Source organism: Phaenicophaeus curvirostris, chromosome 2 (assembly GCF_032191515.1).
Source record: "Phaenicophaeus curvirostris isolate KB17595 chromosome 2, BPBGC_Pcur_1.0, whole genome shotgun sequence".
NCBI lineage: Eukaryota > Metazoa > Chordata > Aves > Cuculiformes > Cuculidae > Phaenicophaeus > Phaenicophaeus curvirostris.
The window spans coordinates 120,381,508-120,445,519 of record NC_091393.1 but is presented as its reverse complement, the minus strand read 5'-3'; the positions used below and the strand labels follow the sequence as shown (position 1 = coordinate 120,445,519).

General features: G+C 47.5%; 7 non-coding genes across 7 annotated transcripts; 2 read left to right on the top strand and 5 right to left on the bottom strand.

Moving 5' to 3' along the window:
- Positions 1-23,143: 23,143 nt before the first annotated feature.
- Positions 23,144-23,215, bottom strand: TRNAW-CCA (transfer RNA tryptophan (anticodon CCA)). Its single transcript has one exon. It is a non-coding gene; the product is annotated as a tRNA-Trp (tRNA).
- Positions 23,216-23,731: 516 nt separating this feature from the next.
- On the top strand, positions 23,732-23,803 carry TRNAW-CCA (transfer RNA tryptophan (anticodon CCA)). The gene has a single exon. It is a non-coding gene; the product is annotated as a tRNA-Trp (tRNA).
- Positions 23,804-24,581: 778 nt separating this feature from the next.
- TRNAR-ACG (transfer RNA arginine (anticodon ACG)) lies at positions 24,582-24,654 on the top strand. Its single transcript has one exon. It is a non-coding gene; the product is annotated as a tRNA-Arg (tRNA).
- Positions 24,655-25,585: 931 nt separating this feature from the next.
- TRNAW-CCA (transfer RNA tryptophan (anticodon CCA)) lies at positions 25,586-25,657 on the bottom strand. Its single transcript has one exon. It is a non-coding gene; the product is annotated as a tRNA-Trp (tRNA).
- Positions 25,658-26,141: 484 nt separating this feature from the next.
- Positions 26,142-26,214, bottom strand: TRNAR-ACG (transfer RNA arginine (anticodon ACG)). The gene has a single exon. It is a non-coding gene; the product is annotated as a tRNA-Arg (tRNA).
- Positions 26,215-26,781: 567 nt separating this feature from the next.
- TRNAR-ACG (transfer RNA arginine (anticodon ACG)) lies at positions 26,782-26,854 on the bottom strand. Its single transcript has one exon. It is a non-coding gene; the product is annotated as a tRNA-Arg (tRNA).
- Positions 26,855-27,675: 821 nt separating this feature from the next.
- Positions 27,676-27,747, bottom strand: TRNAW-CCA (transfer RNA tryptophan (anticodon CCA)). Its single transcript has one exon. It is a non-coding gene; the product is annotated as a tRNA-Trp (tRNA).
- Between the last annotated feature and the right edge of the window lie 36,265 nt (positions 27,748-64,012).

Here is a 64,012-nt window from a genome sequence, read left to right as displayed (position 1 = left end):
GCGGGGACCAGCAGAGCCTGCAGTGACCTTCAGTCATAATCCAAGGAAAATTACACGGTCAAGGGCTTTGTGCTCAAGCGAAATATCTCTGGGGTTGATCCAGGAAGAGTTGAGAGACTATCTCAGCAAGCTTTCCTGGGCTGGCTTCCCTGCCTTCAGCACAGCTAAACTGGGAGCAGGGTGCCCACCAGCCTGGAAAACTCACCCAGCTCCTGCAGTGGAGCATCCCTGTGCCCTGGGGCAGAAGCTGTTGGGCATGTGGGCAGGGCAAGGGACAGAGATTGTCAAGCCACAGCTGGACCCTGTTGCTGTAAGACCTTCCTGCTGAAAGCAATGCTGTGCAGCAACATAGAATCATAGAATCACTAGGTTGGAAAAGACCCACCGGATCATCGAGTCCAACCGTTCCCATCAATCACTAACCCATGCCCCTCAGCACCTCGTCCACCCGTGCCTTAAACCCCTCCAGGGAAGGTGACTCAACCCCCTCCCTGGGCAGCCTCTGCCAGTGCCCAATGACCCTTTCTGTGAAATATTTTTTCCTAATGTCCAGCCTAAACCTCCCCTGGCGGAGCTTGAGGCCATTCCCTCTTGTCCTGTTGATGTGCAGATGGGTCTTGTCAGAGTGGCAGGGGAGCAGGATGGGACAGCCCTGGTCACAGCCATCACCATGCCTCACTTTCCCTCTTACCCTGTTGGTTCACCTGACCCTGAGAGGCAGGCGTGAACAAACAGCAGAGAAAGCCATTTGCTCTGTCTCTTTTGAAGCAGAACGGACAACTCTGGCACACGGCACCTCCGCATAATTGCTTGGAATGGGAGCCTCTGGCAGGCAGAGGCTGGACTCAGTGGGCAAGCGCTGGAGGTGGCTGATGCCTGAGAGCAGCCGTGCTGAGCTCTCTGCTTTCACCCATGGGCATGGGTGCACACACGCATGAATTCAGTCTGTCCAGCTGCCTCCTCGGGCCCCTCCTGGCATCTGTGGGGGTAACTGGATTCCGGTATGGCTGTGCACGAGTTGGGGAAAGGCAGATTAGAGAGCGAGCCACAGGGAAATGCAATTACGGAAAAGTAGTTCAATAAATGGAATTACGCTCCCCCACCCCAACAAAGGATTACACCCAGGATTTGAGCAAATTTAGGATAAGTAGAAATCAGGCGCTGGACATGGAGATTAACAAGGACCTGGAGACAGGCCAGTGCCTCCTGTTAAAGGAAAAAAACTGTATCCTTGCCTGTTTGCACAGACGACCTGAGCTGATCCTTTCCCAGCGCAGAAAGCCAAGGCTGGTATTCAGGTGGGTCCCTTCTCCCTTGTTGCCTGCCAAAGCAACAAGCCGGTGCACAGCACAGATATCAGACCTGCTGTTCTTTCTGACTGGTCAGTAACCAGGGGATTTACCTTCACCTAGCTACAAAATCGGAATAGCTTATTCTGCCAGCATAACTTTACCAGTCAGAAAAGCATATGGATATTAATTTCCCTAGTAATTAAACATCAAACAGTAGTTGTTTCCACCTTAATAGCCCCTTTCATTGGCTTCAAATGATCTTGCAGATGATCTCGCTTTACCACATGCTCCATTTCCCCTCTAAGGGCACTCTGGCCACTGGACATCACAGCGTTTTTACTGCATGGGAATTACCTCCTGGGGCAGTACTGATGCACCAATAAAGCATTCTGAGGTTGGGCTCACCTTTTGTTCTCTGAGATCTTTAGACTCATCCTTTGCTTAAGCTGATGCATGTCACTTAATTTCCAGTTAGTGGAGAGTCACCTTGTCTCCCCATCACCAAATTACAATCAGCAAGAGCTTCCTCTGGGTGTTTCAGATAAGCCATGTCCTGCTGTTAGGAGAAAGGTTGTCTGATGTGATCAGGTGTCATCTCTGTGTCTTAGCCGGAACTTTAAAACAATTCTTTACTCATATTAGTGTCTGGCCAGTATTAAGGGTGTCTGGCCAGTATTAAGGGATATCAGACCTGGTAACCTCATAACACTGGGAATTTTTCTGCAGGCAGGAACACCAAGCTCCCTTGCTAAACCAGATCAGCCAGCAAGATAAAAAGCACAACTATTAAGTCCACAGGAACAGCTTAAAAGCTTGTTTGGTTGATGCCAAAAAGCCAATGGACCTGAGCAATTTCTGGTCAGCATTTCCCATTACTCAGTTGTTAACACTAGGGCATCAGCATTCCCAGCCAGAGCATAGAACCTAGATCCTGCTATTCCTCATCTGTTGGCTTGAAGATCTGTTGCTGTCATCACCCTCACCACACTGATGGCAGAGCACTGGCTGTTATTTAGCAGCACTAAATCTAGCAGTGCTAGGAAATGGCTACAAATTATGCCTAATTAAAATGGGAAAAGAGTTGCTTTTCACCAAAGCAAAAACAGGTTTTGAGAAAGCACTCGCTCAGATGCCGTAAATCCAAAACGGCACCTGTGTGGTGATACAGAATCCCTAGGTTGGAAAGGACCTTTGAGATCATCAAGTCCAACCGTATCTGTCTACTACTAAATCATATCCCTAAGCGTTTCATCTACCTGTCTTTCAAATACTTCCAAGGATGGTGACTCAATCACCTCCCTGGGAAGCCTATTCCTGTGCCTGATAATCCTTTCAGTGAAAAAGTTCTTCCTAATATCCAATCTAAACCTCCCCTGGTGCAACTTGAGGCCATTCCCTCTTTTCCTATCACCTGTCATGAGGGCAAAGACATCAACACTCCACTCTCTACAATCTCCTTTCAGGCAGTGATAGACAGTGATAAGGTCTCCCCTCAGCCTCCTCTTCTCCAGGCTAAATAACCTCGGTTCCCTCAGTCACTCCTCATCAGACTTGTTCTCCAGCCCCTTCACAAGCTTCATTGCCCTTCTCTGGACACACTCCAGGACCTCAGTGTCCTTCTTGTAGCAAGGGGCTCAAAACTGAACATGGTATTCGAGGAGCGGTCTCACCAGTGAAGCGTACAGGGGGACAATCACTTTCCTGCAGAAACGGTCACACCGTTTCTGATCCAAGCCAAGATGCCATTGGCCTTCTTGGCCACCTGGGCCACTGCTGGCTCATGTTCAGTCACTGTCAACCAACACCCCCAGGTCCCTCTCCTCCAGGCAGCTTTCTAGCCACTCTTCCCCTAGTCTTATAGCTGCACAGGGTTGTTGTGCCCCAAGTGCAGGACACTTCTCTTGGCCCTGTTAAACCTCATCCCGTTGGTCTCAGCCCATCGATCCAGCCTGTTCAGATCCCTTTGGAGCCTCCCTACCCTCCAGCAGATCCACACTTCCACCCAGCTTAGTGTAATCCACAAACTTACTAAGGGCACATTCAGTCCCCTCATCCAGGTCATTGATAAAGATATTGAACAAAACTCGACCCAGCACTGAGCCCTGGGGAACACGACTCATGACCAGCTTCCAAATTAATTTAGCTCCATTTACTACCACTGTCTGGGCCCGGCCATCCAGCTGATTTTCACCCAGCAGAGGGTGAGAACTTCCAGGCCAACTGCAGCCAGTTTCTCAAGCAGAATCCTGTGAGAAGTGATGGCAAAGGCTTTACAGAAGTCCAAGCACACTACATCCACAGCTTTCCCTCATCCATCAAGCAGGTCACCTTGCCGTAGGAGGTGATTGGGATAGTTCAGCAGGACCTGCCTTTCAAAAACTGAGCGGGCCTGATCACCCGGTTGCTTTCCGTGTGCTGTGTGACAGCACTCAAGATGAGCTGTTCCATGATCTTCCCCAGCACCAAGGTGAAAATAATATTTTTTTTAAAATATGTTTTTGGATCTTCTAGCTTCAGAGCCTGTGCAATGCATCTGGGCCACAGGCTTAAGTTGTCAGCTAGAAAAACCCTTCGTAAGGGACCACTGCACTCCTCAGTATCCCCTGACCTGTCCACCGTGCAAGGCTAGAGATGTGATGGATCAGGCCTGCTGGAAGAGCCACTAGCACAATCTCCTGCCTCCAGCAGTAGACCCTCCAGAAGGGTGTGATGGTAGGGACTGGGTTCCTCATGAACTGAGGGGACGATCTGAGCATGGCACCCTCCAGTGATTCTTCTCCCGTGAAGCTGTGCAATTGCTTTTCAAAGTGCTGTGACGGTTTGGCAGCCACCAAGTCCGTGGAGATGAGCCTTGCTGTTTCCATGCTGTGTGAAGCAGCACCTCTTTCTGCCTGTTTGAACATATCAGAGAATGATCTATTTGCTGCTCGTGCTTCCTGTAGCACAGAGACTGTGAACACCCTTTCCTACACACCTGCTTTCAACCATCAATGTAGGCATCTCTCTTTCAGGCTAAGATATCGCAATTTATTTAACAACTCCTCAACCAGAAGCTGCCCAGAACACTCTGATCATCTTCAACGCTTTCCTCTGTACATTTACAGTTCTTCTGTGGCTGGAACAAGGTGGGTGCAGCACCCTCAGAGCAACCCCAGCACCACAACAACAGCCCTGTTCCTGTGGAGAAAAGGATCTATCTGCAAGAGGAGGGAATCATAGAATCACCAGGTTGGAAAAGACCCACTGGATCATCAAGTACAACCATTCCCATCAATCACTAAACCATGCCCCTCAGCACCTCGTCCTTCCCTTAAACACCTCCAGGGAAGGGGACTCAACCCCCTCCCTGAGCAGTCTGTTCCAATGCCCAATGACCCTTTCTGTGAAAAATTTTTCCTAATGTCCAGCCTGAACCTCCCCTGGTGGAGCTTGAGGAATATCAAAGCAAGCTGTGTGCTGGCTTGATGTCAGTCACACCTACAGGTGCTGCAGGCACCTGGGTCCCCTGGTCAGAAGAGTTTTATGTGCTACTTTGGAGACCAAACGAGTTCTGGTCTGGAGAGGAGTCTGCAGTTTAACTCTGCCATCTGCAGCTCACCTCTGAAACTGCGAGAGGTTCTTTGCCCCACCAGCAAGCTCTTATCCAGACATGGACAAACAATGTTTTAGTTAAATAAACTTCTCAGCGAAGATCATAGATCATAGAATCACCAGGTTGGAAGAGACCCACCGGATCATCGAGTCCAACCATTCCCATCAATCACTAACCCATGTCCCTCAGCACCTCGTCCACCTGTCCCTTAAACCCCTCCAGGGAAGGTGACTCAACCCCCTCCCTGGGCAGCCTCTGCCACTGCCCAATGACCCTTTCCGTGAAAAATTTTTTCCTAATGTTCAGCCTGAACCTCCCCTGGTGCTAAACAGTGTTTGCATTTTGCAGAGGTGAAAACCGGAGAAACGGGTCTTTAAAACAAATGAATATACTGTAAACTAGATAAAGCCTGTGCCCTAGTAATAAAGTAGTAAAACCACACACCTTAAAAGACAGTTTACAACGAGAGGAGTCTCGGGGCAGTGTTTCTATGTCAGCAGTGCAGGAAGCTCAGAGCCCTATTGTAAGTTCTAAGCCAATCCATCCATACTACAGGGAGGAAAAAGTTTTTTCCCAAAAAGTAGCTGGTAAGTATTTGTTAGGATTCATAAAACCCTGTCATCAAGCAGCTCTCAAACCGCTTGGTAAGAGGAGACTGTGATGACACCCTCAGTGACACCAAACCAGCTCTGCCAATGTATCCCTCTGACCCATAGCAGGATGGATCCCACCATAACCCAGGTACCTGTCACCATCCCCATCCAGACCTCAGCACTTCAGACGAGCAGGCTGAAGGAGAACATAGTGCTCCAGCTGTCTGAGCTCCTGTATTATACACGACATGGCACGTCCCTGGATTAATGAAGTCTCCATCTAATCAGAGCATATCTTGTCAAAAAAAAAAGAAACAACCTGTTCCTGACCTAAAAATCCTGCTGCTGACTTTCTGACAGCAGCTACACTTGAGTCTCAGGCGTTTCCAAGGGCTCTCAAAAGTAAAAGGGTGATTTGGAAATCCTGTCCTCTGTATTTTGTTTGCCCTGTATTGACTTAATGTGGGACTGCAGGAGGACGTCACTCTTCTATGCATCAGTTTTCCTACCTGAGAAAGAGAATCACTTCATCAATGAAGTGCCTTGAAAGCCATGCATATTTTTCTGAAATCCTAATGCCAGTTATTTTTTGTTCATGCTATGTGGGAGGTATATTATTATATCAAAATATCTGAAGGCTCTTGCTTAACACCACAAACAAAATCGCCATCTCAGTAACAGCAGGCGGATCAATAAATAAATGATTTTTTTGGATGTGTGACTCATGAATCCCTTTAATGTAGGTCAGTGGGAATGTGTGCCAATCACCCACCGGCCCAGGAGCATGGAGGGCACATCCTAGGACACTGCCACGATGGCTCAGCATGGATACCACAGTTTCCTGAACCTCTGCAGCTTTGCAAACAGCTCCTGGCTGTTGCCTTCCACCATTTGGCACTTCCAGCTCACCAAAGGAAAGCCATTTGCTCAGCCTGCTGCCCCTTGGACATGACCAGTCAATCTTTAGAAAGCATTAATGAGAATATTTTTTTCCTCAGATTTTTTTTCCACTTAAAATATAAGAGGATGTTTTTTTACAATGAGAAAAATGCCATGGTATAATTTAGGCATAAGAATTTTCATCAAGTGACATGCACAATCAAAAAAAAAAATGGTTGTCTGGTTTTCAATGAAAACGTTAGAATCAGGACACACTCTGACTTCATGAGCTGCTTCTCCTGTACTCCCTTGGAATGGGATTTTAGGCAGTGTGACCCAGGCAGATCTGCTGACCACTACTTGCCCAGAAAACTTCAGTGGTAAAAACACACAGGCAAAAGATGAACACATTTCCATACACTGTCAAAGCCCAACTCATTCAAATGATGAACTAAACTGCTGTAGCACTGCTCAGGCACACGGGTTGCAGTTGCTGGGTTTGTTTAACTAACAGCATTTTGAGTCAAAATATTTAATTACAGTATCAAAACCTATGTTTTTGTAAAACAGGATCCCATTTACTTTCAGGCAAAGGCTTATCTACAGACAGTCCCTCCTTGAAGCTGCCAGACGATGGCTGGACAGCACAGGGCATGGGTTTGTTTATCCACCGAGAAGGACCTTGGACCTTCTCCTTACAGAGAGAACTTCACTGAAGCTGGCAGGAATGTCTCTACTTTAAAAAAAAGCAGCAAACAATTCCTTTGCTGTGGTTCAGACTTCTCCGAATTTTAACCAAAAGAAAAAGCCTTCCACTTGAGATGCCCTGCTTCTTCCCTTTCTTTTCTCTGGCTGTGAATGCAGGCAGTCTCCCTTCTGGTACCAGGTGGATCAGGATGCTGAGGCTTTTGTGGAAGAGCATCAGTACAAAGGCACATCTCATTTTTAGAAAATGAGCCTGAGCCCATCAGGGCTCCAAGTACAAGACTGCAGAGGTTGCGTTCAGGCTGTAAAAAAGGACCAGTAGCTGAGGAATCTCTGGATATCCATTCTCAGCAGGCAAAAAAACAGAGGGCAGTGTGGTGCCACTGCAGCCCACCAGCACTGATGAGCTTTGATGGTAAATGGGGGTCCGACCTTCCTTCCAGCTCCTTTCAGTGAAGGCATCACTGTACTCCCAGCTGTGGCTTAATCCCAGCATGAAACCTCTCCCCACCAGCCAGTGGATCCCACGGGCAGGAGGCAAACCTGGTTCTGGTGAACCGGCCATGCAAAGGGATGCATGGACCATGCCAGGAATTTGGACGGGTTGGTTCTTTCTAAGCTTCATTGTTAGACGTGTTTTAATACATCTGGCAGCACGTCCCTTGCCTTCTGCCACTGCCCTTGGTCTGGGTTTGCAGGCTTTCCTGAGAAGGACTCCACTGCTGCACACCCTGCCCATCCTCAGCAAACAAAGTCTGAGAAGCCCATTCTCCTGGCACCTTCACCATGCCTCATATCCACCAGGCGCAGGAGCTGCTCATCGGCAACCAGACCTGCGAAAGGAAGGGGAATGACAGCACTGGAGATGCCTTATGGGAGGATGGATTGGCTCTGCTGGCCTTGGGCACCCCGCAAAGATCCCAGGGCTCCCCCTCATCCCCACTCTACTGTACCGGGTCTGTTCCGCATCCCTGTGTGTGGAAGAGACCTTGCCTTTCCCCCGGGTTTGTGTGTGAGAGTCAGGCAGGGCGATGGAAAATCATTTACTTGAATTGTGGCAAGCAGCAAACACAGAGCTAGCGTTAACTGGCATTAGCTCAGTTTGCCTTTTCAGCTTTTACTTTTTATATGAAAGGGTGATTGTCTTGTGCTCATAACTTAAAGTGTGAGCAAAGGATTTATCCTACAATACCACTGTGCTTTCTGCTAAAGAGGTAGATAACCGCACGCTCACATTATGCAGTACAACGCGCCTAGGATTCTTCATTTTTTGCTTTCTATATTCTATTAGAAAATGGCGAAGGGTGTGTTTCGTTTTTATTAGCTGAATGTTCAGTATTTGTGTCACAGTCTGTTTAGATGGAAATTGGTATTCAACTGAATGAACAAGACCTGCCTTTTAGAATGATCCTTTTATTAGTTAAATAAAACTACCCTGAATGTGCTGGCTAAATAAGAGAAATTATTTAAATATATGTTGAACCAAAAGCTGATTTGCTAAACAAAAGAGAATTATTTTGCAGCGAGCTGGACTGATAGCTTTGATTTAATGATTCTCCGAGGCTTCAAAGAGGTCTCATTTGCTCACTCTTAGTTTTCTAGTGGCTCAGCTGGAAAAGAATTGGCTTTCTTGCTTTTTTAACCAGCTCAAAACTTTTCAGCTTTAAACAAATTCGTTATTGGGCCAAATGAGTTGAATAAGCAGAAAAGAAGGAAACAATTTCTCTGCACTTGTGAAGGGGAAGATACAGCCAATGGAAGTGAGTTAGGACATCTGCAAACTGTGGTTGCATGAGCCTGGTCAGAGAAGGTCTCCAGCAGGAAGCAGACACGCAATGCTGAATATTTAAATGGTGGGAATACATTTGGCTTTACAACACATTTCAAATTAAGATAATTAATATAAACCTGACCTTTTTTTATTTTTCAGCCCAGAAGGCCAATCTTGTCCTGGGCTGCATCAGAAGAAGCGTGGCCAGCAGGGTGAGGAGAGGATTCTCCCCCTCTACTGCCCTCTCACAAGACACCACCTGGAGTATTGTGCCCAGTTCTGGAATCTCTAAAATAAGAAGGATATGTAACTGTTGGAACAGGTCCAGAGGAGGGCTACGAAGATGACCAGAGGGCTGGAGCACCCCTGCTATGAGGACAAGCTGAGAGAGTTGAGGTCGTTCAGCCTGGAGAAGGCTTTGGGGAGACCTTATAGCAGCCTTCCGGTACCTGAAGTGGGCTAAAGGAAAGCTGTAGAAGGGCTTGTAGTGATAGGATGAAGGGGAATGGCTTTAAATTAGAGGGTGGAAAGTTTTGATTAGGCATTGGGAAGAAATTCTTCACGATGAGGGTAGTGAGGAACTGGCACAGGTTGCCCAGGGAAGTCACGGATGCTCCTCCCTGGAGGTGTTTAAGGCCAGGTTGGATGGAGCCTTGAGCAACCTGATCCTGTGGAAGGTGTCTCTGTCCATGGCAGGGGGGTTGAAAGTGGGTGGGCTTTTAAGATCCCTTCCAACCTGAACCATTCTATGATTCTAAGAATTAGGACAACAGTGAAATTAAGCCCACGCTTCAGCATTTTGCTGGAGAAAGCACTGAACATTTTAGGGAACTGCTGGCTGGGAGCTGGTTTTAGACACATTAATGCTTTTTCCAGTGTTAGCATCAACCTCCCAAACTCTTTCCGAGGCTGTCCTCTCCCTCCTGCTAAAATCTCAGGACAGGGATCATCCTAACGCAAAGCCAGACTGAAACACAGCCATTTGGCTCAGAAGGCAGCAAGAATGAGCTTATAATTTTCCTCTTTCTTCACTCAGATCTGCTTATAGCCTAGCATGTACTGCATTTGCCATTTAACAGTGTCTTTTTATCCCTTCAAACAGCTGCACCATTTTGGCTGCCAGGACTTCTAAATGTACGAATTTCCTCCCAGTTTTATGCTTCAGTGTCTTTCTTGCAGAATGCACCTGACAGCCTCTCCTTGGGCATTTGGCACATCAGTGCTGCACTCCCCAGGCAGCCAATAATGCCTGCCCACCTCTCAGTGACAAAGTCCTAAACATCCATGCCCTGTGCTGATGGCTTCATGGACAGCATTTCTATACCTGGTTCCTCCTGGGAACACCATCGTGCCAAGCTCCAAGCAGCCAAGCAGGAGCTTCTCTACTATTTATTCGCTGTCTCAGAGCTATATTTGATGCACAAAGTCTCTAGGGAGATGAACCAGCTAAAAGACTTGGCTCGCATGAGGGGGTCCCTGTACTCACTGCAAGTTCAGTGTTCGTGCAGCCAACAGAGGTTGGTGCAAACTCAATAAACATCCCTTATTGTGGCATTGCCTTACAGACTCCATCGCTACCCTGAAGAGAAACTGCAGCAACTGGTGCAAGCATTGATTGTTCCCTGCTCCTTTCCTCTGCTGGATGTTCTGTCAATGACCTAGAGAGACTACGGATAACCCACTCCACAGGCTCTGCCTAGTGCTGTGCTTCTCTTCTGGCTCCCCAGCAGCCACCCAAAGGGTTTCTTCCTGGCAGAAGCTTTCTGTTTCAATTTCCTAAAACAATCATAGAATCATCAAGCTGGAAAAGACCCACCAGATCATCGAGTCCAACCATTCCTATCAAATACTAAACCATGCCTGCCCCTCAGTGCCTCTTCCACCCGTCCCTTAAACACCTCCTTATCCCATGTGAAAGCACATGCCATATCTTCTCACTTTCCCCCTTCTGAACAAATCTAAAATGAGAAGAAGACAGTGGATCAGCCCCCACCAGCCATGCACTTCTGTGCCAGGTATGGCCTTTGCGGTCAGACACTCGCATCAGCTGAGCTGCTTTGCAGGATGCTTTTTTTGTTCCCCCTCTTTGTGGTTGCTTTGTTCAGGGCTTCACGGTGCTGGCAGAGTCCTGCCAGGCTCCTGTGCAAATCAGTCACACCACAGTCAAGAAATGCCACAAACAGAGGGTTTTCAGTGGGGTTCAATATAATTGCTAGCATTTATCACTTTAATGGGCTAATGAAAGTGAGATGTAATTAGAAAGGGTGTCAACTAGAACATGGAGTTTGTTTTACAATTATCTATATTGCGGGTAACCACTGGCACAGAACAGAGCCTTTTAAGAAGCTGGGAATATGTGGCATAACCATTCATCACTGGGTAGCTTAAAGTGACCCAAAACCACATTCAGTAATTGCTGCTTTTCTTCCTGAGCGCTTGAAAGCAAACACAAAAAGATCGAGTCCCTCTCAAGGTGGCTTTTCTAACCCATGAAGATGGTTTATATCCACAACTGAGCCCACATAACCATCGCCTCAACATCATTCCCACTTGCAGAGTGATCAGCAGTGGTTTCACTCGGGTGATTTTTGATTGTGTAAGCAAATTCAAATGAATGCAACAATAATAAGAGCTCCCAGCAGAGCCATCACAATAAGTGTCCACATACACAGCCTTCTGTACATCTGTACATACAAAAAAAAAAAAAAAAAGAAATTTAAAAAAAAAGTCACTGAGGATTAAAAGCAGTTAATGAAGTTGCATTTCTTTCCATCTTACCCAAAATTAGCATTGGTACTGAGGGTAAAGTGAGTTTTATGCAGGCTCTTATTTGAGGCAGAATGTCTAAAGGCATGAGGAACATTTCTCCTGGACAAAATGTTGCTGCTACTAGATAGTTACCAGGGATTGTTGCTTGCTGGATATCGTGCAGCAAAGTAATGAAGGCCAATGGCACTGTTATCAGATGGCTTAACACTGAGTGGGAGACGAGAGACTCAGACAGACAGAAGCCTCCTGAGCATAACCAAGGTACAAAGTATGACTCTTGTTAAAAAGCTTATCTTGTTTCTGAATAACAGAGTGCAGTTTTAATTTGTATCATCGCTTCAGGGCTGGTCACATTACTGGAAGAGCAACAAGCCATTTCCTGCACAGAATGGAAGCACAGACTTTGGTGTGTGGCTAGTATCTTGAGCGTACTCTATTCTCAGCAGCTTTCTCCAGCTGTTACAGCTGTAGGATTAATAACCTGTTGTGCCTACACCCTTCTGATATTATCTAAAATGGATTTTAGTTTAGTGCAGAAGACTGACAAGAGATAACATTAAATATTTATGTTTAATATCATGCCTTCCAGAGCATCATCCTAATAGCTATGATCTGAACCCCTTTCTGCATTATGTGATGAGCTACTGTGCCTTTGAAGAGTGCAGTCACGTTAATTTAGCGTGTCTGCCCCGCAATATCCAGTCCCAGCCCAGTTCTCATTTCCTAGCCTAAACAACATGCAAAGAACTTACTAGCATTTCTCAAGTGGACATGCTGACAGAAAGTCAAGTCTATGAGGATCCTTAAAATCCAGGTTGCCACCTGATTCCAGCTTCCCTGTACTTTACGTAGGCACCTGAAGCTACACAGAGGATCCGAAAAAAACGATCTTTTCAGAGAGGCACCCACCTTGCAGGGTTTGGGTGCCTTCATGAAGAAGGGGTAGCAGCTCAGGCACTCACAGTCTTTTGATCAATTGAACACAGTTCTTTAATATTCTCAGAAGAAAGTCTTCCTGCTTACAGTTACACTGCAATAGACACCTGGAATTGTTGTTTGTCACATATTCATTTTTTACATTGACATCCCATATATGAGAATTAGCACAAGTTGCCCCTGCAGCACTGAGAGTCTGCTATAACGTGGAGGCAACACGGTAACAGTGATGGTTCAGAGAAAGTGATGCTGCTAATTACAGAAATTAAACAATAATGATATAATTAATGCAAAAATTATGCATGGCTTATATGCAAGCTACTGGAGTGCAAGAGGTATTAATCACACCTAGATGAAGATCATTCCTGTGGAGATGATATCAAATCCACTTTTATAACTCGATCACAGATAATGGTTGCGGGGAACTGAGGGAACAGTGGCAAGCTTCGTTCAGCAGTAGAAGCAGCTGATGAGAACAGCAAGGAACCACAAAAGGACTTCAGTCTTGATTGGAAAAAGTCAAGCACTGAATGTGAGGAGAATTGACAAAGTCTTTCTATAGCAAGACCCTTCAGCACCATGCTCTAGATCAAGAGCTGATATTATGTCCCACATAGCCAAAGACTGGCTCCAATTTCCAGCACATTTGAATAGACACTTGGCACATCCTCTCCCAAATGCATGGTAAGAAACAAGATGAGAAAAGTGAACTTCCTTTTACTTTTTACAAAGCAACCTTTGGTGAACAGCAGATTTAAAGACTAGCATTAACTCTGTATAACCCTCATCCCACATTTCCAGTTTAGTATAGTCACAAGTATCTAATTTGAGATATGAAGAAAATTAGCAGAAAGTTATACTATGAAATTTTAAGAAGTGTGCATGATATCGCTTAAACTCCAGAAATCAGGTATTCCCAGACAGCTGGAACAAAAAAAAAGGAGTGAAGCTTCAAAGAACTCCATTATGTGTGCTCCATGCCTGCCCCAACTTTGAGCTCACGCTGCAGTTTGGCTTCTAAATTCTGAAAATTCATCTTGTCATATTTTAAGGTATCTCCCATCAGGGATGTTACAAGGACATGTTAAAAATACGGCTGAGAGGGCCTCATAAATTGCAAATCTTGTATATTTTCTTGTTCAAAGCCAATTGTGGCAGCGCATGAACGTAGACAGTCGCATCAGTCAGACAATTGCGCCCAGTAACCCTTTCCCATATTTAGACAAAAAGGTCATCACTGTGGTTGCCATTTGACTGTACAGCAAGAGCAGAACTGCAAAATCCTTGCAAATTGTTCAGTTCTTCTACAGTTTGAGTGTTGTCTGCTCACTGGTCCTACAGCAACGCTCCAGATTTGCAAAACTGGACTGAGAACATGGCCAGCCCCAAGCCTTTCCCACAAACCCAGCTTGAAATGTTACTGCATCAAGTGGTAGTTTACTAGAATTGTATTATTATTTATGCTTCTATATTAAGTACCTTAACAGCGTGATAAATAAGGCCAGACTTTGCTGCGTATTACTATACATTTTACTGATTGGTCTTCCTATAGACAGAGGTCTTGAGGAAAAAGGAAGGACTTGAAGCAATCTCTAAGCTAGAAAATACACAGTCAAGTCACTAGAGAGTCCCGAGAGTCAAAATTAGCACAGGGTGTACAGCTTTGTCCTCCAGTAGCCAAACACAGTTTGGTTTATTTGCCTTTAGCTAAATGTAGAAGGCCTTGAGGCCCAGTAAAGTGGACTTAGTGTTTGAGTTCATGCCGGCACACAATATATTCTTCATTTGGCTTTATGAACACACCTTTTTTGGTGTCTAAGGAGGAGTCCATTTAGACTGTGGAGTCTACTGCTTAATAATAAACACGCTTCTGACAGCGTTAAACGATAGCTTGCTTCCAATAAACCCCATGCTGATCCACGTGCTTGTTAGAGTGGGTAATTCGTCTTCCTGGGCTGTTAAAACTTATAAAGACAACATGAATCAGACTCGATCAGCATGTTCCCTGCTGATTTGCTCATTTTCTCTCCATAACAAAATACTGGCTAGTTTTCTCTCTGCCTTGTAGATCCCATTATTAGCTGATCTTGTTATTCATTGCTCCTAAGGCTTGTGAGGCCTTTTCAAGGCACGTACATGAAGGATTCACATGGTCTACAGCAAAAGGCCACTATTCCATCGTGCCCACACTTCTCCCAGGCTACTTGGTTGTAACCCCTTTGTGTTAATGAGTTGAGAACCTGCAGCCACACTCCAACTCCACAAGAATGAACAGAGTGCTCCAATTTTTTTTTTTACTTTATTTGCTACCAGAAAGAAAAAGAAGGGAAAAAGGAAAAGGATCGTATTGCCCTCAAATCTAACTGTGGCCTCAATATCTCCTGAAGATTCAGCTTTATGGCCTCTTCTTCCAAGTGACAGGGGACAGGACAAGAGGGAATGGCCTCAAGCTCCACCAGGGGAGGTTCAGGCTGGACATTAGGAAAAAAATTTTCATGGAAAGGGTCGTTGGGCAGTGGAACAGGCTGCCCAGGGGGGGGTTGAGTCACCTTCCCCAGAGGTGTTTAAGGCATGGGTGGACGAGGTGCTGAGGGGCATGGTTTAGTGTTTGATAGGAATGGTTGGACTCAATGATCCGGTGGGTCTCTTCCAACCTGGTTATTCTATGATTCTATGATGTGGCTCATAAGAGCCATTTTTGTCACTGTGCTCACTCATACCCCCTAGTCCCATGAGCTGATAAGGGCTGTTTGAGCTGTTTTAAATTAGCTGATAACATGCCAGCAAGCAGGTTGCAGAATGTACCAGGCAGCCAAGTGCCCTAGATAGAACAACCCCCCAGGAACAACTTGCAGCTGCCTGAGTAGACTTGGCTTCTTGCTCCATCAGGGTCTCACAAAGGTAATCGGGGTCCCGTTGGCTCTGCTGAGGTTAGCATCATTCTCCTAGGACCAGGCACGGCACCCCAGGAAGGCGTGGGATACCCAGGGAACACACAGCTCACCACCACAGATGCTCCACAACCCATCACTGTAGTCCTGGGGAGAGAGGGCACAGCCCCATGTTCCAAACACACAGGACATGAGATGCAGGAAAAGCAGAGCTTTTAACTCCTCGTTGCTTCACATTAAAGCAGTTCATGGCTGACATTTCAAATCAGACTGGAGAGTGTGCAGTCCCTTTGCACCACCCACCCACAACTGCTGCTATTGGTATTTGCCACAGGAAGCTGAAGTCAGGTTAAGGACTTGATCTCTTTCTTCTAGTCCATTTACTTCTTATAAAATCCAGTGGGGCACCGTAATTTTCTCTTTCCACTCTGGATGCTTGTGCTCTCAGACAGCTTTTGACAACTACCATTAACTATGATGATACATGGGACCTCTCACTTCCACAGTTGCACACACACAAGCCAACAGAAGATTTGCTCCCTGCCACCAAAGTCAGCAAGCTTCACTGGGAACATCATCTTATCCTCTGCAGAAGGGCCAGTGCCATCCCAGCCAGGGACATCTTCCCAGCTGTCTCAGGAACCGCTCGAGTTGGCACCTATCAGTAAGAGCCCATTTGCTCCTGTCTGGGGGTAACTGCTCAGTGTTCAGGAACCAACATCTTCAGCCCAACCCTGACACTCTTGCCAAAGGGAAAAGGCAAGGCATGACCTATAAAACATTCCCAGCCCAGGCACAACCGCAGCAGGCAGCCTTGTGCCAAGGGAAGGGAATGACGCCAGACAGGAGCTGCACTACAAATCCACCCAGATGCCCAGTACAAAAATAACATCCCAAGTCTCCATACCTCTTAGATTTCCTAAAATTAGATGTTGGCAGACAACAGGAAAACTTATTAAAAAAAAAAACCAAGAGAAATGGGGAAGAGGGGCAGGTAGCATGGGTTCTTTTCCCCCCTTTTAAGCATCCTTTCTGTTTTGCTGTTTTCTGTAGCTGCCAGAATACCTATACAGACAGGCACTCACTGAGGACAAGCCTAGAAAGGACTCAACAGGCCAGAGGGGAAACAGGAGATGCTCAAGACGCCGAATCAATCCAGAGAGAAAAGCAAACCACATGCATGACCTTCCAGGGCTTCACTTACCAACTAGCAGCCCAGGTAGAACCTCATATACCAGCCTGGTGGCTCCTGAAAGGAATGAGAGAAGCTTGGCATCTTATTTACAAAGCAAGTCCCTCAAAGCAAACAGAGCTACACCACTTGCCCTACTGACTCCAGGATTCTCTTTAATATCATTGGGAAATATGATACACCTGTCCTGAATTAGAGTACGTAGGTTTATCTCATTTAAGAGCCAACTCACAGACGGGTAGAGATCAGATCAGCTGTAAGAAATTCCTTTCATCATACAGCTTGCCATTCACTGTAGGGTGAAAATGGCTTGAAAGGTAATCCTGTGCACCCTGAAGGATATGTTCTTCTATCTTAGTTTATACAATCCAAATCAGGTTTTGTTTCAAACATCTCTCTGCAGAAGAAAAACAATTTGAAGATGCAGTATGTGTGATCTTTCAGGCTAAAGATCCATTGCTAATATGCAAATTGTTTGGCAATGCAAAGCTGCAGAAACAGGACAAATAATGCACATTGTCAAAATGTGTTGTGTACAAATCAAGGTTTCATTTCCAAGGCATTGAATGATTCATTAACAGAAGCAAAAGTATGTAGTGACCAGATGAGAAATTTTAACTTCTGCAGCGTTCTGGGGCTGGTATTTCAAGTCACTTGATCAGTTGTCACTCAAAAGAAAAAACCCTGCAGGGTGCGGACCCGACATCCACCCAGGCTCCCTGACAGCTGTCTGAACATGAGCCAGCAGTGGCCCAGGTGGCCAAGAAGGCCAATGGCATCTTGGCTTGGATCAGAAACAGCGTGACCAGCAGCTCCAGGGAGGTTATTCTCCCTCTGTACTCGGCACTGGTGAGACCGCTCCTCGAATCCTGTGTTCAGTTCTGGGCCCCTCACCACAAGAAGGATGTTGAGGCTCTGGAGCGAGTCCAGAGAAGAGCAACAAAGCTGGTGAGGGGGCTGGAGAACAGGCCTTATGAGGAATGGCTGAGAGAGCTGGGGGTGTTTAGCCTGGAGAAGAGGAGGCTGAGGGGAGACCTCATTGCTCTCTACAACTACCTGAAAGGAGGTTGTGGAGAGGAGGGAGCTGGGCTCTTCTCCCAAGTGTCAGGGGACAGGACAAGAGAGAATGGCCTCAAGCTCCACCAGGGGAGGTTTAGGCTGGACCTCAGAAAAAAATTTTTCCCAGAAAGGGTCATTGGGCACTGGAACAGGCTGCCCAGGGAAGTGGTTGGATCACCTTCCCTGAGGGTATTTAAAAGATGGGTGGATGAGGTGCTGAGGGACATGGTTTAGTGATTGATTGGAATGATGGACTTGATCCTGGAGGTCTTTTCCAACCTAGTGATTCTGTGAAGGTCACTACCCTTCTTTGTGGAACAGGTCCATTCCATTTTAATACTTCCCTTTGTTTCCTGTCCAAAGTAGTGGCATGGAAACAACACCACCACGAAATGACAACTTTCTTCAGCCCTCTCATAACAGCAGCTCTAGGGGCCTGCACTAAGAGAGCTTGATTCAGTTAGAAATCACTGCAGCGCATGAAAAGCACTTACCCTGTGACCTTTTGTAAATAAAGAGTTATACTGGCTCTGCCTCTAAAGCCAGAGAGATTTAAACAGATATCTTCCTCCCAGCACTGAGGGAGGAGAAGCTGAGACGGTAAAATCCTGAAAGCCAGCAATTTTCTCAAGAAGTGATGCTGAGAGCACTTGAAGGCTCAAAGCTTGTGGTATCTAAGTTAGAGGTTGCAGTGCAGGGAACAAAGAGCAGGATTTTCTTTAAACCCTAGCATCTTTAGAGGCACAAACTGTATTTTTTTCAAGTCATATTGATGGTCCTGCAGAAGTTCTCTTTGCAAGTTGTTCCTGCACAGAAGTACTGTGTGTGCAGCTCTGGGTGATTCACTGCCTGCTCCCTTCTTCTGTGCTGAGATCCGCTCTGAAGGACAGGCTAGAAAGAACCCTCCAGTCTTCTCCAGTGTCTAAGACCCATTCTGAGGCCTCCTGCCCTTTTCTTCTTTGGCACTCACCTCACTCCCACATGGCGATAACAGCTCACGTGACCACTGGTTAATTGTTGATCTCCAAAACCTGGAGAAATTATATCTGCCAAGTCTGCCTGTGCTGAAAGACTTCGGGAGAGAGCTACTCTGACCTAAGGCTCCCTGCTTACAGGTGTCACTGGGGGGATCCCAAAGCTTTCCTCAGTACTTCACATCTTGGGCTACAGGATATTTGGGAAGAAAAACCAGGGAACAACTCCTTTTCAGAGTAGTCTCTAGTTCCAAGTGCTGCCTCTGTTCCTTCAGCAGCAGCACTTCATGGGGATCCCCTCTTCTGTAGTCAGGAAGTGGGAAACACAAATATGACACAATTAACTTCAATTACCAAAAATATTACTTTTATGGAAGTGAAGTGAAAATTTGACTTATTCCAGATGTGAAGCAGTGAGAGACTCAGTGGGATTATAGGGGAGTTTTCAGTGACCAAGTCTCACTTGTGGCCTCCAGAGAGAACTAATCATGTTACTGCCTTTCCTCCCAGCTTCACAGCAATTCATATCCTTTAATGCCTCCCACTGATTCCTCTGTTTGCTTGGGTTTTGGAGATTTGACAGCCCCTGAGTGCAGCTGGCACTGAGCAGGGCTGCCCCATTACTTGCTGGTTAGGTTCTGGCTGCAGCTGTAAATTACTGCCCTGCCTCTGTACACACGACACAGATGTGGATCAGACAGGAATTCAAACGTGCAACAAGGCTCCACCCAGCCCCTGTGAAAGATAAACTCATCCACAGCTGTGAAAGTGCAAAGATAATCCAGTGTTTTCCACTTGATCCCAGACGATGTTCCTCAGTCTTAGCACATCCCTCCTTGAGCACTGGCTTGACTCCACAAAAGCTATTGAGATGCTTATTTTGCTAGGTTCAAGTTTCCTTTTGGCCTCTAAGGCTCTTCTACCTGTATTTCCAGAGAAAATAATAAGTGCTGTGCACAATGAACTTGTGTAGGGCCCATCATAGGAGCCCTGGTATCCCCCTAAAACATTTTAGGTTTCAGCTTTTTCATCCCTTCTCTCTGAATACATGACCACCAACAGGCCAATACCAGCTGCATGCCTTGCAGACAACATCTGTTGTTCAACCTGGAGCAAGATGTCCTTACTTTTTATTTGAATGATTCTTCTCCTGAACCATAATACACAAGGGCTCCCAGTGGGTTTGTATTTCAGCTCCATGGGGTTTATCCTGGCTGCACATAGAAATGTCTCCATGCTCACCCCCACTGTGTGAGCCTTCCAGCTGGTCAAGACTTCACCATGTCCCAGTGCTGACCATGACTGTGCTCGCACAAGGGTTGATGACAAGCTCTTTGTTGCTCTTGTTCACGTCCCCAGCCATAACAGTGTTCAAACAAAAGCATGAATCTATGTTCAATGTGTGACCCAACCCTATCCCATCACTGAGGAGAGAGAGAGATACAAGAGGAGAAATGGGTGAACAAGCTTTCCCCTCGTCATGCTTTTGCTGTATTGGTCCAACATCAAGAGGACAGTCACCATGAAGCCTTTGTGGCCTGGTGCTGGGACACACAGGTTCCTCTATCCCGCACCCAGCAAAGCACATGCCTGAGTGTTTCTCTCATTTAAGCTCAGCATCTCTCTGGCTTCAGGAAGATAATATATTACTAACAGCTTCTCCCCAGGGCACTGGTTCAAATGCCAGCTCAATGATTAACTGCAGGGAACCGTTAGCATCTACTGGCTGACTGGCAGCCCGTGTGAACTAAATTGCCAGTTTGGGTTTGCCTTCCACAGATAAGTATCCAGATGAGCATCTGCATTAACAAACATCCTTATCAACACAGCCAGTTCAGAGGCAAAGGGCTGTACAGCCCAGAACAAGTATCCCAGACAGGCTGCACTTGAAGTCAGAGCACATAGGTGGTTTGACACACAGTGGTACTGTGCCAAGAGAAAGGGAACTGCAGAGAAAATGTGGATCGAGGAAAGGGCTCACTAGCTTGTTGTCACCTTCTCTGCAAGGCGAGAGCAGGAGATAGAAACCAGGAAAGAGGGTGTGCATGGACAAGCAGAGCTGCTGCTGGCAGACTTGGTGGTTGTACATGTACATCCATTCCTAAAGAGAGAAAGAACAAGGAAGGAGAGAAGAGATCAGAGTTGATTTTTGGTGTTCTTTTACCTGGAAAGCAAACACTTTGGCTTGGATCTTGCCCCCTTGGAAATCAAGCGCAAACCTCACTGACTTCAGAAGACAGCAGGACAGGTCACCAGGATGTTTCAAGACTGCCTCAAACCACAGCCATCACTAGGCCTTCCCTTGCAGGGGAGATATCAAGATCTACTGCCTGGTAAATTGTCCTTTTAATTAAACCTCATCACCAGCCAGCTCTTCCCTGTATGTGGAGGGACCTGCTTTAAAAAGAACAAAATACTTCCAAAAGTCGTGAATAGGATTTGGCTTGTACAAATTCCAGGTGTGATGTTTCCCCCATGGCACAGCTATATGCACTTGGTCCACAGTCAGGAGATACCACCCTTGCCTTTGGGTGCTCCTCTTGCTTATTTGATTTTGGAAGAGGATATTAAACAGCAGTTAGGTAGCGACATCTAGAGGACAGATGAAATCCTCTGCTCACTCAATCTATCGGTGACACCAGGAGTTTTGGGACATGGGATAGGGGCCTTTAAGTTTATTTTCATCAGAGAAGTGGGCATGGGAATCATGGAAGGTCCTATTCTTAGTACTCTGACACAGGGATAGGAACAGTGAAGGCACCCTGAGCACCTTGCCCTCCTTGGTTCATCAGATTCTTTTTCCGTCTGTCTGTGTCTGTGATTTTCAGGAATGTCACACTTAGGGCATCCCCAGGGTTCTCTAGAGCTGTGATGCCCAGCTGTGGGAAGGACCAAACCCAGAGTCTGTCTGTTTTCCCCTCTGTCTCCATCCCCCCAAGACACTTGTGTATGGTGCCTGTCGAGCTGTGGGGATAAAAAAGGGTTTTCCAGGGCTTGACACTCAAACAGGACAGCCCGTGTCCAGGTACATTAAGCTCCTTGCACTTTCAGGCCAGCAGCATTGTCAAAGCCCACGTGCAATTCCACTACCCATGAATCAACGGAAATTACCTTTCTGAGACATTCCATCTAACAGATACTCTTAGCTGATCTTCCTTCCCATCCAGGTAGCATTTGGGTGGCTATATGAGCTTCTGAAGATGTTAATCCGTTACTGTGTTCCAAGATCACCATTCAGCTGTTGTCCAAAACGTCAGGAACATGCCAGAGTTGGTTGGAGGTGTGAGCTCAAGGCTGCCTTGTTAGGTGAGCCCCACACTTGCGTTGTTCTCATGGATTTTGGGGTCAATGTCCTCCTCTGTGTGCAGAATTGTGGGACATTTCTTCCTGCTAAATGCTTGACTCTGGAACAGCAGCCTGGACCTGCTATGGGAGGGTGCCCCCCTGGTATGGGTACAGCTGCAGAGATTACCTTTCTTTTCTTCTCTACTCTTTCCTTGCCTTTCTTATCACTCCATTATCTCTTTTCATTGTGCCCCTTTTGCATCTTTTAGAATTCACCTTTAAAGATACCTTAAAAGATTTCAACTTCTTTTATATGAACTCATATAAAGTCGTTCCCGTAGCTTCAACAAATCACATTTTTCCTCCAGCTCTCCATCCCTTATGTCCATCTCACTAAGAAATGCATGGGGGACTAGAAAGGTAGTAAGTAGGGGGTTAAAGATACACTTAGCTAGTCCTGATAGCTGGGTTTCAATTCTGCATAGCCAAGTGTTTCAACGGAATCAACAGAAAGATCCTGGCATAGGGGAGCAAGTCCACTGGAAGTCACCAAGGTGGTAGTGGACTTGGATACTTGAGATGTGAGGAGAGCTGGAAAAAAAATGAATTTATTCAACCTGAGGAAGAATACAGAAAGGGCTCTTATGCCTACATTCAACCACCTAACAACAGGGTAGAGAGTAGGTGGATATAGACTTTTCTCAAAGTGCACAGTGATAAGATGAGAGGCAAAACCTACAAACTGCAACAACAAAACCTGTTGCCACGGGGTGCCAGGCTCGCAAGGACCAGTGCTGTGATGGGTAACGGGCTCTGCTACGGATTAGGAGACTTCAGGCTGAGCTTTTTGTAGAATTCCTCATGGTGTCTCAGATGCACAAGCCCTTGCAGTGGGGAGAAGCAGTGCCCAGACCACAGTGCCACGGCTGAGGTGTCCACTAATCCTGTCTCCTTTGTAGACATGAGAGAAGGGAAGGCTGAAGCTCTCATAGAATCATAGAATAACCAGGTTGGAAGAGACCCACTGGATCATCGAGTCCAACCTCTCCACGTACTCCCCAACACTGCTGCCGCCGCACGGAAAGACCTCTCTGCCACGGCTCATTTAGCGCCTTTCTCCAGGACTGCAGGGTGTAGAGTGGGAGCGAAAAAAGAGATAAGTGACAGATGCCCACGTCCCTGTTGCCAGGGGCTGCGGTGTCTCCTGACCCCGGTGTGATTCGAACACACAGCCTTCTGATCTGGAGTCAGACGCGCTACCATTGCGCCACGAGGTCAAGGCTGGAGAGTGCTCTCCCCCAGTGTCCTCCTGGACTTTATGGCCATGGGACATCCTGGGAGCAAAGAGATTTTTCAGGCATTTCCCAGAGGGTCAGGAGAGATAGGTGTCCAACACCTACATGGGGAGAGGAACCCCAGTTACCTAGCAGATACACAGCACCCACCTCAAGCCCTGTGGTAGGAGGGACCCTCATGTCCTTTGCACGACTTAGCCGGGGTCACCTTTCTCCCCGCAGGAGGACAGAGTGTGCTTTGAGTATAGCTGCTCCCACATGTCCTGGATCCACGCAGTTCACTCTGCACCCCTGCCTCACCCCTCCTTGGGCTTTATCCCTCCATCCTGGTCGCCATTCTATGGGCAGGACTTGGCTTCCTTCTCCTCAAGGGGTGGCCCTGTCCCCCCCACTTCCCATAGCCGTTCTCTTGGGGTGCCCCACACACCCCCTAAAGAGAGAGAACATCCCCACCACCCAAGCCGGGACTGACGCCAGGAAAATCAGTCATTCCATGCTGGCCTCGTGGCGCAATGGTAGCGCGTCTGACTCCAGATCAGAAGGTTGTGTGTTCAAATCACACCGGGGTCACCCGTGGGGCACCCCCAGCCGCTCTCTATATTGCCCCAGCTTTTCTGGGCAGCTGGTCTGCGCGAGGGACACAGCTCTGCAACTGGTGGTCACATCAGGTGTAAGGGGGCACCTCAGGGAAGGGCTGGAGGGGAAACATGATTCCAGGAGGTATGGATTCAGCCACGTGGCCTGCGTCCACTCGCAAGGTCATGATCAGCCAAGGTGTCACCTGCGGCACTTTCCTTTAGGATGAAGCGGAAGGAAATCAACATGACAAGTTTTGCAAGGCTCTTAAGAAGCAAAGCCAGGGGAGCTCCATTCCAGTCACACTCACCTAGGAGACCATATGGAAACTATGGGAAAAATACTCCTGAAAGCCAGGCCCAAATAAAGAAGGAGGTGGTGATGAGTGGAAACACTGATCATGGAGTCACCAAAAACAGACCACGCTTGGCCAGTATGATAGTCTTCTTGGAAGAAATTACTTCCTCAGTGCTCAAGATGATGCCAAGGAACATCTGATAGCATGACTACAAGGTGATTTCTGATGACGTCTCTCAGACCTATCACTAGAGCAGGACACACAGGCACAGCACCTGAGCTCAATCACAAGCCGACAGGCTTGGATTGGGGGCCCAAGGGGGTTGTGGTCAGTGGTAAGAGGTACACTTGGCATTCTTCACCACTTGAAGATGCAGTGAACGTTCTTCAGTGTCTTTGGGACGGGCACAGGGGATGATCTTACTGAACAAAGAACATATGGAGCTTGGCAGGGCCATGGAGATGACCAGAAGATGGGCCAGTGGCGCAATGGATAACGCGCCTGACTACGGATCAGGAGATTGTAGGTTCGACTCCTGCCTGGCTCAACACTTTTAGCCTGCTGGCAGCTGCTCCTGCGCCCGCCACGCTCCCCTTCCTTCTCCTGCCCATCAGCCGTCCTCCCAGGCCTCCTGCGCTGCAGGACTGATGGGGACTGACCACTCTCCTCTACTTGCTGGGGACATCCCTCAATTCCTACTGCTTACTCAACTTCCACACTGAGAATAATGCACCCAGGTTTGGGGCCCACGCTCTGAGGACAGTCACCCACTGCAACAAGTCTCAGCGGAGGGCCACCAAAACCACCTGGTGTTGGAGCACTCGCTGCATGAGGAGAAGCCCTGGGCTTCAGCAATACCCTGGGAGAGCCTGTTTGAGATTTCACCACAGTCAAGATAAACAAAAGCCTCTTTCCCAGGCAGCTGGGCAGTTCAGGTAGAACTTTTATAAATCTATGATGGCCGTTTGCAACTACTTCTGTGTCCTTCATGTGTCCATTTTGCTCAAGGGATTCCTGACTTGAAAATCTTCCAGCATGAATGTAGATTTGTCTCAAAGTGCACAGTAATAAGATGGGAGGCAAAACCTGCAAACTGCAACAACAAAACCTGTTGCCATGGGGTGCCAGGCTCGCAAGCACCAGTGCTGTAATGGATAATGGGCCCTGCTATGGATTAGGAGACTTCAGGCTGAGCTTTCTGTAGAATTACTCAATTGTTTCACAGATGCACTTCCCGTTATGGCAGGGGATCAGGAGCAGGAGAAGCAGTATCCAGACCACGGTGCCACGGCCGAGGTGTCCGCTAATCCTGTCTCCTTCGTAGACATGAGAGAAGGGAAGGCTGAAGCTTTCCACATACTCCCGCAACACTGCTGCCGCAAGGAATGACCTCTCTGCCACGGCTCATTTAGTGCCTTTCTCCAGGACTGCAGGGTGTAGAGTGGAAGCAAAAAAAGAGTTAAGTGACCCATGCCTCCTGACCCCGGTGTGATTCGAACACACAGCCTTCTGATCTGGAGTCAGACGCGCTACCATTGCGCCACGAGGTCAAGGCTAGAAGCTGCTTTCCCCCAATGTCCTCCTGGACTTTATGGCCATGGGACAGCCTTGGGGCAAAGAGATTATTCAGGCGTCTGTCAAAGGACTGGGGACGTCTTTGACAGATGCCTCCCTAAGCCTGCAAGGAGGGCTTTCATCTACATACTTGAGAGGAAGGAGGCCAAAACATCAGCATTGCCCAGAGCAGCCTTGCAGGACCCCTCCGACAAAAAGCAGCCTCCTCAGCACGTGGTCTCCAGAGGGGCAGGAGAGACAAGGACCCTACTTTCAGAAGCAGACATTCAGATCAGTGCCTTGCCTGCCTAAACTCCAAATAGTTCCAAGGATATAGAGCCCTTAACCTCTCTGGAACCCTCACTCATTCATTTACCATCCTTATGCTGAATTGTTTTGCCAGTCAGAGCCTCCCGTCAAAGGGCGGCCGACATGGAGAAAGAGTCCGCTGTCACCAGCAGTTAGCGGGCAGGAAAAGGGCGAGCCAGGCAGGAGTCGAACCTACAATCTCCTGATCCGTAGTCAGGCGCGTTATCCATTGCGCCACTGGCCCTCAACCTCCTGGGGACGTGGGGGGTTTCCATCACGGGATGGGCTTTGAGGAGGAGCAGAGAGGGATGTGTGAGGATTTAGTTAAGTATAGAATAAACAAGATTTTACAAGATCCCTAGAAAGCAGGAGACCTAATTCCCTGCTCAGAGCGCAGAAATCTTTGACATTAGGTTGGTTTTGCCTGTCTTGACGAGCATCTCAGAGGTACTGTAAGGTTGCTGTCAGGTCCTTCATAAAACCTGCTCTTCCCAGGCCAGATAAACCCACTTCCCAGGGCTTCTCCTCATGCAGCGAGTGCTCCAACACCAGGTGGTTTTGGTGGCCCTCCGCTGGGACTTGTTGCAGTGGGTGACTGTCCTCAGAGCGTGACTCCCAAATCTGGGTGCATTATTCCCAGTGTGGAAGTTGAGTAAGCAGTAGGAATTGAGGGATGTCCCCAGCGAGTAGAGGAGAGTGGTCAGACCCCGTCAGTCCTGCAGCGCAGGGGGCCTGGGAGGACGGCTGATGGGCAGGAGAAGGAAGGGGAGCGTGGCGGGCGCAGGAGGAGCTGCCAGCAGGCTAAAAGTGTTGAGCCAGGCAGGAGTCGAACCTACAATCTCCTGATCCGTAGTCAGGCGCGTTATCCATTGCGCCACTGGCCCATCTTCTGGTCATCTCCATGGCCCTGCCAAGCTCCATATGTTCTTTGTTCAGTAAGATCATCCCCTGTGCCCGTCACAAAGACACTAAAGAACGTTCAGTGCGTCTTCAAGCGGTGAAGAATGCCAAGTGTACCTCTTACCACTGACCACAATCCCCTTGGGCCCCCAATCCAAGCCTGTCGGCTTGTGATTGAGCTCAGGTGCCGTGCCTGTGTGTCCTGCTCTAGTGATAGGTCTGGGAGACGTCATCAGAAATCAAATCGTAGTCATGCTATCAGATGTTCCTTGGCATCATCTTGAGCACTGAGGAAGTAATTTCTTCCAAGAAGACTATCATACTGGCCAAGCGTGGTCTGGTTTTGGTGACTCCATGATCAGTGTTTCCACTCACCACCACCTCCTTCTTTATTTGGGCCTGGCTTTCAGGAGTATTTTTCCCATAGTTTCCATATGGTCTCCTGGATGAGTCTTACCAGATCCTCCTTCTTACATTTATTGAGAGAACTTCTCATAGAATCATGGAATCACCAGGTTGGAAAAGACCCATTGGACCATCAAGTCCAACCATGGTGTTGAGTAGAAACTTGTCTCTGTTTCTGTAATCCTACACTGAATAATTGTCATGGAAATCCTCCAGACTGGCTGTACTACCCTACGTTACACTTCTACACAAATACTGCAGTGGAGAAATCCAGGTCCCCCATGAGCGACTGAGCAGCTGTTCCTTGGGTGTCCCCATAGAGGGCCTGCAGAGCCCTGTCCATCATTCAGACCAGCGGCCCAGAAAAGCAGCAGCAATATGGTGGGTGAGGCCCCAGGCGTGACCCCGGTGTGATTTGAACACACAACCTTCTGATCTGGAGTCAGACGCGCTCCCCTTGCGCCACGAGGTCAGGGTGGGAGGACGCAGCTCCCTGGGATGGACGCCGGCCTGGGCAGGGGGGTGTCCTCCCCTCAGGGGGCCCAGGAACCCCTCAGCTGCAGCTGTTGGGGGGAAGAGAGACCAAGGGCTGGCTGCAGAATGGAATCCAGGCTGGAGGAGGAATGTGCAGGCTGGGATGGGGTGATCTTATGAGGAACGGCTGAGAGAGCTGGGGGTGTTCAGCCTGGAGAAGAGGAGGCTGAGGGGAGACCTCATTGCTCTCTACAACTACCTGAAAGGAGGTTGTGGAGAGGAGGGAGCTGGCCTCTTCTTCCAAGTGACAGGGGACAGGACAAGAGGGAATGGCCTCAAGCTACACCAGGGGAGGTTTAGTCTCGACATTAGGAAAAAATTTTTCATGGAAAGGGTCATTGGGGACTGGCAGAGGCTGCCCAGGGAGGTGGTTGAGTCACCTTCCCTGGAGGTGTTTAAGGCACGGGTGGACAAGGCACTGAGGGGCATGGTTTAGTGATTGATGGGAATGGTTGGACTCAATGATCCAGTGGGTCTCTTCCAACCTGGTGATTCTATGTTTCTATGATCTCAGGTCAATGGACACAGGAGTGAGGCTCAGGGATGCTGGGAAGAGTGATGGCCCAGGGCAGATCCCAGTGAAAGAACAAGGACCCTTCCTGCATCACAGCCTGAGGGGCTCTGGATAAGAACCCAGAAATGGTGCTGGACAGTTTTAAGTGCAGACTACTCATGAGCTTAACCCAGTCAAAAACTGATGCTGCAGTTCCTGATGTCCCACCCCAGACAAACCCCTTTGTTTGCTGAGCATTGCGGCTAGACCTTCTGCAAGGAAGGCAAGATCATAGAATCATAGAATCACCGGGTTGGAAAAGACGCACCAGATCATCAAGTCCAACCTTTCCTATCAAAGATGTCCCACCAGTGCAGACAAAGGTCCACCAACAGTGCAGGCAAGGTTCACTGCCAGCTCTGGCTGCCCAGTCCTTTCCTCATGGGTGGTTGGTGCAAGGTTGTCATAGACAAAGATGTCAGAGAGAGAGATATGAAACTTCCCTTCTTCATCTCCAACTTCATGCCCTCCCCAGCATGCTGGAGGAAGTCTTCTGGGTCCTAGGCTGGCTGGGGCAGGCTCATGGGGACACATTATGAGCAAGGAGCTGGGGCCAGTGATGCAATAGACAGTGCACCAGGAGACTGCGAGTTGATTCCTGCCTCACTTGACCTAATCCTGCCTGAAGCCTTGCTCTGGTAGAGGTGATGGGGATCAGGCTACATTGGTCCCCTTCTGGAGGCAGAGGATAACCAGCCCGGGGGTTTGCACTAGCTCTGGTTTAAACTCGTTCTCTGCCATGTATTATGCCAGGAACAAGACCTTTTGTTCTCAGAAATCCATTTTTTCTCAGCTGTTGTAACACCTCTTTCACAAATGTTCCATTTCATCTGGATCTCTTGCAGGACTGGATAGACTCAGTGTGGCTGCAACTCCATCTGTTTCATTCCCTTTCTCTTTCGTACTATCTTCTTTTTTTTTTTTCACCCAACCCATCTTTGCTTTTGTCCACATAAATCTCACATTGTTCCTCACTGCTCTATCTTCTGCCTTGTGTCACAAATTGTGACATCTTTGCACTCAGTTCCTGCTTGTCTTAGAGCTCATGTTAAAAATCTTACAGTTAGAGCTCTGACATCATTACTAATGCCTCTTCCCTCGCAAAGAAAATAAACTATTTAATATAACTGTCTAAGTTTGTGATGCAAAGCAGTATTTATTGTCGTGATCAAGAATGATCCATTTCAGAAAATAATTGACAAATGAGGATGTAAAATGATAAAATGGTTAATAAAGGCAAGTAAAAACTACAGCATCTAAATAAACAACATAATTAGAGGTAATTTAATAGATGCATTTATTTTCTGCAGTGGATATAGTTATCTGATTTTGCTTAAGGCAGTTTGCTTGAATTGTGTAGCCAGTGGGCTACTTGTCCATCATCTCACTGCACTGTGTATAAATGCATGAGATACACAATATTCATGTGGAGGAAAAGACCAGTGTTGAACATTCTTAGACTTCTATTTGTGTATGATTGCTTGGGAGCAAGTCCCAGCATTCTTGGTAGGGCTAGTGGTAGGGTACATTTCTACATCAAATTATTCTTCTCCTGTGAAAAAAAGAAACCTCAGCAGAAGACTTTCCCAAATCTTAAATCTTCAAGCTTTTGAAGATCAATTTTACTTTTAAATGAGAAAAACTGGCATCATGTGGTCACTACTTTCTGACTGCACAAGATAACATTGATTAACAAGGCATGAAGAGATAAGGGACAGCGTCCTGGGGTGGGATGCTGCCTTAGACACCTGAAAGTGTCTACAAGAAAGATACCTACTTCTACCCAAAGCAGTAGAGCTTCCATTATTATTATAGTCACAAAGATTTATAGTTCTGGAGTCCTCAACATAGGAAAGACATGGATCTGTTTGAGCAAGTCCAGAGGAGGGCCACAAAGTTGAACAGAAGGCTGGAACACTTCCCATACAAGGACAGGCTGAGAGAGTTAGAGTTGTTCAGCCTGGAGAAATCTCCACTGAGACCTAAGAGCAGCCTTCCCATACTTAAAGGGGGCTACAGGAAAGCTGTGGAGGGGCTCATTACCAGGGAGTGCAGGGACAGGATGAAGGGAAATGGTTTTAAGCTGAAAGAAGGGAGATTTTTATTAGATATTAGGAAGACAATTTTTCCTGTGAGGGTGGTGAGGTACTGGCACAGGCTGCCCAGAGAAGTCATGGATGCCCCATCCCTGGAGGTGTTCAAGGCCAGGCTGGGTGGACCTTTGAGCAACCTGATCCAGTGGAAAATGTCCCTGCTCATGGCAGAGCGGTGGAACTGGATGGGCTTTAAGTTCCCTTCCAACCCAAACCATTCTATGATTACATAAATTATATAAAACTGTATGAAGTTAGACAAAAAAAAAAAAACTTTTATCCTGAATGTGGGCAACTCACTCCAGTGCCTAAAATTTAGTGTCTGTCACCAAACGCCATCCCTGCTCTGCAAGCATATTAATAATGCTCATGTCTTTAGTGTGTGCATTATCTGCGCTGAAGATGGAGCAAAGAGGCAGGCACCTGCTTTTCCATTTGAGCAAGAAGGTACCTCACAAGAGCCTGCTGTCCCTTCCTTGGACAGCGTGTGCCACGCTAGAGGGAGCCAGGAACCAGCTCATGAGCTCCACAAGCTGCAATGTCAAGCTGGAGGTCTATTTTGCTCAGTGTAAGATTTTCCATCTCTGGGCTAGGCTGTAAATTCAGCTTGTTCCCTTCCTGAAAATACATTTCTTTCTCCGCAGCCCATATTTTTTTTTTGACTATTCATTCATTATTCTAACCCCATCAGCCCACAGTTTTCTAGAAGTGGAGCCTTAGGTGAGGTCGCAGGAGCTTCAGCTGCTGCCTGCTCCCTGCTGACCACCTCATAGTAGCATCTCTCTTCTCTCCCACTCTGGTACTTGCTTAGTTTCCAACTGTGTGATATAATGAGAGAGATTCAGTGCCTGAATCCAGGTTACTAGTATTCCGTTATGGGATATGCTACCTGGTCTGTATTTACCTTTCCAGAAGCATCTAAGTACCCCATAGGTCCCTGTCCCATTCAAATATCTTGGATGCTACAGGGATATTTTGTTCAGGTAAGAGTCCTGCCTGAGAGTGAGAGTAAGCTCAAGGATCTGGGCAATTAAAGTAGGTGTCTCCACCCAGGGATGTGTTTGCATGTCAGATAGTTGATACATCACATAAATAGGTAAAAATGTCTTGAAGTGATGCAGGAGATATTTCTGTCATTTAGTTTTGCTGTGTTAATTTTGATTTTTAAGCCAAATATATTGATGTCTGTATGATATAGAATAGACAGACGATAGAATCATAGAATGGTTTGGGTTGGAAGGAACTTCAAAGATCATTCAGTTCTAACACCTTGGCTTCAGTAGGAACCCAGGCCAACTGAAGTTCTCTTGTCAAGTTGTTTCATCCGTATCCCTGAAGTGCCTGAAAATTGACATAAAGAGCTCTCCTGTCACATGGCTTCCTGGAAGACTCAATGCCACCTGCAAATTTGAAATGAAAAGTTAACAAAGAAGCCAGAAAGGCAGAGAACAATGCACATTGACCAAGGGGAAGCTTTATATTGTTGACCCAGGCCATTGGGTCAGAACAACATCAATAAATATCATGTAGAAACAGACCCAAGTAAGTGACACTGGTTTATTCTGCTCTGAAGGAGAACCTGTGCCCTCAGTATGACTGTTGGTAGCACAATTCAAACACCGTATGGACAGATTAGTGGATAATTACCTTATGGTTAGAGAAATCCCCTACAAACTGTTGAAAACAGGAGCTCAGACATTTAGCTCACGTGGCTATGGGGCTGAAGCCCACTCCTGTTTGCCAAGCTGTGCCCTGTCCTTTATTTATTTAGTGAAGAAGGAACAGCGACAGCAGGAGACATGACAAGAGACTTGGTCTAGAAGAGACTGTTGGCTATGGCAATGTTGAAAATTAGCAAGAGAGAGTTTTGGACCCAAGTCCAAAGTTTGATGACGTGATTGAGAGCAGCCCTGCAGAGAAGGGCTCTCTGCTTGCTTTTGTGCCCCTCTGCCATTGTTCAGGTTTAGCCGTGTGCAGCGGTCAAGCTGTACTCTCATTGCCTTCCACAGCCACCTCTGCCAAGCTCCCCTGGACAGACTGGTCTGTACCCACAGTCCTATAAATGCAAGCACGCTCCCTCCTCTCCTGCTCAAGGTTCTGGCATTGTGGTCCTGTCTCCACACTGCAGCTGAGACTTTCCACCATGAAACTCTTCTCCTGCTTCATGCCTCTTCTCCTCTTCCTCCTCCAGGTTGTTCCAGGTAAGGGGCAAGACCCGCACTCGGGTTGGCCTGTGTAGGAGGTACAACTAGCTTCCGCAGTGGTGCAAACTGTACTCCTCCATACTCCAGCTCCTTTCATTAAAACTGTTGCCTATTTCTTAGTTTAGAGGCAGAAGTAAAACATAAACCTACAGTGACCAGATGTCAAACCAGAACCTCCCCGCAGAAGCCACAACTGGGTGTTGGCTCTTTATGACCCTTGGAAACCTCTTTATGCCACTTTGTGGCACTATTGAAAAGTGGCATCATGGAAATCATCTGCCTTTTCTTACTCCAGTGTTATAAATTGCCTCCTTTGTGTATGGCAGGAGAAGGGCAGAGGCCTTGCTCAGGTTGAACTATATCAGTGAAGTTTACTTTAACTCTCTGAATATGCTGGTTCCCGTTCCTCGGCCCTTCTGCTGCACTGACTCGTTTACTGATTGCATTTTTAGTTCAGTTTTCCTTCATGCTTAATGGAATTCCTTATCTTGGAGAAAGGCTTTCAGAGAAGGAAGGAACTGGGCAAACATCTTCTCCCTGTTAACTGGGCCAGATCCAAGCTTTGCCTTTTCTAAGACACGGGTACCTCTCAGGGCATATGAACAGTGTGCTGTCCCTTGCATGGCCAGCCTGCAGCACTGCAGTCCCACAACTCTGAGGCATCCAAAGACTGTCCATACCCACCACAACATGCATGATTAGGACGTGTTCCTAACAGCTACATTTTTCTCTAGTTGTACATAGGCCTTCCTTGGAGTTCTGTGAGGTCCCATGATGCTTCTCAAAACTCTTGGAAAAGCTGCCTTGGGCTTTGAGGGTATTTGTATCAGGCTCCTAATTGGGGTCCATGGGGTTTCAGCAGGAGGAAGACCATGACAAATGGACTGATCCTACAGCACAGCTGGGAATCCCATTCTCCCTGTAGGTCTTGGTTTGCCCAAAGACACCTTACGGTGTGTTGGATACCATGGTTTCTGCTTCCGTTCCAAATCCTGCCCACAGCCATTTGCTGCGTTTGGGACTTGCGCTTGGCGTCAGAAGACCTGCTGTGTAGGTATGTGCAGAAATCCTGTCCAGGCAGGCGACAACAGGAAAGGAGATTACTGAAGTCAGCAAACCACACTTTAGCTCTGTCTCCAAATCACCTAAGCCACCTTCTCCCATCTACAGAAATGGACCTCGTTATTCTTCCAGCAGCATGAAGGACATGACCAGAATTGTCCTGTCGGGATAGCCAAATACCGTGTAGCCTAGTGTCCTGTCTCCAACAGAACAGATGCTGGGGGGAGAAAATAAAAATTGTGGCCCACAAGGAGTCCTCCTTCCTTGATATAACTTTCTATAACCACCTGTTGAAGGACTGTGGGTGTAAGATAGCTATTGATGAACACTATGACAATATTATCACAATTCCTTATATATTCTCCTGGTATTCATGAATTTGAAGCTTTGTGTTTAAAGCTCCATACTGGATTTTTCCCCCTTAGATTAGGAATTCCTTGGGTTTTTAAAAAACCTTTTCCCTCATAATTTTATTCAGTACCACTTACTTCTGTACTGCAAATGAAATGTAGTCATTCTGCATTTCCCTTTTTCACACCTTTACAATACTGCCCTTCAGTTGTTTTTTCTTTTCCAAGTTTGTGGGTCACAAATCCCTCCACTTACAGAAGTGCTCTGATGATCCCAATAATCCTTCTTGGTGTCTTTGCTTTTGGAGACACAGTAACCAGAACTTCATGACTCTGCCCATGTACAAGTTGGTTCAGATATTGGTGTAATGTTTTCTGTTTTCACTTAAATCCTTTTCAATGCAGACACGACATCAAACTTCCATTCTTGTCAAGACGAGGGGGGCCATTGTGTACCTCCACAAATCAAGTGTCTGCAAGAGCAAGCAGGACCTTGCCCTCAGAGAGAATGGAAATGCTGCACAGAAGTGTAATAAAGGCCAGACAGAACTACAGAAAACTACAGAAACACATGGACAAGAAAACAAAAAAGTTTTGCTTCCTGGTGTTGTAAAGATGATGTCTGATTTTCTCAACATGTGAAGTGTGTAATTTCCTAGAGGTAACATGTCTCTTTAGATAACAAACTCAATAATTAATAAATAAACAAGTGTAACAATTGTATAGGTATGGAAAGAGGCAGAATGTTCGCTCTATTACACCTATGCACAGAAATCCAGAGAAATCTTGCTGTAACATCTTGAAAAATACATCCCCTTCTAATTCAAAGTTGACCTCCCTCCCTTTTCTGTATTCCTTTCTTCCTTCCTTTCCTTCCTAATAGAGGAAAGACAATGTTTTTTTACTTCTATTAAAGTGATTGAAAAAAGGACTGCCCAACTGGCATGGTCAAGCTACATCTATGCTATTCAACTCCCATTCTCCAAAGCAGGGTGCCAAGCAACTGCTCTTTCCTGCCTCCCTATTTAGAATCATAGAATCATGAAATCATTAAAGTTGGAAAAGACCTCTAAGATCATCCAGTCCAACCATCAGCCCAACACCACTATACCCATTAAACGATGTTCTGAAGTGCAACATCTACACATTTTTGGAATACCTCCAGGGATGGAGACTCCACTCTTTCCCTGGGCAGCCTCTTCCAATGCTTCATCAGTCTTTGAGTAAATAATTTTTCCTAATACCCAATCTAAACAACCCCTGGTGCAACTTGAGGCCATTTCCTCTTGTCCTATCACATGTTACTAGGGAGAAGAGAATTTCTACCGATAAACTGTACCAACTTAGGGACAGGTACAGCCTATGGGAATGCTTCATGTCTGACCAAGCAAAACCATTTAAAACCATTTTATGCAGCCTGTGCTTCCCTCTGTGGTAACTTTGAATTTATTAATTTCAGAAGCTTCGTTCAAAATGCAGACAAAAAAGTATCTGCTTCTGAGCATCACCTCCATAAGCTCAGCAGCTCCCAGTTACGACTACTAGCTTTCTAATTTCTCCAGTTGAAGGCTGAGTAGCTGGACATCTTTGCAAAAGAAAATGAAGAATGGCATTCATCCCCAGCCACCTAAAAATTACCCTCAGAGCACAAGCTGTGGCACCTTCCTTGGATGGGGGGACCTCAAACCCTTCCCACACAGGGCAGAAAGCCCTTTGCAGCAGCAAACTTCCAACAACCTGTTTCTAAACAGATGAAGTATCCTTTTCTCTGGCCTGAATTAATGCAAATGGCTTGTTCACGTCCCCACCGTACACTTCAGAAAGTGTATTCTCTGTGTTAACCATCATCCTAGTCACCCCAGGCTACTCTTCTCATCTACAGAAAGGAAGAGACCCACTGGCAATGTCATTACACTCATCCCTCACTGACCAATGAGCGACCTTGCTCTTACTCAGCCAGTATTTAGATAGGTGTGATGACATTAAATTTTTTTTCCTCCACTCTAACAATACTGACCTCTGCCTAACGGTAAAACTTTATTTCCATAGTGTCACCTCAACATGTGACAGTCTAGGTAACCAACCAAGAGTTTAACAGGGCTTCTTATTAACTGGAGGTGAACACGCTTCAAGTGAGGTCTCCAATCAGATGTTTAAACTAATTTAACTAATTTTCTCCTAGGAATTTTCATCCTGCAATAAATTCTTTGCACTCTTTTAACAACTCTGAGGGTGTTTTCTGCCATGTTTATAGCTGGTTGTTCAAGGAGTATTTTATGTAGGTGTTCCCTGAGTTTGTGTCACAAATCAGGCAAGTGTGACTTGCAGATGTGAACAGCAGAACTACTCCTGAAGCCACATTTTTTACCTAGGATGGAGAACTAGAAGGGAAGAAAGGTATAGAGATTATGTGAGATACTTTTAAGCATTTTGTCTTCAACTGTTGTCTTCCCTTTCTATTTTTTCTAGAGAAGAGGGAGGGAAATTTATGTAACTACACACAGGGAAAAAAAATCTCAATGGAGGAAAAAAAACCACAAATATAAAAGTGTTACATGGTAGATGCCAACCCAGGCTTACGGTTGCCTACCCTAGAGTTTTTAATGTCAGTAACTCTTCTTGGAGGAGTCTCAGCAGGACGAGCAAAAACAGAAAGACATGGAAAGAGAAGCACTGCTACTGATGGTTTGTCTGCTTCAGAAGGGGGTAGGAGGAGGCAATTCTATTTTATTTCATAAGAAATTGAGGTTTTGGGAAAAAGTGTGACAATGACTATGTCTGAGGTGCTGAAAGAAGCTGCTGCCCTTGTCTCTGAGCCTCACCCTGATTCCAAATGTTGTGCCATGGGAGGTCATCAGAGGGAAACATCTGCTTGCAGACCCACCTCTCTATTACGGTCTTCCCGATTAGCCTAATCTTGCTCACCAGCATCATGTGGTTGTCATATGTTTTACAGGGTCAAGGACAACTAAGTTGTTTGGTTTTTTATTGAAGGAAGCAGCTAATAAAGAATTGTTGCACCACGAGACTGTGCAGGTGAGAGAAAGTTCTCGTGTCACTCTACTATTTCACTATGGGTCTGATGGTTGAATGACATCTACAGAGCAAGGTCTGTACACAGCGAAAGCCAACTGGAACAGCTGGAAAAGTTGGATGGGTTTGAGCACACAAACCTTTACCCAGACTTGAAACAAAAGCAGGTTTTCCAGGCAAATTTAGAAAAATGCCTTGTTGACACATCCTTCATAGTCTTTCGAAAGCACCTCTCCACTGACTCAGGCATTCAGATATTCAACGAAATTATAAATTTTGGTACCCATGCCCATCTTGGGAAGAGGTTTTTTTGACTTTCCCCTAAGACTGAGGATGACAGAGAAGAAATAGTATGAACAAATGTTCAGCTGGTGAGCGAACCGACAAGGGACGGCACCCTCCTGGACCTACTGTTCGTGAACAGAGAAAGCCTTGTGGGGGTTGTGAGGGTTGGAGGACACCTGGGGCGAAGCAATCATGAGATGATAGAGTTCTCAGTGCAGGGTGAGATGAAGAAGGAGGTTGGCAGAACAGTCACGCTCAACTTTCAGAAAGCAGACTTTGGACTGTTCAGAAGGCTGGTCGGAAAAGTCCCATGGGAGGTGCTCCTTAAGGGCAAGGGAGTCCATGAGGGCTGGGCACTCTTCAAAAAGGAACTCCTAGCAGCTCAGGAGAAAGCCGTCCCCATGTTCCAGAAAAGTAACCGGCGGGATAAGAAACCAGTGTGGTTGAGTAGGGAGGTCCTGAGAGACATCAATAAGAAGAGGAAGGTCTATGAGCTTTGGAGGAAGGGGCAGGCATCCTGGGTGGACTACAGGGAGGAAGCGAGAACGTGTAGGGAAAAAATCAGGAGGGCTAAGGCCCAACTAGAAATCAGATTGGCCAAGTCTGTGAAAGACAATAAAAAATCTTTCTACAAATATATCGACAGTAAAAGGAGGACTAGGGAGAATCTCCAGTCCCTACTAGATGCAGAGGGAACAACAGTAACAGGGGTGAAGACAAGGCTGAAGTACTCAATGCCTACTTTGCTTCAGTCTTTAATAGTAAGGAAAGTTGTTCCCTCTGCGCACAACCCCAGAGGTTGGAGGAGCAGAACGAGGTTCCCACGATCCAAGAGGAGGTGGTTAGAGACTTGCTTGCCCGGCTAGACATCTACAAGTCTATGGGCTAGATGGAGTCCACCCAAGAGTTTTGAGGGAACTGGTGGATGTGCTGGCCAAACCCCTTTCCATCATCTTCCAAGAGTCCTGGATTACTGGGAAGTCCCACTGGACTGGAGGCTGGCTGATGTTGTGCCCATCTATAAGAAGGGGCACAAGGCGGATCCAGGGAACTACAGGCCTGTCAGTCTGACCTCAGGGCCAGGGAAAGTCATGGAGCAGATGATCTTGAGTGCTATCATGAAGCACATGCAAGACAGCCGGGTGATAAGGCCCAGTCAACATGGGTTCACGAAAGGCAGGTCTTGCCAGACTAACCTGATTGCCTTCTATGACAAAGTGACTTGGCTGCTGGATGAGGGAAAGGCTGTGGGTGTATCTTCTTGGACTTTAGTAAAGCCTTTGACACAGTTTCTCACAGCATTCTGCTTCGGAAACTGTCACCTCTGGCCTGGACAAGCGCCACTCTCCTGGGTGGAAAACTGGTTGGATGGCCGGGCCCAGAGAGTGGTGGGAAATGGAGTTAACTCCAGCTGGAGGCCAGTGACAAGTGGGGTTCCCCAGGTCTCGGTGCTGGGTCCAGCCCTGTTCAATGTCTTTATCAATGACCCAGATGAAGGCATCGAGTGCTCCCTTAGCAAGTTTGCGGATGGCACTAAGCTGGGTGGAAGTGTGGATCTGCTGGAGGGTCAGGAGGCTCCAAAGGGATCTGAACAGGCTGGACCGCTGGGCTGAGACCAATAGGATGAGGTTTAACAAGGCCAAATGCCGGGTCCTGCACTTGGGGCGCAACAACCCTGTGCAGCTACAGACTAGGAGAAGCCTGGCTGGAAAGCTGCCTGGAGGAGAGGGACCTGGGGGTGTTGGTTGACAGTGACTGAACATGAGCCAGCAGTGGCCCAGGTGGCCAAGAAGGCCAAGGGCATCTTGGCTTGGATCAGAAACGGCATGACCAGCAGGTCCAGGGAGGTTATCCTCCCTCTGTACTCGGCACTGGTGAGACCGCTCCTCGAATCCTGTGTTCAGTTCTGGGCCCCTCACCACAAGAAGGATGTTGAGGCTCTGGGGTGAGTCCAGAGAAGAGCAAGAAAGCTGGTGAAGGAGCTGGAGAACAAGACTTACAAGGAGCGATTGAGAGAGCTGGGGGTGTTTAGCCTGGAGAAGAGGAGGCTGAGGGGAGACCTCATTGCTCTCTATAACTACCTGAGAGGAGGTTGTGGAGAAGAGGGTGCTGGCCTCTTCTCCCAAGTGACAGGGGACAGGACAAGAGGGAATGGCCTCAAGCTCCGCCAGGGGATGTTCAGGCTCGACATAAGGAAAAAATTCTTCACTGAAAGGGTCATTAGGCAATGGAACAGGCTGCCCAGGGAGGTGGTTGACTTGCCTTCCCTGGAGGTGTTTAAGGTGCGGGTGGATGAGGTACTGAGGGACATGGTTTAGAGATTGCTGGGAATGGTTGGACTCAATGATTCGGTGGATCTCTTCCAACCTGGTGATTCTATGATTCTATGATTCTATGATTCTATGATTCTATGATTCTATGATTCTATGAAATGTTTGCCAGTTGGCCTTGTAATGTTTTTGTCCAGAAACAATTGTTTGTATAGATATACAGTGGCACATAGTAGTTGTGTAGTTTCACCTATTTAGATACGTCCCTCATCACACGCCATGCCTACTCCTTCCCATGAGTTATGCAGCTTTTCCAGGGCAGAAGGATTTAAGTGATATTTAATCAATCAATAGTGGTGACTCTGAGTGCCCTGCTGAGCGCACAGTGATGTATGGAACCAACTAAGATATGGTATCAGTTATAAAGCATGAAGAGAATGAGTAAAGGGGAATAATGTTGCTTGTGGAAGGGCCCTGCAAGGAAAAATCAGGCCCACCCCACTCTGTTGAAGTGGAATTGCACTGAAAAAGCAACACACCCAAAAAATGACCTGGGGAGAGGAGGTAGAAAAATTTTCTCCTTTGCAAAACCTATGCGGGCCCACATGGAAATTACTATGAGACTGCAGCAGGACTATGACTGCTGTTCATCCGAGATCAATATCTCTCGAGCATAAAAAGGTCCATAGCTGTGAGCTATTTTGCCAGACCTGCCTTACAGGTTTGCCCACCATGTAGCCCAGAGAGGCGAGTCCAAATGATAGGATGTGCAAACAGTTGTGTAAAGGTCCTAGACCACCTCCTTGCTCAAGATTCAAGGGACTAGTCCCACTCCTAAGTGAGGGTGGTTAGAAATATTTCTGGTTCAGTCGGTGACCATGGAGTAAAAAGAATCAGAATAATAACTGGATAAGCAGATTGAAGGGTTTGTCCTACATTAGGACCAGTCAATCGTTGAACAAGGCACTTTAACCCATCTGAGTCTACAGAAAGAAATAATCTGTCTTTTGTCCTTCTTAGCTTTAGGGCCAGATCTAGTTGTCCACATCTGGACATTGGTGTCACTTGAGATGACCCAGGATATCATGCTTGGCTTACACAGTGTCATGTCCATCACTATTCCTCACACGTCTTCCCCAATACCTAAGCATCTCAAGGGGCATAGATCAAGATTTCATGCCTGCAGATCCATGACAGTCGAGTTGCCTGAACTACATTTTTTGAAGGGAAAGGGAATTTTTAACCTCCATCTTTCAACTATGCAGTTCAGGACATATTCACACAAGCAATTACATTAACAGAGCTGAAGTGGGAGCAAACAATTGGACTCGATGAGCCGGTGGGTCTCTTCCAACCTGGTTATTCTATGATTCTATGAAACAGCAGGACTAGGCAGAAGCTGCAGACAGATGAGAGTGGCAGGAATATCACAGGCTGATTTTACAGCAAGAGCTGCATATCTATCAGATAATGACCACCAAGTGGTGCATTGCTGAGCTAACTGGCTACCTCCTCCACCAGCGCTGTGTGCTCATCATGCTCAGGAATGAAGCCTCCCAAATTCCTCAGAAGCCAAAGCTGGAATAGCCTTTTTGGCCGGAAAAAAAAATCACACCCAGGTTTCAGCTGCAGAAAATATTCACACGAGCTCAGATCAAAAAATGAATCACTCCTAGCCTGCAGAGTTCTCCTCCTTACAGCTCCTCAGGAGTCTTTCCTTGCAGGTTGCCACTCTCACACCCATCAGCTCTCCAGGGACATTTCTGGCTGCAGGTGAAGGGCAGAGGATCCCTCTGAGCCTCTTTTCCCACCAAGCTGCCTGAAGCTGGCAATCTACCCATCTGTAATGCCAGCTGCTAGGGAGAGGAACCAGGGAAGCCAATAACCAGTGAACCTGAAGCAAATCGACATTGTTTGGAGCCATAGCACTGGGTCAGAACGACACGAAGGGTTTCTCAGCACCAAATGTCGCTCCCAAGACTGGAATATAATTAACTCCTGCTTACTCCCTCCCTCTTCCCGGATGCCATCCAGCATGCCAACTGCACATAGAGGCTTCTGCAAAATCTCATGCTCAGCCCTTCAATTTTCCAGCAGAACCAAAGCAATGAGGATCCTCTGGTTCATTTTAATCTTCATCTCCTTGAGCAGTCACGGTAAGAACAGGAAGGCTGAGGGTGGTAAACATAGGTGTCTGGGAACAAGAATAATTTTTGCTCACTGTGTAATTAAATCCAAATTATAGGCACTGAGGGAAAAAAGGTGTTTTCAGCTTTCTGGATGAGACAGTGGGTCAGACACTTTTTCAAAATGCATGATTTAATCTCTTGGGGTAATGCAAAAAAAATGAGGGAAGAAGCTATGAAAATGGGACACTTTGCTGCCCTTCTAGGAGCAGACTGGTTGAAGAATCCCAAGAGGAGAGGTCCTGTGCTCTGGGAAAATCTTTCTGCCTTTTCTCAGGCTGCAGTTGCCTCCTTGGTAGAGTGAGGACAACCACTCTGACCTCCCGTGCACGGTCTTTGCTAACAACTTGAAAAACCAACTGTATGATAAAATGTTCCTTGAGTGAGGTTGGCTCTACAACTTGGGTTTTCTAACAGAGATGTCTGAAGCTGTCCTTTTGGACAGGGATCTTGTGTGAGATCTTTGCAGCTGTAAATGCCCAGGCTCTATGCGCACTCACAGTCCTGGCTTGGCACATGGTGCCAGAGGAAACCCCAAGCATTTCACCCACCAACTTGCTGTTTCTTTGGACAGGAGCAGCTCATGGACCAGACAGTTGTAAGCAAATAGGAGGCTTGTGCCTAGTTGGAAACTGTGTTTCTGGTGAATACCTGGCCGGATACTGCTTCGAACCCATCATTCTCTGTTGCAAACCTTTGTCACCCACTGCCACAAAGAGCTGAAGATTTCCAAAGCTGGAAAACGCAGCACGTGGAGAGCTGCGTACTACACTAATAAGAAATGAGCTGCTGTTGGGAAGGAAATGTTGTGCCTTTCTGTGACTGTTTCTGTGGCTGTGGATCAAATTGGTTTTTGCTTTTGCTGTGACTTTATAAGTAACACTGACAAGAAGAAACTGGGGCCACACAGACTATATATTGCCCCTTTTGGCATCTGGTGAGAAATTGCCTTTCTCCTTACCTGAAAGCAATAAACCTGAAGTTTAACAGAACAGCAAGCGTCCGTCTGTGACTCCTGATGACACTCAGCAAAGCTGCTGGTGGTGGGATGCACGCTCTCCCTCCAACCAGGGGAGAACACAGCAGCCCACATCTCCCCAGCAGAGCAAGGTGGATTTGACTCTTCACTACCCTTCCCAGAGAAAACAGTTGCAATGTGTCAGCCTTTTCCCCACCACTTTTGGTGGGTCAAAGCTACCCAGTTTGACATAAAAGCCTGTGTTTCTCATGCTATTCCTCGATTCCAGGCTGTGCCAGGTTCTTACAGGCACTGGGAAGGGCTGGCCAAAGAAATCAGGCATAGAAAGGGAATGGGGATTGCCCACATACATACAGACTCCTTTGCCCATGGGGTTCATAGCAGGAATGTGCTGTCCATCAGCCGTGCCTGCTCCACCTCGATAAGAAAATGCAAAACCCAGCTGGGCTGTCCCAGGGTCAACCCTCTTCCACAATGCAGCAAGACCAAGGAAGAGCCCAGCCTTGCTTGGTTTAAACATGGTGGGGAAAATGTCTGAAATTTGTGTACCATTGCCCTTGACAGGCTGCTCTTCTCATCCATGGACGGCATTCCTGGTGCTCCTCCTCTCCTCTGTAATCAGCCAGCAGTGGTCCCAAAGCAATTAGCCTATTTGCACCTAACAGCTTTCTGCCCATGAGCTGCATCTGCTTGAAACCAGCTGTCCAGATCCACTCTCAGCCCTTCTTTGTTTTTGCAGCGTGAAATTTTGACATCTCCTGCCTTTGTCAGCTAGGTCTTGGTCTCCCTTTCCAGGCAAAATATTTCTCTCCAGGTCAATCGTTTCTGTGAAAGCAAGAAAACAATGATGTAATGAGAGAGCTATGCCAATTAACTGAGGCGTTGGTCAGAGCCAGGGAAAAGTCCTCCCTGGGAGATGAAATTCTTGTTGTGATGAATCAAACAGGAAAATTCCCATTGACCTCACCAGGGTCAGGACCAATCGCCTGAGGTCCAACAATGAATTCATCTGAGCGACTCCATTCTCCTGTGAGCAGCTCAGCTATTCTCCTCGGGTCATCATAACACAGTCCAGAACACCCATGTATGCAGGGAGATGCCAATGCTCCCCTGGAGATCCCCTGCAGTTGGATGAACCATTAAAAGAGCTGGACTACCCAGAGCCTTCTGTCAGCCTGGGAACTGCACTGGAAACAGAGATGGGGCTGATGCTGGAGCCAAATTCCTCCCCAGATCCAACCCACCTCTCCAAGGCACGCTGATGTATGAGTACAGCACAGCCAGGCTTTTCAATCAAAGAGCCTTTCCAAATCAAGCAGTTTATTTCTCACATTTGTCTACAAAGTTTGTCATTCACACCTCTCATCTGGGGGACACTTAGCCACCATATTTATAGCCTGGTTTCCTAAGAAAATGAAACATATGGGCTCATGCAGCTCATCTTGTACATCTCCCTGCCAGTTCCTATGCCTATATATTTTGATCAAGGGAGGTGGAAATGCTCAGCCAGTTTATAGGACACATCGTCCCTTTGGCAGTAGGGTAAACGTGAGCTGCTGCTTAAAGCTCAGTCCTACTCTTCCACAGCTGTTTTTTCCCTTCCTCACTGACCTGGCTGGAGATAACCCTAGACCACCACACAACAGAAAGAAAAAGCACAAGAAAAATCCATCATCATATCTGCCCGATGAATAAATTGAACTGACTTCCCTTCTAGCTACCTGATCTGACACACAGGGAGGAGAGAGAAAGCAGCAAGGACATGATGGAGAGTGGAGAAGAGCTCCCTTTAGTACACCAACCCTACACAACTGCTTCCTGACGTGGTTTCTTGACCCATTAACTAACCTTGGGCACAGCATCCAGGCACCAGCACAGCCCACGAGAAGCTGCTTAAATAGCAGTATGAGATGCTTTGGTGTAAGTGTATGATAGGAAAGGTTGCTCAAATTAATTACTCCAAGGTTGGTGTGTCCTGTAATCCCTGGGAAGAGAAAGCATTAAACTCCTTTGTCTCAGTGACCATGTTTATTCACTCAGCACAGAGCTGTTTGTCTGTGTGTTTTCATTCACAATGAGGTCACACTCCTACAGACCCTCAAACACCATTTCATAGAATCATAGAATCATAGAATCACCAGGTTGGAAAAGACCCATCGGATCATTGAGTCCAACCATTCCTATCAAATACTAAACCCATCCTTTACATTCAAAAGACAAAACATATTCATTGTTTGAGGCAGTCAGTCACAGTCAATCCCAGTGTGACCCTTTGCTGAAAGACTTCCACCCATGATCAGCAGTTCTGCCCAACTGGGACCGTTTCCCAGTGCGTAGATCCACCTGTAGTCTGGAGTTCATGCGAATCCAACCTTTTATCTGCAGGGTTGCACACAGAAGTGGAGATAATAGTGAGATAAGCCAAACGGGAATCTAGAATAGCAGAAGAAGTGAGAAGGTGAAGTCTACTATCCCTTTGGAGATGCAGGCAGGTGAGAATTTAAATCAGGAAAAGTTAAATCTGAAACAACATTAAGTTTTTGCCCCTCATGGGTGAAAGCCAAATGAGGAAGAGGATTTTTGTGTGAAAGGCTTGGTTGAGCCTTTAACTCCAGCTACCTGTACCTGACAGAGCTCAGAAGGCTACAAAATTAGGGTTTTTTTCAGCACTACTGTAGCAGACCTATACCAGCTCCTAAGGGAGACCCAGAAACCATCCAGGCATTGTGGGAGGTATATTTGGGGTCTTTGCAGCCACATGGACAGCCAGGGCAGAGCTTCACCCTCACACTCAGTCTTTCAACAAGCACAAGACTTATGAGTAACTGGAGATGTTACCTTATCAAAGCATGGCATGAATGTCATCCTCGTTCAAATTTGTTTGCTGTTCCCAGGCAACACGCTACTGTTTGTTTGGCAGAGAGAGACAGATAGAGATGAAATCCTCTGCTTCTGCCTTAAAAATGCCATTGTAATGGAGCTGTGTGATCAGGAGCAGAACAGTAGTTAGCTGAGCTCCTGCTTGGGCAAACTGAGATCCCGTAGCCCTGGATAAGCCCCTTAGGTCCAGGTTGTTCCTCACATCCCCAGCATTCCCATGAGATCTAATGCAACCACTTGCATGCTAGGCTCTCCCTTCACTGCCATGCAGGAGAAAGAGGTTCATACTCAGCCTGCTCCTCCATCTCCTGTGGAGCGAAAGGTATCACCACCCTACCACAGCCCAGCATTTAAAAAAATCAGGCTGCTCAGGTCCTAAACTGAAGGCAGATGAAATTAGTGGAGACATCTCTCCTGCTTGGGGCTGTGGGGAGGATGCAGATTGACTTGACTCCTCCTCAGCCTCAAAACCTCTGAGGCGCACAGGAACTATTCCTGTGCCATGTGGCGCTGAGCACAGATCAGCTTTTGTGTATGGTGGGCTCTGAAGAAAAACATCTGGGGGCAGGTTGGGGAGGAGGGAAGGGTGGGAGGCTGCTGGACCAGCACCAATAGGCTCACCAGAGGCTGAGCTTAATACAGCATATGGACCATGCTGAAGGGAGCAAGCCCAGCTGCTGTCCTAGCAATTACCCAGGGGACAGAAACATCCTGCCCCAGATTTCTTTGGGAAATCTGGTTTATGTTGCGTTTTGTCTTATTTTGACTCTCTCAAGGCACATTCTACAGCTCGAACCAGGCACCGCAGCTGCAGAGCAGGGTTTTTCAGTGGTGCAGAAGACACTTCCTGGCCACTTTTGTGCCTGCTCCTGCGGATTCTGCAGCCTCAGACACAGCTCAACCGCTGAGATGGTGCTGCTCCCACTAAGGGAGAGCAGCTGAGCTAGAGATAAAACGTGGCATTTTGCCACACCATGGCCATGTGAGACTCTGGCTCTGTGTTAAACCTCTCTAGAGTGCATTGAACTGCCTGCAGACATGTCCAGATGCGTCAGTCCCATATTCAGCACAGGACATACACACGAGCATCCACACGTACCTCCCTATCTAGGCAATAGCTCGAGAGCTGCACCACCATTTCTACTAGATAAACCCTGCCCGGTCCCATCTCTCACACTGGAGATGCTGATTCTTAGAGGTGCATGGTGGGTTACTTTCCTCTACCCTCTGCACCAAGCAAAACCACTAGATATGCAAAGCACCAGCGCTTGTAGAGAGGCTCTACACACATTCTTGCAACCACACCTCCTGCAGACAGGGTTACAGACCCAATTTCTTTCCCCAAGTTGTGCGTGGCCAGTTTGCATGATACACGTATTTGAATGCTCAGTGTCCTGTGATCTAAAGTCCATGTGTTGAAGGGCCCCTTATCTGCACTGTTTGAAGAAGGTGATCCTTGTTCCCTTCAAGCAGCCTGAAGGCCGCTAGTTTCACATTTTCCAGCACTGACTGGCATCCAGCCTGCAATTAAAAGCCATCAAATAATTCATTAAGGGAAAAAGGAAGACTTGGTGATGCCCTCCACTGCATTGGTACTGTAAAAAGTTTACAGTAAAATCTTTACAAAGTTTCCATCATATTTCCTTTTCCTCTGTCTGTTGCTGGTTGGGGGAGATTTCTGCTTGTTATTTGCTTTGTTTTGTTTTCCCAAGTTGAAACTCAGATCCCACCTCTCTCGAGTTCCTGGAATGGACCTAGAGAATTAGTACAAACCAGAGAGCTTGCCAGCATTCTTGGGAGAGACATAATACGCAAGCTTTCCTCCTCCGTAATCCCAGCTTTCCCATTTATTAAAGGCATAAATGAATAAGATGCTACATTACCATTTTTCATGTCAGTTGTAAACAAAACCTTGGAAACAGCCTCTTTGCAGCCTAGAAGTTGGGAAGTACAAAGAGACCTTTGATTTTTAAGGATGCCATGATTTTCAAGCCAACTTTTTGCGTTGGGGAGCGTTGAGGAGGAGAGACTGGATTTTTTCACACTTGGCTATGTCAGTCCTAAACACAGAGACTGGGAGCTGGAAATAATAATAATAATAATAATAATAATAATAATAATAATAATAATAATAAAGCAAATTTGATATTGTGAACACTTGGACAGGATTTTAACATCACACGCTCAAGCCTAAAACACAAGAAAAGCCAGACAGGGTCAGCCAGCAACATCCTGTCTCCAGCAGCAACCAGTAGCAGACTCCCCAGTGCTTGGTACTATTTGTTGACAGAACTCTGCAGTTTTTGTTTTTGTTTTGCTTTGTTTTGGCTTTTTCCTTGTTATTTATTCTTTCTTTTTTTTATTATTTTCTTTCCTGTAACACGTGTCCAAGAGTAGGCACATCCCAGTGCAACTGTTTGCTGTCCTGTTGAAATACATCTGAGATTGACAAAGTTCCCTCTGCTCCAGGAGTGTTGCACAACCCCCAGGCACTATAAATCCAGGATTTCTCTCTTCTGCATCTCTCAACAGCCTTTCACTCCTCCTCGTGGTGGAACCTCCACCCTCATTCAGCCATGCGGTTCTTCCAGGTGCTCTTTGCAGTCATTGTCATTCTCCTCCTCCAGGACATTCACGGTAAGGACAAAATACTGACATGGGTTTCTGTAGGACTGTGGGGACAGAAAAGGCAGGTTTTAACCCTGAGATAGAACTGGAGCAGAAAGGGCCCTCAGGTCAAATCAGGTCACGTTAAGGTTGACTTGACTCTTGCTTCCAAGGACCAATTTTCTTCTGACATGGTCTCCCTGGGGTTCCTGTCTGCAAGTGACTCAGGTTCATAAACTATACATCCCTTCCTCTCCATGCCCTCAAAACCCACCCAGAAATGCTGAGCCTGCTCCTCACCAGAATACAAGCCTCATCCTCCATGAATTTCTCCACTGACAACTGCAAGCGCTTCATCAATCAGCCAGTGACACTCGTGTGGCTCCAAGCGGGCTCGCAGGTCCCACCTAAGCAGGTCTTCTACCCCTTTTCCCCCTGCAGCCAGAGGCCTTTCAGACAGCCAGCAGTGCAGAAGCAACCACGGCCACTGCCGGAGGCTTTGCTTCCATATGGAACACTGGGAAGGAAGCTGCAGCAACGGCCGCCTACGCTGCTGCCGATGAAAGCAGCTACATTGGAATGCACCTCGGCGCTCCAAGGGGACCAGCTCAGTGACCCTGCGACCACAGCTTACGTGAGATCTGCTGTCAGACACCTCTGCACCAGCATCCACAGCTCGGTTTGTCCATCCCCAATAAAACTGGTGGGTTTATATGTCCTTCTGGGTTCTGACTGCAGATGTGTTTCCCTCTGAGATGGACCTTTCTGCCTGATACTTGGGATTTGATGATGCTTCAGATGCACTGGGGCATCCAGAACATCCACACAAGGCTGGCAGATGTAGCAAGGACCAAGGGGACACCTGTGCCTGTCGAGGGTGGCAGCGAGAGAGGGATCTGCTGGGATTCTCCAAGCAGTTATAATACAAAGCATCTCTTCTAGCCAATACCTCTATTTCTATCTCTGTTATGATCTTATCAGCCTCTGTCTCTTGCTCCATCTGTCTATAGTAGAGACCGCAGCAGGGTCCATTGAAGACAGAGGCATGATTTGTCCCTCCAAAAGTGGATGGCTCATTTCATACACCTCTGAGACAAGGTGAAAGTGGATGAGGTGGAAAAGAACCACTTCCATGGGCAGAATGAGTCACCTGGTGGTCACAGAGGGAAGTGTGGTGGGTTCTGCGTCCACCCCTCTGCTGCACGGAGTGATTCTCATATGAAATCTTCCTTGTATGGTGGGAAGTTTAAATAAAAAGAGAAAGTGCTCACAAGGTTGATGATAAAAGCAAAGAATGATAGAAGCCTTCATGGAAACTGCCTGGTAGGAAGTGCTTCTGGCCGATGCTGTCCCCTGAGCCATGTCACGGTCATGGTTTAGAGATTGGTGGGAATGGTTGGACTCGATGATCCGGTGGGTCTCTTCCAAACTGGTGATTCTATGATTCTATGAATCTGTGTTTAAAGGAGGGTCAGCTGACATAGACCAAAAGCCTGGAGACAGTTTCACTCATCTCTCATCCATGCAAAGTGTTTTGGGAGATAGAGAGAATAAACCCCTGTATTTCAGACCATACCACAACAGCATGAGGGCCATCACATCATTTTCTGCAGATGCTGATCTATTGGGTGGAATTAGAAGTGGGAATGGGCCAAGGTCAAGCTCATTTACAGCAGCTCCTCACCAGAGAGTAAATGTTGTTGACTGCGGCACTAAGAATGAAGGAGAATTGCCATAGTGCACTCTTGAGCAGGAACAGGTCCTCACTTAGGAAAGGAGGTAATGAAGGGTAAGCAAGAGCAGAGGCAGAATCATAGAGTCAGAATTGTTAATGTCGGAAAAGACCTCTAAGGTTACCAGGTCCCGCTATAAAGAAGTCTCAAAGGCGGGAGGAGAGAAAGGGTATGAAAAAATATTAAAGTCTCCTTGAGATAAAAGCTGGAAGGTTCATCTCTGTAAAACCACCTGGCTTTAACCTAAACCCACTTGCTATCTACTCTAGAGAGAGCAGTCTTGTCCTGGAGGAAACAGAGAGAAACCAGTAAAACCAGTGACTCAACCATATTGGTTGACACCCAGTGGAGATCTGTCCCATCTCTGTCTGGGCTTTGAGCACGGAGAGATTCCCTCACTCCTCCTACCACCCTGAATGACAGCAGTGAGGGACTGGGCTCCCATGCACTCCCACGCTGGGGATACCCCCATCTTTGCTCTGCTCGCTCTGCAGTTTGCAAACGTGGCAGCAGTACCTTCACACCATCCCCTCTCCTGGATGCTGCTCCTCTCCGCTGAGTGACGGTCCGGCTCCTTGGAGGCCTCAGAAAGCTCAGCCAGAGGTTAGCAGCCACTCTGGCTCGCTCAAGCCATCAGTCCCATCAAGCAGATAAGGCTCCCCTTGATAACAGGACCTGCCAGAAACGAGCCTCTAGTTTTTCCACCTTTTTGAAGTCTGGCCCGTGAAGTTGTGCAGAACTTTGTCTTCTTGCCAAAGTAACCAACTTTCAGCTCCAGCCTTCATCTTCCCTCCTTTTCGCTGACTTCCTACCCCTGCCTTCCCCCTTCCTCCCCGCTACTCGACGCACACGCCTCTCCATGGGGCTGATAGGGATGCTGGGGGGCAGTGGGGAACGAGGAGGTGATGTCATCTGTTTTTTGGCCGCTGCCGGAGGAGGCGAGGGTGAGACGTGTCTGCCTCCATCCAGCCTGGCGCCGGGAGCAACTGGGAGCCTTCCTCTCGCAGCCGCCTCTGCTCCTTATCGGGGCAGGATGACATCTCGGGGACAGGCTGCCAGGCTTGCGAGGGAGAGGAGGTGGGGAGCCCCTGAATGTGAGCCTTGTGAGCAGCCTGGGCGTGCACATGGACGTCTGCCTGCGTGCGTGTGTGCGCTCGCTGGCAGGAGCCACACAGGGAAACGGCTCCCAGCAGGATGGAGCTGCCTATCAGCCCCTGTGAAGAAGAAGAAAGCACCTCTGTGCAGCGGCCTGTCACACAGCTTTGCTCCTGCTAAGGCCTGGGAGAGTTTAACCTCTCACATCCCAGGTAGACAACCTGGAAAATCCTGTGCGATCCTCTCCAAAGGGTTAAAAGATCCCCCTTGCTATTAAAGGAGGAGGAGGCCAGGGCAGGTGGAGGGAGGTGAATCATCTGCCCCTCACTCCAATCTTCCGATCAGAGGCATCTGACCTTTTAGCATCTCAATCTTTTAGCCTGGAGAAGAGGAGGCTGAGGGGAGACCTCATTGCTCTCTACAACTATCTGAAAGGAGGTTGTGGAGAGGAGGGAGCTGGCCTCTTCTCCCAAGTGACAGGGGACAGGACAAGAGGGAATGGCCTCAAGCTCCGCCAGGGGAGGTTCAGGCTGGACATTAGGAAAAAATTTTTCATGGAAAGGGTCATTGGGCACTGGCAGAGGCTGCCCAGGGAGGGGGTTGAGTCACCTTCCCTGGAGGGGTTTAAGGGACGGGTGGATGAGGTGCTGAGGGACATGGTTTAGTGATTGATGGGAACGGTTGGACTCGATGATCCGGTGGGTCTTTTCCAACCTGGTGATTCCATGATTCTATGATCTCAAGCAAGGCCGGCTAGAAATTTACTGTGGAATTGGCTTTGAGATGGAGCATTGAGTCTTCCTCTAAATGTTTGTGGTTGGTTTTATGCAACTTGGAATGGAAAACCTTAACTCTCCATAAACAGCAATAACTCGTAACACCACCCCTTCTTTTTCTTCTCTCCTCAGGAAATGTGAGGAGGGAAACGCCTCATGGGACATGGGAGCTGCAGCCCAAGGAGAGAGACAGTTCCCTACAACAGTGGTCTTTTAATGCTTTGATTTTATAATATTTATTAATGCTAAAAAGAGGGGTTTTTTTCCCCCACTCCAATGGACCATCTTGCTTACACTCTGCTTCGGAGACCAGTGCTGTACAGAACATGGAGACTTTGTGGGGAGGTTCTGCAGCCCGAAGGAACTGCAGCATAGTGCAGAAATGTAAACACTGACTTGTTCTCCGTCCAGCTGGAAAATTTATAAATTGATTAAAATTTATAAAACTGACTATTTTTTTGCTGGGAAGAACTAATATTTTCTGTAAAAAGACATTGTTGTTGTACTTGCAGTGAGATGATACTGAAAAAAACAGGAGCGCCATAAAATCAGTGTCATCTTCAGAGACTCTTTCACAGCTAAGATCTGTTTTGGAAGATCTCCTCTCACAGAATCAAGCCCTTGCATCAGGTAAACAATTTAAACAACTAGAAAGCAAAGGTCTCCATTTCCTTGCCCTCCACAGCTGCCTTGTGAGCTGGACAAACAGGCTCTGTGTGGCACGAAATTATGTCCTACAAGAGATGGTGAAGGGAGCCCAGGAAAATCTGCCACTGTAGAGACACTTCTGTTGGTCAAACGAAACCCTGACAGGAAAATCTTGGCACTTTTTTTTCATTAATAAATTGATGCTGTCTTTCTACACCTCCACAAAGGGACTGAGAAAAGATTCAGCCACTGGGACTGCCCTGTGCTGACCTCAGCTCTCCATGTCAGAGCAAAACCCTGGCAGTCGGTCAGCTCTAACATCTCAGAAGCTATGTAATAAAGTACATTTTTTTTCTAGGTGTAAATAAATGACTTCACCCTGCTGGCAAGGTGCTCTGGGCTCTTTCGGCAGCCCCACTCGCTGGAGCAATGCAGCCCCCCTCTCCCTATGGAGGGCGAGCTGGCCAGTGGGGATGCTCCAAAACAAACACGACAGTGAGCAGCTGCCAGGCCGCTCCCCAGTGCTCTGGCAAAGCCACCTGCAGCCAAAAGCTTGTAGCTCTTCATCCAGAGATGCTCCAGGGATGAGAGGTGATACTGAATTTGGGGACAGTGCAGGGGAAAGGTGTTGCACCCCAGATAAGGGAGGGAATGACCCCTTTCCCTTCTCCAACCTCCTCCCCAGGGCCACCACTTGCAGGACCCTTCCACAAGCCTCACGAGCACTTAGCCCTTCCTCCAAGACCAGGTCCCTGTGCTGGGGATAGATGCAAAAGCTGTCAGGAAGCTTTATTTTCCAGATCTTCATGTTGCTATCAGTGACTCCCACACACTGGAAGTGAGATATGTGTGACAACATTTTTTCCATCGGTGAGCTTATCATTGCTGAGAAGAGGGGAAAGGGTTGGGGAGGGTGATGGGGAGGACCGGGGAAGAAGAGGAGGGGCATGAACATGAACACCCACCCACCTCATCCTTCACCCACACTACACTCCCCAAATCTATGAACAAAGGAGAGGGAAAATGGGGTTTTGGAGGAACGTGTTGGCAAAGCAGTTGTGTCAGACCTACAGCTTCCTGACCCAGTAGACCCAGTCCTAAATTCCTTGGGTATGATCCAAAAACACTCTTCCTGACAACACGTCTCAATTCATATGGGTGTATGTACAACTGGAGAGAGCTTCTGCAAGGATGTTGATTTGTTGACTGGGCTAGCAAGACCCCAAGGGGTATGACCTCTCCGTGGTGTCTGACTGATCCTTTCCAGGACTGCGAGAAGCTCCAGCCAGCAGGAAAGACAACAATACAGCAAAGAGCTCAGCTGTAACAGACACAGACAGAGCAACCAGGACCCCATCACTGCGGCTGCAGTTGTCAACTACACATTGCACCTCACTGAGGTTTTGCAGTGGTTGTTTTTATCAAGCCCCAGAAAGGCAGTGTCTTGGCCCACAACGCTGTTTTGCAGAGCATAACCCAAAACCTGTCTTTCTCAGTCTTTGTTTGGATAAGACAAGAGGAAGCAGAAGTAAAACATGGTTCTTCAAGCCTGACAGTCCACGCCCAGCCTTGAGTACCTGATGCCATGATCCTGGGACACCAGGAAAGAGCAAGGTTTGTAGAGCTACAGGAGGTGCAGGTCAAAACCAAACCTGCAGCTAGACAATGGGAAGGCTTTAGGGAACTACAAGACATGGTGAGTCTTCTGATAGAGCTCTGGAGCTGGCAGCACTTGCAGTAGCAAAATGTTTTAGTCGGGTCTGCAGGACAAGTTGCTGAGGATACAGGTGTGATTTCAGGGAATCTCTATATTTGCTGTGATAACCACTAGGCTTATTCTGGGCTGTGCAAGTTCAAGTCTGCTGTTAGCCCCTTTCTTCCCAAGTGCTAGATTTCTGCTTGGCCCATAGCAGCACTTTGAAGCAGCCACTTCAAATGAAATACCCTACTTGGGATGAAAAAAAATAGATCAAATAACCTCTCAGACTAAGCTACTGCTTCCAAGGGAAGCCCTAGACGAGGCTGCCCTGGTTTTGCTCAAGGCCAGAAGCTTCACAATGCTGTCTCAGGGCCACAGGGAGGTAACTGCTCAAAGAAGCCACCTCTGAAGGCTGAGATCCCCTTTGCTTCCATGTGAATAGGTTTACATCCCCAAGAAGGACACCTACAGATTTGTCCCACCAAGCAGTGTTATGCCATTAAGTGCACTATGGACTCACAGGGCTGGTGTTTCCAAGGATGGGGCTGGAAGACAACACAAACTTTTAATGTATGGTCCAGTATTAGAATACTATGCTTATAATTTCTTACAATAGTAAAGGCTATCTTGGGACACGAGTTGTTAGAGACATCCATACTGAAGGGATTTCTGACATGACTAAACCTCCCACAGAAACATCCTGTGACCCTGTGTGCTCTTTTAACTTGTGTACGTTGAAATGCAAAAGCATTCAGCAAGAAGATTTCTCCATTTATCATCCCGTCCCTCCCCCCCTCCAAAAAAAAAAGTCTAAAAAAGTGATTTTTATTCTTACCATGAAACTTCCCTTCTTGGAGGTGGTGGGAGAGGTAAAGCTGTTTCCCTTCTTACCTGCCATTCTGGACTGAGTGGATATAGAGGAGAGATTTAGATTATATCTTAGGAAGAAGTGTTTTCCTGTGAGTGTGGTGAGGCACTGACCCAGACTGTCCAGAGATGCTGTGGATGCCCCATCCCTGGAGGTGCTCAAGGCCAGGATGGATGAGGATTTGAGCAATGTGATCCAGTAGAAGGTGCCCCTGCCCATGGCATGGGGGTTGGAACTGGATAATCTTTAAGGTCCTTTGCAACCCAAACCATTCTATAATTCTGTGATTCTATGATTGACTGGAAGCCACACAGTCCCCACAAGTGGGGCAGCTCAAATTCATCTATTGAGGTCTCTCCAGGCCAAGCCTCCCAGGCTGCTTTCCCCTCTACCGGTCCCCAGGGTGCCCAGCTATGCCTGTAGAGACTGTGGGAGTTTGGCTACTGCTTCCTGGCTCTTATCTGCACTCATCTGCAGCCTGAAACCGATCCCACTTAGCTCATCCCAAGGACGGCCCCATCTCCAGGGGACCCCCACTATCCCTGCCACTGCTGCATCTGGCATGGGCTCGGCTGTTCCTTGTGGACTGAGCAAGGCTGTGAAATAGCAGCAGAGATAAGCAACCCAGGCAGCGACCCAGAGACAAATTTCAGAAAAAAAAAAAACATCCTTCCCACCCCAATGGGGAGAAAAATCCAGTCACCACCATCTATTGCGGACCCCTGTTCTTCTCGCTCTTCATCTCCAGCTTTGCAGGCAGGGAAGAGGGGATGTGGTGATGTAACTGAGGCCGCACAGCCTGCTGGTGGCAGAACTGGATGCTGATGGGTTACCATGTGCTCTCCCAAACTCAACACCATTCATAGCAACGCATGTTAGCGAGGTGCTTTGATTCACATCAAGTCCTGTCCCCTCTCTAGGGCTCTAGCACAAGGCAGTAACTCAGTCGCACCCCAATGGGAAGCGTAACACTAACAAATGAATTAGCAGAACTTCACAGCAGGCTAATTAACAGGTTTCCCACAGGGCTGTGCTTGGAGTGTCCTGGCCAGAAGCTTTTTCTGGGCTGCCTTTTTCTTGGCAGCTTCCCCTTGCGGCACAATGTCTCCTTTAGGAGAAGCCAGGATCTTCCTTTCCCTCTTACCCTCCATTATTCTTCTATATTCCTCTTCCAGGGTCTTTTCCTTATCTGCCACCACCTTCCTGTTTTTCTTCCTTACCCAGCATCCTCCAGCCTCTCCGGCTCCTGGACCATCAGCTCCTGTCTGAATGCTTCCTCCTCCTGCCGATGTCCTTGCAGCGATAGCCCCAGGCATCTTTGGGGACCACAGGCATTCCCTGGCGCCTGGTCAGGCGAGGGTGGCAGCGCTGACCCAACGCCAAAGGAAACGGCGTTGGGAGGAAACAACAGCACTGGGCTCCCAGAATAACTCTGCAAAGGGCTACCCCAGGGATGCAGAGATAAGCGGAAAGAGCCCCATTTTGTGGGGGGAAAGAGGAGGAGGTCAGGGCTGTTTGTGTGAGACATTTACATGTCTTCTGGCACAAACACCGGTCTGGGCTTTCTCATCCGGCACCAATATGCTTTTTGTAGTAGGTGCAATTGTTTATTCAGCCTCTGCTCACCTTGGGACGTGCATCTCAGCACCACGACAGAAAGGAAGGTGCTCAAAGCCACGGGGAGACCATGTTAGGATGGCCGAACCCTGACACAGCAGTTTCCAGGACAGTCCCCTCTTCTTTGGTGTTTGTTGCATTGGGTCTGTGCCAATTCAGGGTTAGGACCTCACTGTGCCCGATTCTGCAAGGAGTCAGGGCTACCCCTTACCCCTCAGGTGGGACCTACAGGCACATACGGGACCATGGTGACACTGCCTATCCCGTGTGACAGCTGCCTGCCTTGTGGGGACAACCATAGTTGACGTCCAACATACACCTTAATGGGCCAGTCTCCAAAGCCCAGGCTCTTTCAAATGCCAGCACACAGTATTTGTTGGCTACAAGTCTTCAGGGAGGCTATAGGTGCCCCCTGTGCTTGGAGCATACAGCGAAGCCCCTCTGTCTGTTTTGACAGCCCTCACACGCTGAGGTCCAGCCCCCGGTGGGTGACCAGGTGCCTCAGATAGTGGAAGCTGCAGCAAAGAAGTCACCACCACCCCTTTCCCCAACCCAGAGGCTCTCCATCCCAGGAACCTACTGCAGCCAAGTGATGTCCCAGGGCAGGAAACAAGGATAACTACCTGGGGAACACCTCCTCAGCCTGGAGATACCAACAGGACAAAGGCTGTGTGTCAGGATGTCTCCTACTCCCTGGGAGAACAAGGTCACCTTATAGCTAAAGAAGACCCATTTCAATCTAGCTGACTTGCTACCTTGTCCGCTAGGAAATAACCAGCTGCCAACTTCCCCTCCAAAACTCAAGACTTCCCCTCCAAAGTCCCAGAACAGCATAATTTTATACTTAGTTCTCAGTTTAAATACATGCATGTGACTGTTGCAACAAATACAAAGCGCTTTTGCTGTCCCAGAGCCAGCTCTATCCTCTCTTCCCAAGCCGAACCTGCTGCCTTCCTCCTGCTATATTTATCAGGGTGATTTAGTTGGCTGGGAAGTGCTTGGGGAGGCAGCAGGGGTGGAGAGACCTTGTAAATCAGCCATGGGAGAAAACCTGCAGCTGCCTCCATCCTGCTGTGGCTGTTCTGAGATGCTCTCATGTATTCCACGAGGTAATTCCAGTGTAAAGCTGGGAGGCTGCTCATCATTTGTTCAATTGCTCTTGCTCTGCTGATAATTTTTAAGACATTAGCACCAGTGTGCATGTCTAGCTGGTCTCATTGTCCTTGTGCTGGAGACCTGCCTCCCAAACCTTCACAATGTTCGCCTCCAAGCAGAGATTTCCAGGATGAGCTGGTGTCGCTTTTCTTTTGCCCAGGAGACAGTCCAAAGCAATTTTTTCTCCTCCTGTCCCTCAGCATTGTCTTGAAACCACAGGGACTATCATCCTAAAATGGTAATTCTTGCTGATGAAATCAAGATTGGTGCATGTAAGTACCTAGAACAGTTTTGACACCTCCACACTATCCTGTGCAGTAAGAGGAGAACATGTCAAACCTCTCCAAAGCCCCCACAGTGAGAATGGACACCAAATCTTACTTCTTGCATTTTTGCATCCTTTGTAAGATTTATCCCTGCCTGGAAGCCTTGCCTATACCAGCCAGAAGATCCTTGCCCAGATCTCTGTGGCTGTAGACGTTGAGCAAGCCTCACAAGTGAGTCCTACTGAACACCCCAGTGCATGGACACCTCTCGGGCAACCAGGCTTGCAGCAACAGAGGTTGAACGCTCTTTATGATGGAGATTCTATGGTGCTCAGCTTCCTGTTCATTCCTGATGCACACAGACCTTGCATTTTAGTCTCTAATGTGTTTTTTTCCTTTCTGTCCTGTGATAAAGCAGGGCTCTGCAGTTGCTTTATTTAGCTGCCAGCAAGCACTTTAAATGCTCCCACCAGCTTCTGTGAGGGTAAATACTTGCTAAATGTTGTGCAACAAGGCTGTTTCCAGCCTGAGCAGCTGACAATGGTGCCATTAAACTGGGATTTGATTCAATCTCTGCTGTAGACACAGATAAACGTGCTGAGGCTCCAGTATCTCATCACCTCCTGATTGTCCTCACTACTGAAGGGGATCTGCCTTTGTTTCTTTCAGGGAGGAGCAGAAAGAGGAGAGAACCATCTGAGGCCGCTTTGTAGGGGCAGAGGGCAATGACAACCTCTGGAAAGGGTTAGGGCTGAAGCTGGGGCAAACCCTCCCTCCTCATCTGCCCCCCCTCCCTTGGGATGTTGGGGTGAGGGACTTTGCCCCATAGAGGCTTAACATGACATGGGATGAGGTAGCCCATCTCCTTAGAGGTATCCAGGATGGCAATTCCCAAACAGACATGGGATGAGGTGATGGAAACCATCCTCTAGAATGAGACCTGTTCAAATGGATGGGGTCAAAGCCAGTTTTCATGGTGCCCTGGGAAGCAGCAGTAGAAGCTGGCTGACTGCAGTTTTCTGCTTAGCCAAGAGGATCTGCTCCAGGCATATCCCTTTGTAAAGCCTTCACAGACCACGAGATGGCATCAAAAAACAGTGCAGACTGAAACAGGCTGGTTTCCCCTGTAGTCTGGCCTCACCCAGCAAACCCAGAGGTCTCCAGTGGGACCCTGCTAGGGTGGACAGCACAGTGTGTCCTTCTGCGCAGGGACATCCCTTCTGCCCGTGGGAAACTTCCTTGTCCTGCACAATTTTTATAAATAAATTAAAATGAAGTAAAACGTGCTTCCAGCTTCCCTCATATCTGAAAAAAAAAGCCCAGGCTGCCTTTTAGATACCCATCTCACCCAGTCCGTAGGCTCTCACCGCTGTTGACCCTCAGTAAACCCTCCCAACACTTTGCCCTTCCTGCCCCAGCTCCTCATGAGTGACCCTGATTTCCAGTCCCACCAGTACTCCTCCTATTTCCATTTCCCCCCTGAGGCTCGTGTATAAACAAAGCCAAGAAGAGGGGAAAACAGGGTTACCAGGAGAAAACAGGTCTCGAGTGGCCAGCAGCGTGTGACAGAGAGGAGCACGTCACTGGCAGCCTGGCAGGGTGCCTGGTGAGATAACCTTTCACCAGAGCACCAAACACCACCCATTTCCAAGGAATCTTGGGAGGTTTCCCTTCCTGCCAGGAGGCAGCAACCCTTCTAGCTTTGCAGGCAGGAGAAGGGTGCAGAGCCTTGTCTCAAGTGGTTGGAGCAGCGCTCCCCATGGGACAAGACTATCTCCGTCTGGGCTCACCATGGGATGGATCATTGATGCCTCGGTTTCTCTTCCACTGAGTGGACATTGAAAATAGCTCTGCAGAGGAACAGAAATGTCCCTCAACCTGAATTGTGCATGTGTAAGACACAGCCTTCATTCCTCTATCTTCTATGAAATACACACACAATGCTGGATAAGCATTTTGGCCAAAGGAATCCCCTCACAATGTGCATTTCTTGCTGCAGGAGAGATGAAGAGATGGAGATACAAGCCTGGGAGCGCATTGTTTAGTGATTGATAGGAATGGTTGGACTCGATGATCCGGTGGGTCTTTTCCAACCTGGTGATTCTATGAGTCTATAATTCTCTTTGAATAGAGAAGGACAAGTACAGCCCCTCCCTGGCCTCCAAAACATGCATCCTCCAAAACGTGTATCAGGAGGGAAGACTCACTTAGGTGTATGAGAAAGCCCCTTCAGCCAAAAGTCCAGCTGCCCACCTTGCTCAGGGTCTTGTTTTGGCCACCTTTGAGCCTGCAGACGAAGGCAAAGTCGTTAAAACACTCCCCCAAAAAGCTGTGCCCAGAGATTGCCCTGTAAAATCAGGATGTCAAAGTTGCTCTTGATGGAAGGCGCTGACATGATGGTCCTGAAGAAAAGCAAAAGACATAAAAAAGGTGGGCGGTTGCTCTATCCATCCCTCTGTCCAGCACCCACAGAAAAATGCTCTGGATGCAAATTTTTGTGTCTGTGTGATTGCTCTGGCATCTCTCTCACTTCTTCTTTCCAGTAGATTTCCTCCTCTGAGACCACTGGTGGTTTCTTTTTGAAGAAACGCTGTCCCCATCCCTGGCTTTTCTTACGCAAACCTGTCATCTGAGCAGGGGGTGACCACAGAGAGGCACAGAGGGAAAGTTAGAGCCTGCTTTCTGTCATATGACAGGACAGATGGACAGAGATTGCAGCCAGGCGGCTCAAAAATATGAACTCAGCGAGTGCTCAATGGAGGAGGTCAAAATCAAGTGGCCAGGGAGAGCAGCACAGATCTGAGCATTTACCACTTCTGTTGACTTTCCTGAGTTATGGTAGGGGCATGACCTAAGTCAGGCAGGTATCACAAAGGGATATGAGACAACAGCATCTGCCCCAAAATGTCTGAACCTGACTGACACCTAATACTGAAAGCATGGTCGGACTCGATGATCCGGTGGGTCTCTTCCAACCTGGTTATTCTATGATTCCATATTGTGATCTAACTAGGACCATAACAGCTGCCTCCACCAGCCCCCCACTGAGGAGGAGACAGCTGGGAAGCTAGCCTAGCCCGGAAAGCAGGTGAAAACAACTCCTTCCAAGGGGAAACAGTAGATGGAAAAGGTTTCCATAGATTCAAAAATCTGCCAGAGTCACCAGTGTCATGGAGGAAAAATCCACTCTGGATTGCTAAACACAAAGGTCCATCCCTGGCTCCAAAAGTACTGCAGCCAACATTTGCTGGGAGAGCTGGCAAGAGAGGTCTGGCCGCACTGAACAGCTGAGCAGGAATGTTTGCACCTGGCTGCTGCAAAAAAATCATAGAATCATGGAATGGTTTGGGTTGGAAGGGGTCTTAAAGCACATCCAGTTCCATCCCCCCTGTCATGACCAGGGACACCTCCCGCTGGATCTGGTTGCTCACAGTCTCATCCAACCTGGCCTTGAATGGCTCCAGGGATGGGGCAGCCACAGCTTCTCTGGGCAACCTGGGCCAGGGCCTCCCCACCCTTACCTTCTTTGTAATATCTCGTCTAAATCTCCCCTCTTTTAGCTTAAAACCATGTCCTGTGGGTTTCCTTGTCCTATCCCTGCATTCCTTGATACAGAGCCCCTCCCCAGCTTTCCTGTAGCCTCCTTTAAGTGCTCTGAGGCTGCTCTAAGGTGTCCCTGGAGCCTTCTCTTCTTCAGGCTGAACAACCCCAATTCTCTCTGCCTGTGTTTGTGTGAGAGATGCTCCAGCCCTCTGATCATCTTTGTGGCCTCCTCTGGTTTTCCTTCAACAGATCCACGTCCTTGCCATCTCTCTGCTCACTCAGATCTGGTTTCAATTTGTTCGAGCAATGGTGGGAAGAAGCTTTTTGCTCATGTCACCCATTCCTGACTCATCTCCTGGTGAAGTCACGTGCTTCCTTGTGACCCGGTTTGAGTCACCAGGTGCTGCAAAGTTGCGTAACTGGAGTTCCCAGTTTGCAAGGGTTTGCTGGGAGCAGTGGGAAAACGCTGCAGGATCCTCCAGATCTAGAAAGGACCTTCAGCCTCTTAGGGAATGTCAATAGTGTAAGGTAAAAGGGATGTAGAGGGGTTAGAGATCAGCACGAACCCCAGTTTCCACCTGCTTCACTGCATGGATGGAAATCCAGGCTCAGTGTTGGATTTAGCTCTGCTGATGCATTTATGCTGCTGCCTCCTGCTTGGCCATTTCTGGGCTAGACATGGACCAGACCTACAAAGGGGGAAGGAGCAGAGCTGCAAAGCCAGGCTGTGCCCTCAAAACAACCCTTCCCACATCTCTCCTATGCTCAAGGGGCCACCTGCATGGCATTGTGGTCTTTTGCTTCCCATCCACAACAGGAACAGGCAGCTCACTTGCCCAGCCAACAGCTGAGGCAGCCTGGCCAGCCTCTTGCTCAACGTGGATGGCAAAGCTTATTTTCTATCTAGGCAGAAATATCTGGTCCAAAATACCCAACTCCCACTGAACAAACCTAAATCCAGAAGAACTAACCAACTTCAGTCCAAAGCATGTTTCAGTGATTTTTTTTAAAGCTATGTGCTCCAGCAGGAATTGTGGCAGCTGTCAAAAGCTTGGAGAGTGAGGATTTGATCTCAGGGTGTCCCAGCTCCCATGGAGAGGTGAGAATTACATTGCTGTCTAACTCTTCCAGCAAGGATTTATCAGGCTTTATAAAATCCTTCTTACCAGTTGCCCTGCACAAGTTATTTGCTTTGGCAGCTGATCCAGCCTTAACAACCATTATTAACCCCATCAAAACCCAACTGATGCATCGCAGGAGACGTTCTGCTGCTGTGAGGGTCTACAAGTCAGCTGAAAAATCTACAGATGCCAGAGATCACTGTTAAGGATGCAGATGTAACTCACATTCAAATCAATTAGTTTGCAAATTTACGTACAAGATGTACATCTGATGTAACCTTTTGAATCACTGAAACACTGTCTTTCCGTTCTACAGATGAAAAACCCAGATAGGTTGTCTAAAGTGACATAAGTGACAAATCTAGGTTAGCTAATCCTTAATTTAAATGCCAATACACATCCCTGAAGTCTCTTGAGTGAAAAATGTGTTTGTATTTCATTAACTCCATTTATTCCACTTATTTAATTTATTTCCTGAATGCCTTATCATAGAATCACTAAGGTTGGAAATGACCTCTACAATCAATTGAGTTCAATTGTTAGCCCAACACCACCTACTAAACCATGTTCCAAAGTGCCACATCTACACGGCTTTTGAACCTCTCCAGAGATGGAGACTCCACCACTGCCCTGGACAGTCTCTTCCAATGCTCCACCACTCTTTCAATAAAGAAATTTTTCCCACTATCCAATCTAAACCTCCCCTGCACAACTTGAGGCCTTTACCTCTTGTCTTATCACTTGTTACTTGGGAGAAGAGACCAACACTTGACTACAAACTCCTTTCAGCTGGCTGTCGACCAGCACCCCCAAGGTATCTGCTTGTTAAATAAATCAGCATTTACTACCCTTGTCATAAGTGATAACGATTTTAAACTGTGGCAGTGAAAAAGCCACATCTGTATTATTTAGGTCTTCTTGGGCTTCTTTTTTTCTTGGTGGGAGAGCAATATGCATCGAAACTATTTTCTTGAACTTAGAGGTGTTGGTCCTGCAGCAGCTTCCTTAGGAACTATTTGCTGCTTAACGTGAGTCAATAAACAGTGATTTAACAAGGGACAAAGTTGCCCTCCTGGCAGTTTTCCTTATCTCATTCCTGTAGTGGTGGCTTTTTCTCCTCCAAAAGCTGGAGCTTGCCATGGCCTGAGCAAACATCATTTATTTCTCTGACATACACACA